The sequence below is a fragment of the Lactuca virosa genome, chromosome 2 (assembly GCF_052849685.1).
Source record: "Lactuca virosa cultivar CGN04683 chromosome 2, Lactuca_virosa_CGN04683_v6, whole genome shotgun sequence".
Taxonomy (NCBI): domain Eukaryota; kingdom Viridiplantae; phylum Streptophyta; class Magnoliopsida; order Asterales; family Asteraceae; genus Lactuca; species Lactuca virosa.
The window spans coordinates 200983205-201055293 of NC_136427.1; the positions used below are offsets into that span (position 1 = coordinate 200983205).

Sequence of the window (72089 nt, forward strand, 5' to 3'; positions counted from 1 at the left end):
CAGATATCGTAATAACTATGTTTCGAGATAGTTTTGCTTGCTTAAGAGTCAGTCAAGGTATCAGATTTCCGAAATAATGGGAGAGTGGTGATGGTTCTCCAGTGATGCAAGTTAACAAGTCAATGATGGTATGGGTAGCCAGTCCCCTGAACGAGCCGACTTTTAGTTCAGATCGGGTTCTGGTGAGAACCGTGTGAGTGACCCCAGGTGGAGATGTGGGATCACTACCCTAGGTTAATTATTGCAGCAGACTTCGAGGACGAATTCTAAGTCAGGTGGGGGAGAATTATAACATCTTTTTTTTGAGGCACTTTCACTTAAACCCTTATATTGAGATTTATTTCATTTTGGTCCTTGCAATGTAAGACTTATGGTTAGGAGGGGCTAATATTTCCACTTTTGGAATGTTAGGGCGGAACCACGTATGTTAGGCATACGTTTTGCGTACGTAAGGCATACAGGGTGAAGTCCCAAACCCTAATATTTAGAGTTTGGACCCTATTTATTCTACATTAACTCTCAACCTTTGTTCTTTTCATCAGCCTCCATCCTCTAAAAACATCCTTGCAACCCTAATCCACCTTAAGAGCATTTTGGAGCTTGTGTGTGGGTGTTTTGGTGCCCTGAATAAGAGGGATGGATGTAGAGCTCATCTTGGAGGAGTGAAGCACCTTAGATCTAGAACCACTTTAGCATTTGGCATCACTTGGAGGCATAAAGTTCTCATCTTGGTCACTCTATCTTGTAGATCTAGGCATTTCCTCCTTTAAGTTACTTTTTATCCCAAAAAGGTGATTCTTGAGCATAGCATGTTCTTGACCCATTAATTCGTCCTTTCAGAGCTCAGGAAGGGTATTAAGTCATAAAAATGTGGTCTTGATGGTTGGTTTTGCTGCATGCATTCTTTAGAAGGTCTTAATGCATTAAGATGTTGTACTTTGGGGTATTGGGCACTTTATGGACATGCAAAGTCATAAAGTTGGAAAATTTATGACTCCTGGGGGTAATCTAGCCTTGGATTCGAAGTTTGGTCGTGAATGCTTAATGTATTATGCACTTAATGGGAAAAATGAGATTTTTGTCATACGTCATGTGTAACTTAGTCTACACCATGCGTATGCGGTGCACTCCCCTGTTTTCCAGTCAACTCGAGTATGCCTCAGGTACCTTTGGAGTATGCCCAACGTACTCGCCCTGAGTCGAATCGGCTGGGTTGACTCGATTGGGTTGACTCAGTTGAGTTGTTAGTTCTGACCAAGTTTGACCAAGGTTAATTCTGGAAATTGTGATTATTTTATTAATGGGAGATGTTGGACATTTAGTACTTGGCTGGAGCCGGTATTCAGGATCGGAGTATTAATCAGTTGTTCGTCAGGATGTGAGGTGATTTTTCCTCACTGTACTTACGGTTCGAATTCACCAAGGCCGGCCTATTGGATTGATATCCTGGTTTACCGTATGTTGCTATGATGAATTGATTTGTTAGATCTGTATCTCGGTATATAGGATGTTGCTATGTTGTAGTGATCTGTTAGGTCTGTATCCTGGTATATAGGATGTTGTTATGCTATAGTGATCTCTTAGATCTATATCCTGGTATATAGGATGTTCCCATGCTGTAGTGATCTGTTAGATCTGTATCCTGGTATATAGGATGTTATTATGTTGTAGTGAATTGTTAGATCTGTATCCTGGTATATAGGATGTTGCTATGTTGTAGTGATCTGTTAGTTCTGTATCCTGGTATATAGGATGTTGTTATGCTATAGTGATATGTTAACATGTATGTGTTGGATTAGTGTCTAAGTCCATAACTATAATTGATATGTACTTGACCTGATTTGGCATGGTCCATTTGGGTTGCATAACATCGGAACAATTTGGATAGACTTTTGTGAGAAAAGGATATTTATTATTTGTTAATATATTATAAGTTCTAATATATTAATATGAAATCATATTATTTAATTAGTATTGATCAAGAATTAATTTGGAATTAATTTTGTGATCAAAAGGAGACTAATTAAATATATGGGGATTGATTGTGTAAATCATTCATTCTTATATATGTGGGCTTATGATCCATAGTTCCTCATGTTGGGCTAAACCCATGGAGTAACCCATGGATACTCCATGGAGGTTTTAACCCATGGAGTATGAAGAATATGGAAAGACATGAGTTATATGGTGTAACCCTAATAGCCACCATATATAAGGACCCCATGGCTCAAGAAATTGGCACTAGTGTGTGTACACATGAGGGCTAGCCAATTCGAGCATAGGAACCTTTTCTCTCAAGTTATTCCAAGATGTTGGTGATGTTGTGTGAACCATTTGAGGTGTCACACTTGAGGCATTAAGCTCTTAAGCTCCATGGAATCAAGCTACAACAAAGAGGTATGTAATTCTACTAGAAGTTATATTATATATTCTTCATAAAATGCTAATTAGAACAATACCTTGGAAAATTGATATTTGCATGTATAATAGAGAAAACATAGATCCAAGGTATTTAGGGTTGCATGTACACCTTAGGAGTGTTAGAATGCTCAAAACCCAATAGTGGTATCAGAACCTAGGCTTGTTTTCAATTATACTTGATGCAAATTGCTGAAAAAAACTGAAAAAACCGATTCCCAGGTATTGTTTAAATAAGAATTTAATTGGTTTCAAGGCCTACTCGACGAGTTGGTTGCCCTACTCGTCAAGTAGCAACGGGTTTGGTACGCGTGTTTAGTGACCTACTCGCCGAGTCCATGAAGGGACTCGACGAGTAGGAGCTGGCAGAGGAAACCCTAAATCCCGGGGTTTTGCACCCTATTTAAGGAAGCATAAGCCTCCTTTGGCCTCTTTGCAGTTCTAGAGAGCTCTTGAGAAACCCTAATTTGTGTGGTGCTCTATTGTGTGTGTATTAAGCTTGGGAGGAAGATCTTTGGAGAAGAGGAACTTGGAAGGCAACGGAATTGGAGCAAGGAAAGTGTGGGAATCAGAATCTACCTCAGTTAGCATCTTCCAGAAGTATCAAGTCGCCACCTTTACTTCTTTTCCCTTCTAGATATCTTTTTGGTTGAGTTTGGGGCTTTTATGGATCTTTGAGTTGATAAGGTGGACTATGGGCTAGATCTGAAGTTGTAACTTCAGATCTGGACCCTTCCTAAGTACTAGAGTCATAAAGTTTCTGGTTTGGGCGTGAATGAAACCTCTTTTAGTATGAAACCCCCATTGTAAGCTTGGCTTTGACATTAAGAGCCTTTGTAGCTATGCATGCACGTAAAGTTTGCAACTTTACGTGAAAAGCATGCCTTGGAAGCTTGGATCTGTAGTTTGGAGCCGCTGCATGGCTCAAATGAGTCTGTATGGCAAAAAGAACTGAAGGGACTCGGCGAGTCGCATGGTTGACTCGGCAAGTCATATGAAGATAGGCATGAACTCGGCGAGTTGGAAGAACAACTCGGCGAGTCCAATGAAGATTGTTGTAGACTCGACGAGTGGATGAACAACTCGGCGAGTCGGATGAGGTTGCCCCAAATTATGTATGCGCGGGTAATTGTCGAGTTGCAAGAAGGAAGCTCGACGAGTGGCCTTAGGGTCTCGATCGTAAACCAAAGGAACTCGGCGAGTAGCCGGGGGTACTCGGCGAGTCAAGGTCAACATGGATTGTTGACCTTGACTGATGACTTTGACTTTGACCAGGGTTGGATTAGTTGGCTTAAGGGGTACCTTGAAGGTTTGAGAACTTATGGGTATGATTATACTATGGTAATAGGTGGTGGAGTTTGTGGCAGTGATCCGAGGGTTGAAGTTTATCTACCGAGTCGACATCTACAAGGTGAGTTATCCTCACTATATCGATAGGGTCTAAGTCACCAAGGCCGGCCCTTTAGTTGTTATCGTTATGGTATGCTACATGTAGATATGATATGTTAGATCGGAATCAGGATAGGCAATATGTTATGCTCTTATGATACGTAGGGATTGATATGTTAGTGACCTGCTAGGTCAGTGCTCTAGTTATGAGAGATTACTATGTTTGGTAATCTGTGAGATAGATATGGTTGATGTTTGTATATGCCAGTAAATGTTAGTTATGCGCACATGGTTATTTGCTTGTTGCTTGGGTTGAGGCGGTCCTGCTTTGTGTTGAAGGCCAACACACCTTATGAGCGGTCCGGGAAGACTGTAGGCCCACGTGGCAGTCCAGTCATGCCGAAGGCTCGGTATAGATTCAGTTGGACTATAGGCCTTGTAGGGCGGTCCAGTCAGGCTGATGGCCCAGTATGCATGTTGATTGATTGATTATTACGGATATGGTATTATCAGTGTGGTATTGGTATTTTGGGGGTAGCTCACTAAGCCCTCGGGCTTACAGTTTTCAGTTTATTGTTTCAGGTACTTCAGGAGTTCATGGCAAGTCGAAGGCATGACCGTACCGCTCCTCATCCTTATGATCTGGCTTTTGGGACACTCTGATTGAATAATGAATTGAAAACACTTTTGTAAACAATTACTATTTGGTTTTATATATGCTTGAAAAGTTTAAATTTGGCGTAAAATTTTGGATGTTACAAGTTGGTATCAGAGCCTTGGTTTGAGTGAATTGGGGGAAACACACGTGTGAACCCAGTCTCAAATCAAGGAGATTTTCGAAATAAATTCTAAAATGGTTTTCAAAATAAAGGATGGAGGATGCAGAGGGTACGATCAGCCGGAGCCTGTAAGTAAACCCCAAAATACCATACAGTTATCATGATATGTTAGAACAGCATGTTAGTGCTAGGCTAGGGATCTTCAGGAATCGCATGATAGACTTTCCTGATTATATGATGCCTACTAGCCTAGGGTTTCTTGTATATGGAATTGACATCATTAGTGTAGTCGTTAGTGTTGGCGCCACGGCTGTGCGTAATCAAGATCTTATAGCCTGAGAATGTTTGATCCAGTCTTCGGATAGGATTGGGTATTCGAAAGTCTATTGGGTCCAGTGTTATGTGCGACTAGCCTGCACTAGCACTGTAGGGGTTGATGAAAGTTTCATGGATGTGTGGGTTGTGAGGAGCTGTGAGATCAGTTGTGGGATAGGCGTTGTTTCCATAGGAGTATGGGTTGAGCGCATATTATGTTGATGATAGTGTTAGGGTGTTGTGGTGATACTTGAGACAAATATGGGTAGGTGTGGAAGGTAGTATGGGCCCGTACTACTGAAAGCACAGGACCCATACGCGTAGCAAGGAAGTCACAACCCCTAGGGTTTGTGGGTTTTGGTCTCCCGATATTATGTTATTTATCTGATGACTTGAATATATATTTCAGTATGGTGGTGACGAGACGTGTTGGTACTGGATCCGGATCAGGATCAGGATCAGGATCAGGATCGGGAGACGGAGGGTCAGTGGTGCCGATAGCACCTGAGCCCGTGGTACAGATAGGGACCGAGGAGTTGGATGCCAGGATCCGGGAGATTATGCACGACGAGATTGCTGCAGCGTTCCGAGCGCAGCTGCCAGAGATGTTTGGGTCGATTAAGACCGCGATGGTCGAGTACTTTGATGAGCGATATGCAGCTCTAGCAGAGACAACTGCCGCTGCGGCCACTTCGGCTGTAACTGCGGCAGGGATTGGAGGAGGAGCCAGCAGGGCTTTCCAGTACCGGGACTTCGATAATACGAAGCCCCCGACGTTTGATGGTACACAGGATGCGATCAGGGCTATGAGGTGGTTATCTGACGTGGAGGGATGTTTCTTCACGTGTTCATGTCCTGCTGACCAGAAGGTCAGGTATGCCCTGAACCTGCTGAGGCTTGGGGCAAAGAACTGGTGGAGATTGACGACAGGGTCGTACACGGATGATCAGCGGCTGCTGTTACTTGGGAGCAGTTCTGGGATATGTTCCGCACCCGCTACGTTCCACGTGTTGAGCGGGAGCGGCTTGCTCAGGAGTTTTTGACATTGAGACAGGATGGGGAGTCAGTGATGGAGATCACTCGTATATTCACGGAGAGGGCTATGTTCTGCCCGGAGTTTGCTTCAGAGCAGTCTCAGATGACTTGTTATCTGAGTATGCTCAAGACTGATATTCGATAGTTTGTTGCTACCCAACGTTGTGAGACTCTTTTGGATCTTCAGGAAGCCGCGAGGCGGCGCGAGTTGGAGATAGAGCTGCAGTTGAAGGAGCAGCGTCAGGTTCCGGCACAGTCTCAGCCGGCACGTAAGCGGTGCAAGACCGCTGATACTCGGACCGGGAGTCAGCAGAGCCGCACTTGTGGAAAGTGTAACAGGGGTCATTCAGGGATTTGTCGAGCAGGAGATGGTTGCCACAAATGTGGCAAGGAGGGGCATTATGCCAGGGACTGTCGCCAGTCCGTCCCTCCAGCAGATATGAGGATTTGTTATCATTGTCATCAGGTTGGTCACGTGAAGACCAACTGCCCGCAGCTCGCCGCCAAGTCGGCGCAGGGATCCGCACCGGCTACTTTGAGGATTGGGGATGGGAGGCCAGTCAAGGCGGAGCCTCCGAAGGCTCAGGGGCGCGCCTTCCAGCTCACGGCCGAGGAGGCCAAGGCAGCACCGGATGGGGTTGCTGGTATGTTTCTATTTTCTGTTTCAGTCATTTTATCTATGTTGTGCTTATCGTTGGTGCCTGTGTTTAGGTACGTTTTTAGTAAACTCTTTACCTGCATTGGTTTTATTTGACTCGGGGCCGAGTCGGTCGTTTGTATCTCAGACTTTCAGTAGAGAGTTCAGTGTGTCGGTAGATGAGCTTGAGTGTCGGTTGCGAGTTTCGATCGCCAACGAGCACGGGATTTCTGCTTCTTCCGTTTACCGGGGATGCGAGCTGGAGATTTTCGGGGTATCATTCCCGATAGATTTGATTCCTATTCCCATGGGGGAAGTATGTGTGATCGTAGGGATGGATTGGCTCAGCCGGTTTGGCGCCATGATCGACTGTACGGGACAGCGAGTAGTAGTTCGAACCCCAAGTGGGGGAGAACTGGTGGTATATGGTGAGGGCACCAGAGTAGGATCAGGGTTTTGTTCGGCCGCTAGGGCTCGGCAGTATATTCAGCACGGATGTGCAGGTTATTTAGTGTGTGTGGTGGACACGCGGGTCAGGGATCAGACTTCAGTTTCAGAGGTCCCGGTGGTTAGAGAGTTTGCTGACGTGTTTCCAGAGGAGTTACCTGGAGTGCCTCCGGAGAGGCAGGTGGTGTTCATGATTGATCTGGTGCCGGGGGCGGCCCCTATCGCTAAGGCGCCGTACTGACTGGCACTGCCGGAGATGCAGGAGTTCTCATCTCAGTTGCAGGAGCTGCTGGGTAAGCAGTTTATTCGTCCGAGTAGTTCCCCATGGGGAGCACCGATCCTATTCGTCAGGAAGAAGGACGGTTCGCACAGGATGTGCATCGACTACAGTGAGTTGAACAAGCTAACGGTGAAGAACCGTTATCCACTCCCAAGGATAGATGATCTTTTCGATCAGCTGCAGGGTGCATCTTGGTTTTCCAAGATCGACTTGAGATCCGGGTATCACTAGGTCAGGGTGAGGGAGGAAGACATGGAGAAGACCGCGTTTCGGACTCGTTATGGTCATTACGAGTTCGTGGTGATGCCGTTTGGGCTCACCAACGCGCCAGTAGTATTCATGGATTTGATGAATCGAGTCTGCAGACCGATGCTCGATCGCTCGGTCATTGTGTTCATAGATGATATCTTGGTGTATTCCAAGACCCGAGAGCAGCACGAGGAGCACCTCAGGGAGCTGTTGGAGGTTCTGCGACGACAACGGCTGTATGCCAAGTTCACGAAATGTGAGTTTTGGTTACGAGAGGTCCAGTTCCTCGGACATCTCATTAACCAGGAGGGGATTTTGGTCGACCCGGGCAAAGTCGAGGCAGTTATGCAGTGGGAGATTCCGAAATCTCCCTCCGACATCAGGAGTTTTTTGGGATTAGCAGGGTACTACCGAAGATTTATTCGAGATTTTTCCAAGGTTGCAGTACCCCTCACTCGTCTAACGAGGAAGGGGGTGGATTTCCGATGGGGCCCTGAGCAGCAGAGGGCGTTTGAGATCCTCCGACGATGTTTGTGTGAGGCGCCAGTGTTGACGCTCCCCGAGGGAGTCGAGGATTTCGTAGTATTTTGTGATGCGTCCATCATAGGTCTGGGGGCGGTCCTCATGCAGAGGGGACGGGTGATAGCCTATGCATCGCGGCAACTGAATCCGCATGAGACGAGATACCCTACGCACGATCTTGAGTTGGGAGCGGTGATTTTCGCTCTCAAGATTTGGAGGCATTATCTGTACGGGTTCCGTTGTACTATATACACGGATCACAAGAGTTTGAGGCACATCATGGATCAGCCGAACCTGAATATGAGGCAGAGCAGGTGGCTGGATGTAGTCAAGGACTATGATTGTGAGATCCTTTACCATCTTGGTAAAGCGAATGTGGTTGCAGACGCTTTGAGCCGCAAGTCAGCTGGGTCTTCTACCCCGGCAAGGTGTATGAGGATAGCGGTGGATTCCCCGCTTGTGAGCTTGATTAGGGATGCTCAGGTCGAGGGCATGAGACCAGAGAACTGGAAGATGGAGCGGATTAAGGGCGAGAACGCCCGGTTTGTTCAGGATAGCCGCAGATTATTGACCCGACACGGTCGGGTTTGGGTTCCGATGTCCGGAGGGATCCGGCAGACAGTGATGGAGGAGGCTCATAAGTCTCACTTTTCTATACACCCAGGGGCCACCAAGATGTACCGGGATTTGAGTTTGAGCTACTGGCGGCCGTGCATGAAGCGAGAAATCGCTTGGTACGTCGAGAGGTGCTTGACTTGTAGGATGTTGAAGGCCGAGCATCAGAGGCCGCATGGTAAACTGCAGCCCCTGGAGATTCCCATGTGGAAATGGGAACAAATCACGATGGACTTTATTACCAAGTTGCCGAGAACGGCGAAGGGGCTTGATGCTATATGGGTCATCATGGATCGATTGACCAAGAGTGCCCATTTCTTGGCCATACGGGAGAGTTCGTCGGCTGAGAGATTGGCCGATATGTACGTCAGCGAGATTATCTCTCGCCATGGGGTTCCAGTCTCCATTGTCTCTGATCGGGATCTCAGGTTTACGTCCCGTTTTTGGCAGAAGTTCCACGAGGAACTGGGTACGCGGCTACACTTTAGTACAGCTTTCCATCCACAGACCGACGGTCAGAGCGAGCGGACCATTCAGACCCTCGAGGATATGTTGAGGGCGTGTGTTATTGATTTCGGTGGGAGCTGGGATTCTCACCTACTGCTGGTAGAGTTCGCCTACAACAACAACTATCATTCTAGTATTAGCGTCGCACCTTTTGAGCTGTTGTATGGTCGGAGATGTAGAACCCCGGTCTGTTGGGGTGAAGTTAGACACAGAGCGATGGGTCGAACAGAGGTAGTCTTGCAGACTACCGAAAAGATCTAGCAGATCAGACAGCGGTTGCAGACCGCTCAGAGTCGGCAAAAGAGTTACGCTGATAGAAGCCGATCGGATTTAGAGTTTCAGGTTGGTGACATGGTACTTCTGAAGGTCTCGCCCTGGAAGGGTGTGATCCGCTTCAGGAAGAGGGGAAAACTGGGTCCCCATTATATTGGGCCATTCAGGATTATTGCCAGGGTTGGCAAGGTGGCTTATAGGCTTGAGCTACCGGAGGAGCTCAGCCGAATTCATAGCACATTCCATGTTTCGCAATTGCGGAAGTGTATTATGGACCAGGAGGCAGTAGTATCGATGGATGATATTCAGGCCGATGAGCGCCTGAATTACGTGGAGAGGCCTGTAGCCATCTTGGAAAGGAAGAAGAAGATTTTGAGGAATAAAGAGATACCTTTGGTAAAAGTGCAGTGGGAGCATCGGAGAGGATCCGAGTGGAAGTGGGAGCCGGAGGCGGAAATGCGGGAGCATTACCTGGCATTGTTTATTCCAGCAGACTTCGATGGATGATATTGGCACTAGTGTGTGTACACATGACGGCTAGCCAATTCGAGCATAGGAACCTTTTCTCTCAAGTTATTCCAAGATGTTGTGTGAACCATTTGAGGTGTCACACTTGAGGCACTAAGCTCTTAAGCTCCATGGAATCAAGCTACAACAAAGAGGTATGTAATTCTACTATAAGTTATATTATATGTTCTTCATAAAATGCTAATTAGAACAATACCTTGGAAAATTGATATTTGCATGTATAATAGAGAAAACATAGATCCAAGGTATTTAGGGTTGCATGTACACCTTAGGAGTGTTAGAATGCTCAAAACCCAACAGTGGTATCAGAACCTAGGCTTGTTTTCAATTATACTTGATGCAAATTGCTGAAAAAAACTGAAAAAACCGATTCCCAGGTATTGTTTAAATAAGAATTTAATTGGTTTCAAGGCCTTCTCCACGAGTTGGTTGCCCTACTCGTCGAGTAGCAACGGGTTTGGTACGCGTGTTTAGTGACCTACTTGCCGAGTCCATGAAGGGACTCGACGAGTAGGAGCTGGCAGAGGAAACCCTTAATCCCGGGGTTTTGCACACTATTTAAGGAAGCATGTGACAACCCGAAATTTCTAACTTGTACATTCTTCATTTTTATCAAAGTTAGCCTTGTTTTTTTTGCTATTTTGTAATGAAGTTTTGGGTCTTTATGTATGTTTTAGGCTTAATATAACCTTGATATGAGTCATAGGAAGGGTGAGAATGTGTGTAGCATCACTAAATCGGGCCAAACACACCCAGCAAGGTGTGTGCGGCCGCACACCCGAGTGTGCGGCCAGCCATCCACACACAACCGACCGCACACCCTCCTAGCCTCACACTCCAGCCTATATAAAGGACCCTAAGTCAACCTTAAACCCTTTTCCCACTCCTTCAAAGCTGGAACATTTTCTCTTAAGGGTCCTTCAAGTTTTCTTCTCTAATCGGCAATACAAGTAAGTAAACATCCTTAGATCATTACTACAACACATTAGAAAGCCTTTACCTCGAGTTTGATCCATGAAATCATCGTTCTAGATGATCTTCATGTGTGTACGGCCGCACACACATCATGTGTGACCGCACACACATCTTTTGGCCCTAAAATGGACTTAAACACTCATCTAAGCATAGCATCGGCCAAAACACCTTCTTAGGATCGTCACAAAACCTTGGAAAATCGATTTGGACCCATTTCTATGGGAGTGTACGGCCGCACACAGGCCTGACCGCACACCCCTGGCCGCACACACAATGTGCAACCGCACACACACTTTTAAGGGTCCAAACTGGCAACAAACTCCCATTCCGGCTAAGAAATGGTCAAAACACCTTCACTAGAACATTCCTAAGGCTTGGAAACACGTTTTTGACACACTTCATAGTGAGTGTACGGCCGCACATAGGCTTGGCCGCACACTCTGGCCGCACACACACAAAACCCATGCTTTTGTGGCCTTACACTCCAATATAGGGCCATACACCCCTTATGTGCAACCATATGAGTTGGTAACACTTAATTTTAAGTGTTTTTATGTCCTTAAGGCATGTCCCTATCACCATTAGTGGTTATATACATTAATGTATTCATATATGTGTTATTACATGAAAATAGGATTCGTTTGTGCTCAAGACATCAATTGACACCCGGTGATCCTATGTCGACCTTTCATACGAGTTACTCGCTGCAGGTGAGTTCACACCCCCTTAATCAACCTTCGAAATGATTTTAAATGCTTTTATGGGGGGGGGGGGAATACAAGTTGAAATATTCTAGTTAATGCTTTAATCACATGTGATTAATGACTAGAACAAACAGAAAGATTTACTACTACTTTCAAGTTACTATCAAAATTATGGTTTTCAAGCGTTTCAAAACCTTTTATTAAACTTTTAGATACTAAAACTGTTTCCAAACTCTTTTAAACTTGCGTTGTTTTCAAACTCATATCTACACTAATATATTTATATAAGTAAGACTTGAAGGACTTAGGACTGATAGCTCACCTTATTTCTTGTTCCTTGTTTGGTTGTGGACTTAGGGTATCCTGTTATTTGTCCGAATGTCGTTGAATTCTTAGTTATATATCATATATATATATATATATATATATATATATATATATATATATATATATGTGTGTGTGTGTGTGTTGGATATAAAAGCTTTCACTTCAGTTCATTACCTTTGTGTAGCAAAGGCATACCTACCACATTACTATTTAACTATAATAGGTATAGTTAAGATTTTACTACTCGCTACTACTATTACAACGGCACATTCAAGAGCCAGGACAGTTATGAGTCAATACACGCTATACACTATACAAGAGAACATACTATACACTATACAAGAGAACATACTATACACTATACAAGACAACATACTATACACTAGTACAGAGAAAACATTACTACACTATGACATACTACAAAAACATTTGAATACTATAAACAGAATGTGACATACTACTTCTCGATACGACACTTTATTGTGCTATCACCTTGTAACCAGAGTCTCCTGGAGGGAGAGCGGGCATTATGTGTATAGATCTATACGTGACAGACACTCCCACATCCCGACTGCTAGCTACAGTCCCAGCCGAAAGGCCAAGGGGTGACAAAATGTTACCTCATTATATATGACCTGGAGGGTCATCCGTTATTCAGTCGTCGATCAGCATGGTTACATACGAGTTCACATTCAAACCTTTAATTAACCAATTAAGAATTAAAGGCAAAAATAGACTTTTCGAGGCGTATTGTTCATTTAATACCACCTGGAGTCTACATGTTACTACTTTAGACTCCTCGAGGTGTACCGTACATTTAGTACTACATGGAGTCTGTATTTCATTACACTGTGATTTTGTCACATACACGTTTAAATAAACTATATTTTTATAATGATAGTTTCACTGAGGAAAAACTCTTACACTACTTAAGGAACAAATACACAAACGATCGGGTCTTGGTAGAAGACTACATTTTTACTGGAAAATATAGGATTTTCTAGGGAGTATACTATTTACAAACATTTGAAATCAGTTACTACATTACATTGTTACAAACATTTTTATACAAGCAATGACACTAAATACTTATGAACTCATCAGCTTTATGCTGATAAACTCTTTCAAAATAACTTGTATTCTCAGGTCATCAGTAGACAGGTACCGATGAAGCTTTTGAGAAGATGGAGCACATACAAGACTCATCTTTTATTTTGATTATACTTTTGGCTGTCTTACAAACTATTCATAACACGCTTGTATTACAATTATTATATTAATGCAATGGATGTTGTTGCTTGTCTTTACTATTATGCATTGTTATGATACTGTACATGACGTCCTCCACCCCAGAACGTTTCCGCCGTTCTGGTTTTGGGGTGTGACAGATTGGTATCAGAGCACTGTTTATAGTGAATCGAGTATATCAACCCATAAAAGATATACAAACTATAAACACAGCGAGATTAAAACACTCTGACCAAGAAATTATACTTTTAAATAATAAAATATTTAACTAAGTATATATACATCTATTCATACCAAGGTCAGTATCATACTAGAACAGAAAAAAAGTATTATGATTGTTGAACATCACAATTAGGCTTAGAGACATATACTCAAACCTAAGGGGATATAGCCTGATCAACTATATTTTCTGAGGAGTGACTAGCATGTGCCTAAGGATGATTGTAGTGTTGCAACAAGTCTAAAAACTTACCAATACTACTACAACGGGAACATTAGAACAGAACACTATAGGAGTATTATGTGTTACTATAAATTACATATGTGAGAACTAAAAAGGTCGTTACTAGTAGGGCAATAGTTGCTAAGTGGATACTCTAAGGTTACATATGACTAAGGCACTATAGACTTAGAATCCATGATCTTTGCTTTATTTCATGTTCCTTGTTTGGTTGTGGATTTAGAGTTAGGGTCACTTATTCGAAGGTCTATCCTTCTTTGGTTGCATGTAATTAGTATGCACTATGCAAGTACTAAATTAACTAATAACGATCATCTTATAATTATCTTAGATTAGTACGTCTATTAACTATTCTTTCCCCATTCTCGCGTAGATAGCATGGCTGACTTAAGGGTTCGCCCAAGGGGGTGCCCATCGCCAGTAGGAGATTATCTTCTCATCCTTTCTTTTCTTAAAGGGATAGCCTTACTCTTCAGTGTCTCCGTTCCACCTGTCTATAAACATTCCTAACTTTCAAAGTACTCCAACTAGACTTCTAAACTGCCAACATTTTTCTATATGGTTTGATGTAAGACCTACTGTTAGGTCATTTTTCCCCGAATTCATTTTACATCATTAATACCAGTAATATTGGCAGTTATCTAATCTATGGGAAAGTCTTTATCTTTGTGATTCCCTACTCTATTGTTATGACTCTATTTGGTAGTTGGACTATGGCGATTTAGTCCATGAAACACTCTCATCATACTTACAATTGATTCTTACTATTATCATCATCTCTATCCACTTTCAGTAAAAGATGCCGCCTCGTCCTCGTCCGACCAGGGGCAGACCTGCAAATCAAACTCCACCACCACCACCCCCTCCGCAGTTCGATGCGGTGATGTTTCAGGAAGCTGTGACTGCAGTTGTGACCGCCGCCATGGCCCAAGTAAACTCTGGTGGCGTTAGTGGAACGGGGACTCGCACCAACTCTAGCCATGGTGAAATCCATCCGCATGCACGAGAGTGTACCTATAAAGATTTCAGCAGCTGCAAACCAACCTACTTCAACGGAACCGGAGGGATCATTGCATTGTCCCAATGGATCGAGAGAACGGAAGAAATCTTCGAGATGTGCTCATGCCCCGAAGGAAGCAAGATTAAGTTCGCTGCTTGCACCTTCACTGAAAGGGCCTTGACGTGGTGGAATGGCCATGTCAAATCACTCTCACTGGTAACAGCCAACGCCATGGGCTGGGATACACTAAAGGACCTTATGACAAGGGAGTACTTCCCGAGGGGCGAAATTCAGAAGCTCGAGGAGGAACTGTGGAACCTCAAAATGAAGGGTTCCGACATAGTGGCTTATACAGTCAGGTTCTGCGACCTGGTGGCTCTATGTCCTAACATGGTCCCCACCGAAAACAAAAAGATTGAAAGATACATATGGGGTCTGGTACCCCCATATCGAGGGAATGTTCTAGCATCACACCCTGCGACCTTTGATAGTGCCAAGGAATTGGCCCAAAGGCTCATCGATCATGAGGTTCCTTCTTTCCCAACAACGACCACAACTACTGCCCCAGCACCAACCAACGCGACCGACAACAAAAGGAAGCGTTGGGACCGGAAGAAGGGCAGATCAAATCAACCCTCTTCCAAGAACTAACAGATTGTGGCTGTCCATGCTGCCACTACTCCTGCTGCCCTAGTACCAGCTAAACCATATGCAGGGAGCCTACCCAAGTGCACCAAGTGCTCCTTCCATCATAACGGCCCCTGCCGTGAAATTCACTGCACTAAATGCGACCGTAAGGCCCATACCGCCCGGTTTTGTAGAACACAACCCAAACCCATCACCCAGGTTCCCGGTACAGGAGTGAGTCAAGCCTGCTACGGGTGCGGCGAGACAGGTCACTTCAAAAGAAACTGTTCGAAAGCTGGGAATGCGGGAGGAGCAGGAAGACTACTTGCTATAGGCCACAATGAAGCCGTGGCAGACCCCATAGTAGTCACGGGTACGTTCCTTCTCGATAACTCTTATGCTTGTATCCTATTCGATAGTGGGGTAGAAAGGAGCTTCGTAAACCAAAAATTTAAACACTTACTTAAACAATCACCGCAAACACTAAAAGAAACTTTCGTCGTAGAAATGGCTAATGGAAAGACAGAGAGTTCTAACGAAATTTACATAGGTTGTACCCTCACCCTAGATAACTATTCATTCCCGATCGACCTCATACCCGTATCGATCAAGAGTTTCGATGTCATTGTGGGCATGGACTGGTTGAGTCTCCATCGTACCAAAATTCTATGCTTCGAAAAGGCAGTCCGCTTGAACCTACTAAATAACGAAACCTTGTTGATCTACGGAGACCAACCCAGTACGAGCCTTCGTATCATCTCGAGTATTCAAGCCCAAAAGTACCTGCGTAAGGAATATCGTGCATTCCTGGCGCACGTTGTCGATACCAACCGGAAAACGAAAGACCTAAAAGACCTCCCCGTAGTACGCGATTTTCCCGACGTCTTTCCGGAAGAACTCCCAGGGCTACCCCCGCAACGTCAAGTTGAGTTCCGGATCGACTTAATTCCAGGAGCGACCCCCGTAGCCAAATCGCCCTATCGTCTAGCACCTGCTGAGATGCAAGAACTGTCCGGTCAACTTAACGAACTGCTCAGCAAGGGCTTTATAAGACCAAGCTTCTCACCCTGAGGAGCACCGGTCTTGTTCATAAAGAAGAAAGACAGATCGTTATGTATGTGCATCGATTACAGGGAGCTCAACAAGCTTACAGTCAAGAATCGTTACCCTCTTCCTCGCATAGATGATTTATTTGACCAGCTATAAGGGGCGAGCTACTTTTCTAAGATTGATCTAAGATCCGGGTATCATCAGTTACGAGTGCTTGAGGAGGATGTTCCGAAGACAGCCTTCCGAACTCGTTACGGACACTACGAGTTCGTAGTGATGCCATTCGGATTGACCAATGCGCCCGCAGTATTCATGGACTTAATGAATAGGGTATGTCGTCCTTACTTGGATCAGTTCGTCATCGTTTTCATCGATGACATACTTATCTACTCTCGAAGTAAGGAGGAACATAGCGATCATTTACGACAAGTCCTAGGAACCTTATGATCAGAGAAGCTTTATGCGAAGTTCTCTAAATGCGAATTTTGGATCCGAAGAGTCGAATTCTTGGGACATGTGGTTAGCGAAGAAGCAATCCACGTGGACCCTTCCAAAATTAAAGCCATCGATAACTGGTCAGCACCGAAGGCGCCTACGGAAATTCGTCAATTTCTAGGCCTCGCTGGCTACTACCGCAGGTTCATTCAGAACTTCTCTCGAATTGCGAAACCCCTTACTACATTGACCCAGAAAGGCGTGGCCTTTGACTGGGAAGAGAAACAAGAGAAGGCGTTCCAAACGCTGAAGCGGGCCTTATGCACCGCACCGATACTATCCCTCCCCAAAGGGATAGAAGACTTCGTGGTATACTGCGATGCATCCAACCAGGGGCTCGGCTGTGTTCTGATGCAACGAGGTAAGGTCATCGCATATGCCTCAAGACAGCTGAAGACACACGAGGTCAACTACACCACACACGATCTCGAATTAGGAGCAGTTGTATTCGCCCTGAAGATCTGGAGACACTACCTGTATGGTACGAAGAGCACTATCTTCATAGACCACAAAAGCCTACAACACATATTCAACCAGAAGGAGCTCAATATGAGACAACGACAGTGGGTCGAACTACTCAATGACTACGAATGCGAAATTCGTTATCATCCGGGTAAAGCCAACGTAGTAGCAGACGCCCTAAGTCGGAAAGAATATTCTGGTCGAAGAGTCAAGTCATTAATTATGACTATCCATTCGCATCTTTCCGCAGAGATTAAGGAGGCTTAGCTCGAAGCCTTAAAACCTGAAAATGTGGCGGGAGAATCCCTACGTGGAATGGATAAGAACTTGGAAGTCAAGGGTGACGGAGCCTTATATCTCATGGACCGGATCTGGACACCGAGACACGGTGGCTTCAGAGACTTGGTCATGAAGGAAGCACACAACACTCTATATTCCATCCACCCAGGTTCAGATAAGATGTATTTGGATCTTAAAAAGTTATACTGGTGGCCTAACATGAAAGCGGAGATCGCTACCTTCGTAAGTAAATGCCTTACTTGCGCCAAGGTCAAGATCGAATACCAGAAACCATCAGGTTTACTTCAGCAACCGGAGATACCTGAGTGGAAGTGGGAGCGGATCGCTATGGACTTCATAACCAAGCTACCCAAGACAACGGGTGGGCTTGCTACCATTTGGGTCATCGTCGACAGATTGACCAAGTCCGCGCACTTCCTACCCATCAAAGAGACCGACAAGATGGAGAAGCTCACAAGAACATACATTAGGGAAATAGTACGACTGCATGCTGTCCCTATATCCATTATCTCCGATAGAGATAGTAGATTCACTTCAAGGTTCTGGCAGTCACTACAAGACTCCTTAGGAACGAGGCTGGATATGAGCACAGCCTACCATCCACAGACCGACGGACAAAGTGAGAGAACTATCCAAACCTTGGAGTACATGTTGCGAGCCTGTGTGATCGACTTTGGAAATGCATGGGATGCTCATTTACCCCTTTTCGAGTTTTCCTACAACAACAGTTATCACACGAGCATAAAGGTTGCTCCCTTTGAAGCCCACTATGGCCGGAAGTGCAGATCCCCTCTGTGCTGGGCCGAGGTGGGTGACACCCAGTTAGCTAGAGGACGAGTACCTAACAACACTCTCACAGGTCCGGAGATCATTTGGGAAACGACAGAGAAGATCGTTCAGGTTCGTTAACGATTGAAAGCCTCTAGAGACCGACAGAAAAGCTACGCTGACAAACGAAGGAAACCTTTGGAATTCCAGGTGGGAGACCGAGTCCTTTTGAAAGTCTCACCCTGGAAGGGCTTGATACGCTTCGGGAAGCGTGGAAAGCTAAATCGAAGATACATAGGGCCTTTCGAGATTCTCGCCAGAATCGGCCCTGTAGCTTACAAACTCAACCTTCCCCATGAGCTTAGTAACGTACATCCGACCTTCCACGTTTCGAACTTGAAAAAGGGCTTATCCGACGAGACTCTTGTGATCCCATTCGATGAGATCGAGATCAACGAGATCCTCAACTTCGTGGAAGAACCAGTAGAGATCATGGACCGAGAGGTCAAACGAACCAAACAAAGTTGTATCCCGATCGTGAAGGTTCGCTGGAACGCCAAGCGAGGACCGGAATTCACTTGGGAGCGCGAGGATCAAATGAAGCTTAAATATCCTCATCTTTTTACTTAGTTATTTGTAATAACTTAGTTGCTTGAACTCTAATTTCGGGACGAAATTCCCTCTAACGGGGGGATGATGTGACAACCCGAAATTTCTAACTTGTACATTCTTCATTTTTATCAAAGTTAGCCTCGTTTTTTTGCTATTTTGTAATGACGTTTTGGGTCTTTATGGATGTTTTAGGCTTAATATAACCTTGATATGAGTCATAGGAAGGGTGAGAATGTGTGTAGCATCACTAAATCGGGCCAAACACACCCAGCAAGGTGTGTGCGGCCGCACACCCGAGTGTGCGGCCAGCCAGCCGCACACAGCCGACCGCACACCCTCCTAGCCTCACACTCCAGCCTATATAAAAGACCCTAAGTCAACCTTACACCCTTTTCCCACTCCTTCAAAGCTGGAACATTTTCTCTTAAGGGTCCTTCAAGTTTTCTTCTCCAATCGGCAATACAAGTAAGTAAACATCCTTAGCTCATTACTACAACACATTAGAAAGCCTTTTCCTCGAGTTTGATCCATTAAATCATCGTTATAGATGATCTTCATGTGTGTATGGCCGCACACACATCATGTGTGACCGCACACACATCTTTTGGCCCTAAAATGGACTTAAACACTCTTCTAAGCATAGCATCGGCCAAAACACCTTCTTAGGATCGTCACAAAACCTTGGAAAATTGATTTGGACACATTTCTATGGGAGTGTATGGCCGCACACAGGCCTGGCCGCACACACAATGTGCAACCGCACACACACTTTTAAGGGTCCAAACTGACAACAAACTCCCATTCCGGCTAAGAAATGGTCAAAACACCTTCATTAAAACATTCCTAAGGCTTGGAAACACGTTTTTGACACACTTCATAGTGAGTGTACGGCCGCACACAGGCTTGGCCGCACACTCTGGCCGCACACACACAAAACCCATGCTTTTGTGGCCTTACACTCCAATATAGGGCCATACACCCCTTATGTGCAACCATATGAGCTGGTAACACTTAATTTGAAGTGGTTTTATGTCCTTAAGGCATGTCCCTATCACCATTAGTGGTTATATACATTAATGTATTCATATATGTGGTATTACATGAAAATAGGATTTGTTTGTGCTCAAGACATCAATTGACACCCGGTGATCCTATGTCGACCTTTCATACAAGTTACTCACTGCAGGTGAGTTCATACCCCCTTAATCAACCTTTGAAATGATTTTAAATGCTTTTATGGGGGGGGAATACAAGTTGAAATATTCTAGTTATTGCTTTAATCACATGTGATTAATGACTAGAACAAACAGAAAGATTTACTACTACTTTCAAGTTACTATCAAAATTATGGTTTTCAAGCGTTTCAAAACCTTTTATTAAACTTTTAGATACTAAAACTGTTTCCAAACTCTTTTAAACTTGCGTTGTTTTCAAACTCATATCTACACTAATATATTTATATAAGTAAGACTTGAAGGACTTAGGACTGATAGCTCACCTTATTTCTTGTTCCTTGTTTGGTTGTGGACTTAGGGTATCCTGTTATTTGTCCGAATGTCATTGAATTCTTAGTTATATATCATATATATATATATATATATATATATATATATATATGTGTGTGTGTGTGTGTGTGTGTGTGTTGGATATAAAAGCTTTCACTTCAGTTCATTACCTTTGTGTAGCAAAGGCATACCTACCACATTACTATTTAACTATAATAGGTATAGTTAAGATTTTACTACTCACTACTACTATTACAACGGCACATTCAAGAGCCAGTACAGTTATGAGTCAATACACGCTATACACTATACAAGAGAACATACTATACACTATACAAGAGAACATACTATACACTATACAAGAGAACATACTATACACTAGTACAGAGAAAACATTACTACACTATGACATACTACAAAAACATTTAAATACTATATACAGAATGTGACATACTACTTCTCGATACGACACTTTATTGTGCTATCACCTTGTAACCAGAGTCTCCTGGAGGGAGAGCGGGCATTATGTGTATAGATCTATACGTGACAGACATTCCCACATCCCGACTGCTAGCTACAGTCCCAGCCGAAAGGCCAAGGGGTGACAAAATGTTACCTCATTATATATGACCTGGAGGGTCATCCGTTATTCAGTCGTCGATCAGCATGGTTACATACGAGTTCACATTCAAACCTTTAATTAACCAATTAAGAATTAAAGGCAAAAATAGATTTTTCGAGGCGTATTGTTCATTTAATACCACCTGGAGTCTACATGTTACTACTTTAGACTCCTCGAGGTGTACCGTACATTTAGTACTACCTGGAGTCTGTATTTCATTACACTGTGATTTTGTCACATACACGTTTAAATAAACTATATTTTTATAATGATAGTTTCACTGAGGAAAAACTCTTACACTACTTAAGGAACAAATACACAAACGATCGGGTCTTGGTAGAAGACTACATTTTTACTGGAAAATATAGGATTTTCTAGGGAGTATACTATTTACAAACATTTGAAATCAGTTACTACATTACATTGTTACAAACATTTTTATACAAGCAATGACACTAAATACTTATGAACTCACCAGCTTTATGCTGATAAACTCTTTCAAACTAACTTGTATTCTCAAGTCATCAGTAGACAGGTACCGATGAAGCTTTTGAGAAGATGGAGCACATACAAGACTCATCTTTTATTTTGATTATAATTTTAGGTGTCTTACAAACTATTCAGAACACGCTTGTATTACAATTATTATATTAATGGAATGGATGTTGTTGCTTGTCTTTACTATTATGCATTGTTATGATACTGTACATGACGTCCTCCACCCCAGAACGTTTCCGCCGTTCCGGTTTTGGGGTGTGACAAAGCATAAGCCTCCTTTGGCCTCTTTGCAGTTCTAGAGAGCTCTTGAGAAACCCTAATTCGTGTGGTGCTCTATTGTGTGTGTATTAAGCTTGGGAGGAAGATCTTTGGAGAAGAGGAACTTGGAAGGCAACGGAATTGGAGCAAGGAAAGTGTGGGAATCAGAATCTACCTCAGTTAGCATCTTCCAGAGGTATCAAGTCGCCAACTTTACTTCTTTTCCCTTCTAGATATCTTTTTGGTTGAGTTTGGGGCTTTTATGGATCTTTGAGTTGATAAGGTGGACTATGGGCTAGATCTGAAGTTGTAACTTTAGATCTGGACCCTTCCTAAGTCCTAGAGTCATAAAGTTTCTGGTTTGGGCGTGAATGAAACCTCTTTGAGTATGAAACCCCCATTGTAAGCTTGGATTTGACATTATAGCCTTTGTAGCTATGCATGCACGTAAAGTTTGCAACTTTACGTGAAAAGCATGCCTTGGAAGCTTGGATCTATAGTTTGGAGCCGCTGCATGGCTCAAATGAGTCTGTATGGCAAAAAGGACTGAAGGGACTCGGCGAGTCGCATGGTCGACTTGGCGAGTCATATGAAGATATGCATGAACTCGGCGAGTTGGAAGAACAACTCGGTGAGTCCAATGAAGATTGTCGTAGACTCGACAAGTGGATGAACAACTCGGCGAGTCGGATGAGGTTGCCCCAAATTATGTATGCGCGGGTAATTGTCGAGTTGCAAGAAGGAAGCTCGATGAGTGGCCTTAGGGTCTCGATCGTAAACCAAAGGAACTCGACGAGTGACTCAGGTGACTCGGCGAGTGGGTTAGTACTTCAAGGAACTCGGCGAGTAGCCGGGGTTACTCGGCGAGTCAAGGTCAACATGGACTGTTGACCTTGACTGATGACTTTGACTTTGACCAGGGTTTGATTAGTTGGCTTAAGGGGTACCTTGAAGGGTTGAGAACTTATGGGTATGATTATACTATGGTAATAGGTGGTGGAGTTTGTGGCAGTGATCCGAGGGTTGAAGTTTATCTACCGAGTCGACATCTGCAAGGTGAGTTATCATCACTATATCGATAGGGTCTAAGGCACCAAGGTCGACCCTTTAGTTGTTATCGTTATGGTATACTACATGTGGATATGATCTGTTAGATCAGAATCAGGATAGACAGTATGTTATGCTCTTATGATCCGTAGGGATTGATATGTTAGTGACCTGCTAGGTCAGTGCTCTAGTTATGAGAGATTACTATGTTTGGTAATCAGTGAGATAGATATGTTTGATGTTTGTATATGCCAGTAAATGTTAGTTATGCGCACATGGTTATTTGCTTGTTGCTTAGGTTGAGGCGGTCCTGCTTTGTGCTGAAGGCCAACACACCCTATGAGCGATCCGGTAAGACTGTAGGCCCACGTGGCGGTCCAGTCATGTCGAAGGCTCGGTATAGATTCAGTTGGACTGTAGGCCCTGTAGGGCGGTCCAGTCTGTCCGATGGACTAGTATGCATGTTGATTGATTGATTATTACGGATATGGTATTATCAGTGTGGTATTGGTATTTTGGGGGTAGCTCACTAAGCCCTCGGGCTTACAGTTTTCAGTTTATTGTTTCAGGTACTTCAGGAGTTCATGGCAAGGCGAAGGCGTGACCGTACCGCTCCTCATCCTTATGATCTGGCTTTTGGGACACTCTGATTGAATAATGAATTGAAAACACTTTTGTAAACAATTACTATTTGGTTTTATTTATGCTTGAAAAGTTTAAATTTGGCGTAAAATTTTGGATGTTACAAAGCTTAAAGAAGAGTAAGCTGATTCTGATCGCGAAGATGGATTTCGATCGCATGGTTCGGTGATCAGAATTTTTGAGCTGCTGCTTAAGAGTTGTGATAGATTGCTAATAGATAACAACATGTTTTTCATATGCATTTTCTATGTAAGGATAAGTTTTTCCACAAGTTTTAAAATAAAAGGAAAAAAAAATTATTTTATTTATTTTAGGTATCCTTACAATGGCACTTGTGAAAAAATTGTTGTTTATATGATTCCATTGATAGCAACATTGGAAAATGGATTTGATTCTGTCGTTTGTAGTAGTGTCATAATTTATCAAATAAGGAAAGATTCTCATCAACCAAGTTTTAGTTGGATAGAAACTTGGAATCAAGCAAGTTGTATTGTATGATGAATGAGAATTTTCATCTTTGGAAAATTAAGACTAATTCTTTGTTCACATTTATATGTGATTCAAGTGAAGGACTAAGGGACTGAGTACAGATTCTTATACACTGGTCAAGTCCACCACAAAGATCGATAAGATTATTCGTCATGATTTACTGAAGTTCAATAAATATGGTTATACTTACAAGTTTAAGTATAATTCTGAAACATTGGAAAAGTCTCAATGTAAGGCAGAACGAATAAGAAGAATCAAATTAGGCAGAAAGATAAAAGTTTCTCAAATCTGAAAAGATGGGAGAGTACTTTAGTATCATGTTTTGTGATCATATTAATGATTAAGAAACCATATCACAATTGGTCCTCTAAGGACATCTTAGTGCATTCCTATGGCTAAGAAGAGGAATCGTGAATTGTTGAAATGGTTAAATCAAGAAGATGAGTCATACTTCGTTCCAAAAACAATTATTAGAGTCATACTCCAAGATTGTAACTTGAGTGACATATCTTAATGAAATGTTTATAACACTTGTCAAATGTAAGAGTAAAAGTGTCCTACTCTTGTACATTTGAAATTGGTAAGTTGTGATGTTTTGGATAAAATAAAGACAAACTAAGGCCAATTGCGTGAAGTGTTTGTCTTGGTAAAGATTCCGCACTATCCCTTGAATATTTGGCAAGAGAGTCTTATATGTCAAGAGGACAGTGGGAGTCTTAAAGATCTTGAAAAAGCTTCAAGATATAATCAAGAGTAAAATCCTGTAGTTTATCACTAGCACACGACGTGAGGTTGATAACCTATCGTGTTGACATATTTCTATTACTGTGCCCATTCCTGTTAAAGTGGCTTTGCATATGAGTTATGAGAGTTCTCAATTAGTTGCATAACAACTTGGAAGCAATGGCAGGCCCCTGTGCTGCCAGGTGGCAAGAAGTTAAGACTGCACAAGTTCAATCCATATGAGTTTGGATTTGTCATTAATCGTGTCTTGTGATTATGGTTTTGACAAATTCACATGGAGAAGAACACATACACCATAGAATCTAAGTGTCATAAGGTTTCTCTTTGATTCATGAAAATGATGGTAAGGAAACTCTTTCATTGAGTAGATTTTAAGTAGATAGCAATTGTGATATTTGCATTCTCAAAGTCGTTAGTGGAGCGTGTGTGGTTAACCGGCACACTAACATGGACTTGTGAGAAATGGCAAAGGTCTAAAAAATTGAGACTATGATTACAACATCCCTTTTCATAGTTCTGAAATTGTTTGGACACACATATGTGCTATCTGAGGAAAGGTGTATGATTTTGATAAAGTTTTATCAAAGCATATCGTATCAGAAATTTGAACTTTGGTAAAAAGGTCAATAAATTATTGATTTCTAGAAGTCCAGTTGATTTCCAAGTAAATGTCAAAGCTAGTAGGAGCATAAGTGTTATGCTAATAATCATCATGTTAGTGGGAGCATGATAATTATGATAAGTGTTGCAAGTTAGCAATGTTAATTATAGAAAACAAAAGGTTTCAATTGGGAAAAAGTTGTTTTGTTATAATTAAGGGAGAGGAAATTATACTTAATTTCAAATCTAAAAGCTTAGATCGTGAGATTTTAATCAAATTTAGTCAAGTATATATATGAATGTTATGTTGGAATGGTTCAACATAAGGAAATTCTATATATGGGTACATTATTTGTGTTCTAAAATTCAATTATGATTACAACATCCCTTTTCATAATCTGAATTATGAGAACTTGGCAAGTAGAAATGGAAATATTATGGCAAAAGACTGCTTAGATCGTGAGATTTTAATCAAATTTAGTCTAGTATATATGAATGTTATGTTGGAATGGTTCAACATAAGGAAATTCTATATATGGGTACATTATTTGCGTTCAAAAATTCGATTATGATTACGGCATCCCTTTTCATAATCTGAATTATGAGAACTTGGCAAATAGAAATGGAAATATTATGGCAAAAGACTGGTCTAGTATCATGTCTTTATGTGAGACATCATGAATCGCGTCTCATATGCTTCGGATATAGGATCGATTGCATGTGTTATAATATTCATATGTTCTAAATTTTTCCAAATGCATATGGCATTAAGAAGGAAAAAGTACTAGAACTAGATATGACTAAAGTGATTAAGCAATTGTCGAGAACAATCTAAGGTTTACCAAAGATTGGTTGCTCAGGGACAGTTGGAAATATAGTGTTAATTTTGGAAGGACCATATTGACATATTCTGAAAAGAGGCAACTCTTGTTCAGAGGTGATAGTCAAAATGAGAATATGGAAATATTCCCATAGGTGGAAGTTATTCATTAAATATGTGTAAGATTAGGAAACTTAATGCAAGAAGGATGTTCAAAGCAATGTACTTTGAATTTGAGACTTCGTTTCCATGGAATGATCTTCACTGGAATACTCTGTAATGTCTGTTGATAAGTCTTTGTGACTTTGTGCATAATCATTACAAAAGGATCAATGCATATAAGTTTAGAATCTAGCAGATTTAGGTAAATGGCAGGAATTTGGAATTCTTGCATTTGCGGTAAGGATTTGGGATTGTGAAATGAGAATCATTGGAATTATGTTTAATCGATCTACTTCATAGAGTAAAGATCATAGACAAACTTAGTATGCATACTTGGTGTATGGCATAACTAACGTTTGGAAAACATAGTGTGCATACTTGGTGTATGTCATGACTAGTGTTTAGAAAACATTGTGTACATGCTCGGAGCATGGGACAACTATTATTTTAATTCAAGTATAAAGTTGATAGTTTGAAACAGTATGCAATGAATGATGGGTAATCAATATGGTGATAAATAAAAGGTGTTTTATTTATATTCATAAGTTCTGAGACCATATTGGATTCGATTATTCTTGTGTTTCACTTTGCATGTTTTGACTTCCAGAATAACTAGGTCGTTCTTCCCGAATGACTAAGTTATTCAAACCATCCACAGTCAGTCATATTTTGGAAGTAGATATGAATCAAGACTGTCATGAAGTTGGATTGTAGATGTCCAAGGTATGGGACATAGCAAGAGTTGCTGCAACATTCATGAGTGCTCATAAGTTTTGAGTATTGGATTAAACTAATGCTCATTTGACTCACTTCATGGATTTTATCACGAGTGATCATGAGAAGATAATATCTTATATTCTTCAAACCTAGAGATATGACTTGTTGCCTATGAGTTGGTTATGCATTGATTGTACGAAAACGCATTGGTAACTCGATGTTATAAAACGTGTATTTGTGTATGATTCAACAAGTAGTAGAACAAGCATATGAGTCGAAGTTTATCCATTCCTTTTACCCTTAAAGGGATAAAAGCGATATGTGTGGGCCCCTCGATGATTTAGTGATGACACCCCAAAGTGCTTGGCCAAGCCAGGACTGATTTGATTTGTTCAATTAGTCGGTCGTCATAAATCGGAAATCGGGAAACAACAAATGGACAGAGAGAATGATTATAATCCATGTCTCAGTCCATATGATATCTAGAATGGAGGAATATATGATCCCTTATCTAATGGACGCGTCATTGATTTGTTCAGAGTTCGACAGCAGCTTTTAAGAGCTACGATTGCTAGTCGGGTTTTGAAGTCATACACAATAATAGTTTTAGACTTATCCAAGTGGGAGACTATTGTATTAGTGTCTAAGTCCATAACTATAATTGGTATGTACTTGACCTGATTTGGCATGGTCCATTTGGGTTGCATGGCATCGGAACAATTTGGATAGACTTTTGTGAGAAAAGGATATTTATGATTTGTTAATATATTATAAGTTCTAATATATTAATATGAAATCATATTATTTAATTAGTATTGATCAAAAACTAATTTGGAATTAATTTTTTGATCAAAAGGAGACTAATTAAATATATGGGGATTGATTGTGTAAATCATTCATTCTTATATATATGGGATTATGATCCATAGTTCTTCATGTTGGGCTAAACCCATGGAGTAACCCATGGATACTCCATGGAGGTTTTAACCCATGGAGCATGAAGAATATGGAAAGACATGAGTTACATGGTGTAACCCTAATAGCCACCATATATAAGAACCCCATGCCTCAAGACATTGGCACTAGTATGTGTACACATGAGGGCTAGCCAACTTGAGCATAGGAACCTTTTCTCTCAACTTATTCCAAGATGTTGGTGATGTTGTGTGAACCATTTGAGGTGTCACACTTGAGGCACTAAGCTCTTAAGCTCCATGGAATCAAGCTACAACAAAGAGGTATGTAATTCTACAGAAGTTATATTATATGTTCTTCATAATATGCTAGTTAGAACAATACCTTGGAAAATTGATATTTGCATGTATAATAGAGAAAACATAGATCCAAGGTATTTAGGGTTGCATGTACACCTTAGGAGTGTTAGAATGCTCAAAACCCAACAGTCTGTTTATCTGTTGACTGGTTATATCTTTATCTGTTATGTATATGTCGACATGTTATGTGTGGTTGGGTTGAGGCGGTCATGGTTTGTGCTGAAGGCCAAGATACCCGAGGCGGTCCAGATAGAATGTATGCCCTAGTAGTTGGTCTAGTCAGGCTGAAGGCCTGAAGAGAGGTCCAAATAGGTTGTAGGCCCTGCGAGGTGGTCCAGTCATGCCGAAGGCTCGGGAGCGGTCCAGATAGGCAATAGGACCTGCGAGGCGATCCAGTCAGGCTGAAGGCTCATTTATGCATGATGTTGTTGGTTATGTTTATGTGGTGGTACTTTAGGGCAAACTCACTAAGAGTTGGCTTACAATTTTTTGTGGTGGTTTCAGGTACTTCCAAGGATCATGGGAAAGCGAAGGCGTGACCGTACACATCCTGATTTTATGCTTGTTGATCTTGGGAAACTCTGATTCGAAATAATATTTTGGAAAAAATGGTTTTGTAAACACTTTTAAATAGTAAATGGGTTGTTTTGAAAAGTTTAAATTTGTTGTGATTTTTGAGGCGTTACATCTATGGTGTACAAAAGAAGGAAAGACTCAAAAATTTGTTATTACCAGAGATGTGACCTTTGAATCTGCTATGTGTAACCAGGGAGGAGGTATTACGAGTGTTGCATGGAACTATTAAGGTGCTAACTAGAAGGTGGAGTTTGAAACAGAATTCCCACACGGTTTTGTGATAAATGAGGAACAACAGTGTGGTATGGAACAACATAGACGTGAGGAATCCCTTGAACAACCCGTGTGAGAAATGTCTGGTGATGATGATGTCAGGAAAGACAACTTCATGAAGCATTTGGAGAATGATTTTGTGATAAACAATTTAGGAGCTAAAGAAAAAAGATAACAGGGATGGAGATTTAGAGAGATAAAAGAGTAAGAAGGTTATACATTTCTTACTATATTGAGAAAGTCTTGCGTTCGTTCTATTGTGATCAGTCCAAACTTGTTGGTACTTCTTTAGCGGTTCGAGGCAATCAGGGAGAAGCTCATTGGGACGTGGTCAAGTGGATCTTGCGATAGTTGAAGGGAACGTTTGATGTTTTATTGGTGTATGGTGCCAATGCACAACATACGAACTTGGTTGGATTGATAGACTCGGATCATAAAAGTGATCTGGAGAAAAGAAGATTACTAGCGGTTGGTCTCATTCATAGTCTTCTTTTGAAGGTGGAGAAACCTATCATGGTCTATGACAAGTTATACATTCAAAAATTCTAGTGCCAAGGATAATCTAGAAGACATGGTGATAAGGACATTGCCCAGATAGAGGTTGAAGCTTTGCTTAGACTTGGTTCATATTCGCAGGTGGTAATCCCCTTCGTTGCTTAATGACAGGCAGGGAGAGGAAGTTCTTGTTTAATGTGGATTTCATAGGATTCTCAAGTCAAGGTGGTGATTATGAAATGTAACTTGAGCATTTGGATCATTCGCATGGAGCATTTGAGTTCAATTGAGAACTTCGAACTCAATTGATCACATGAGATTCATGGAGCATGTGGCAAAGGAACGAATCATATAAGAAGGGAATACATTATTTAACATAGGAAAAACTAAATTGACATAGGAACGGATCAAGTGACAAAGGAACAAATCTTCTAAAAGGGGTATGAAGCACCTGGAAGGGGTATGGAGCACCTGGAGGTGAAATGGAGCACCTTGGTGCAAGGATACGCCATTCATGATCACGATGCACCATCATGAGCATGGATGCACCACTATGGAGACAAGGTGTTCCATTTTCAAGCAACATGTGCTAATCTAGGTCAAGTTGCACCATTGTGAAGAAAGAGTGCCAATATAGAGGAAGATGTGCCCTTCTTGGAGAAAGTGTGTTATTCCTTGCACAATATGTGCCATCTTGGTGCAAGGTGTGTCACGTGAGCTCCTTGATGAGCATTAATATCCCTGATGAGCCAAATATGTTGTGAAGTCCTCTATGATGCTAAAGATTGTTCAAGGATGCTCAAAAGTTGAAGATGCTCAAGATTTATTGCTTGATGTGCCACCATGATAGTTAATGAGCCATGTTGATCTTGATGTTCCAATCTTACATCATGATGAGCCACTATGGATCATGATGTTCTATCATGAGTGTTGTTGGTGCTCATGCAATGTAAATCAAGGATGAATGTTCCAGAAGTTGCTGCATGGCGGATTGTGATTGGTCGGCACGATTCATGGTCCTATGGGCCAATGGTCTTGGCTCATTATGGTTTTATGTCTGATTCTTCACTATAAATAGGGATCTCTGCTAGTCATTTTAAAGTGTCTTGTATTTTAGAGTGGTAGGTGAATCTCTATTGAATTGTACTTGTAACCTCTATTTGAGAGCTCATAAATAAAAAATATTCCCCTCCTATCTGTGGATATAAGTCACCTTACCACGTAAATTCTATGTCTTGTGTGCTTTAAGTTTTGTTGGTTTTTACTTTACTTCCTAACAATTGGTTTATAATTATATTAAAATATTTAAAAAATATAAATGTTGGTTTACTAATAAAAAATGTTAGATGTTGGTTATATTTATTAGGTTGGGTTACAAGTAAAAAAAAAATAAAAAAATATTACTCATGGTATATATTTATTTACTTTCCCTAAATTGCTCTTTGTACCCTCTTTTGTGTGTGGAATAGTGTGTCTATTCCCATAATTTGATAATTTATATGAGTGAGGGAGATACATATAGTAACACCAAATAAATATTCTAAATGTTTTTTTGTTTAGAAAAAATTTATATATTAATTAAAAAGTGGATATATATAAATAATTATTGTTATTCAAATAAGTGATATTTTTAATAAGAAAAAATTAAATAAACGGTCCCCGTGCTTTACTAAAGGTCACAACTTCAATTAATTTTATTGACAAACATGGTATAAGTGGTTTCTAAAACTTACATGATTGTACGATGTTTTTGCCTTATTTAACTTTTTTTATCTTTTCTTTTTACTTAACTTTAATTTAAATAAAAAAAATAAAGCAGCCCCCATCATCCCAAAACCCCTTCCATTCTCTTTCTTGCGTTAAAAACACATGCATCTTCGAATTAAACCATTTATTCACTGCAGCAACCTGAAATTCAAACCAGAATCTCATTTTCTTCTTTTGTAAGCAGAGAAAAGTAAGAAATGAACTGATGAACTGATGTTGCCTTCAAAAAATTAGAGTCGGAAGTTGAAAAAGGAAAATGAAATCGTGCAAACAAGTTTAGCAAAAAGGGCATAGTAGAACAAGAAAAGCAAGGTGGTACTTTACTGTAATGACACCTCGATGTGTTTTGACTTGTCGATCAGTTAGGAGTGACTATTAAAACCACCGTTAAAAGATATCCATAATTTTATTTAGTCAAGATTGACTATTGGTTTCCATCCAATCTTCCAGATTTCTTCATGCAGTTTGGTTCATAGAATGAAAAAAATAGAGATGTTGGTGTAATTCATCTTCTTACACAACTGATGTTGGCTTTCTTATATTTGGAGAGTTATCATCAGATCTGGAATTTTAAAGACTCAAAAATTTTCGGCTTTTTTGTGTTTTTTTTTTCAGCCAGGCTTGGCCTTTTAGGTTTAGGTCACATTTTCTCGTTTATATATTTATGAACGTTCGTATCTGTAACATTGTAGCAGAAAAGCATGTGTGGAATAAAATCTCTCTCTCTCTCTCTCTCTCTCTGGTTCGACAGTGGACGTACACTATCGCAAGATAGTGTGAACCACTTAAATCCATGTGTTCTGTGTGCTTTGATTTTGATTCTGATCTCTCATATTTCTCAGATCTGTTTTTGCTTATTGTTTTCTTCTATACCTAGCAACTGGTATCAGAGTTATGGTTGAAGAAGGGAAGGTGAAGATCAAGAAATTTGAAGGCCATGATTTTGGATTCTAGAAGATGCAGATTGAGGATTACTTATATCAGAAGAAATTACACTTACTGTTATCTAAAAATAAATCTGAGAAGATGGATTTGGCAGAATGCAATGGACCGATAGGCCCTTGGGGTTGTTAGATTATCATTGGCGAAGAGGGTTGCGTACAACATCATCAATGAGAAGACCACGTTTGGATTGATAAAGGCATTGTATAACATGTATGAAAAGCCATCCGCAACAAACAAGGTTTTCTTGATCAGAACATTGGTAAACACGAAGATGAAGGAAGGATCGGGTGTGATTGACCACGTCAACAAGTTCAACTCGATAATATCCATGTTAGGATCTGTTGAAAATAAATTCGAAGATGAAGTCCAGGCTTTATTATTATTATCTTTTTTTCCCGAAAGCTAGACTAGAACAGTTACTGTAGTCGATAGTTTTTCAGGAACTACAAAACTCACATTCGAAAGCATCAGAGATCTGATTCTTGGTGAAGATGTTCGGAGAAGCAATGCAGGAGAAGGTTCCACCAGTTTACTCAATACGGAAGAGAGGGGCAGGAAACAAAATAGAGGTGGATACAGAAGAAAAATATCAAAGTCAAGGAAGAGAGGATAGTCAAGAAGCAGAAAAGAAATCATCTGATGGAATTGTAATGAAACGGGACATTTAGAAATAAACGTCCTAAACCTCCTGTAGATAATGACAAGAAGGAGATGAATGTGGTTGAAGACTATGATGATGCTCTTAATTGTTGTGTAGAAAATTCAGTCGGGTCTTGGGCAATGGATTCAGGAGCATGGTTTCACATTTTCCACAACAAAGAAATAATGATAAATCTCTAACCTTACAGTGGTACTGTTTGTCTGGCAGATGGTAAAATTATGAAGACCACTAGTATTGGAGATGTAGCTTTAAATACATCAAAGGCTACTACCTGGATTTCGAAGGATGTGAAATACATTCCTGATCTGAAGAAAATGTTTATCTCAGTGGGAGAGCTGGACGATGCGTGACATGATGTAAAGTTTGGAAAAGGTAAATGGAAGGTTATTAAAGGGAACTTGGTTATTGCTCAAGGAAAGAAGAAAGGAAATCTATATATGGTGGAGTTAACCTCAGGAGAAGCAAATGCAACTGTTGTAGATGGGGAGTCCTCTACCTTATGGCACCAAATACTTAGCCATATGAGTGAAAAAGGAATGAAGATGCTTTCTTCAAATGGTTGGATCCCACATCTGAAGAATATGACAGTTGACTTTTGTGAACCATACGTACTCGGTAAAAAGAAAATCATTACTTTCGTGAAGATAGGTTGGCCACCTAAATAAGAGAAGCTTGAGCTGATACATTCTGATGTCATCGGTCCCACATCAGTTTCATCAACAGGAGGTTCCTGGTATTATGTTACCTTTATAGATGATGCTACAAGAAAGGTATGGGTTTACTTTCTGAAAAATAAATTTGATGTTTTCTCTACTTTTAAAAGGTTCAAAGCTGTTGTGGAGAATGAGACAAATCTAAAGATAAAATGTATGAAATAAGATAATGTGGGTGAATACAACATCAAGGAGTTTACAGATTATTATGCAGAATACAGAGTCAAAATGTTGAAGACTGTGCCAGAAACACCTCAGCAAAATGGTGTTGCAGAGAAGATGAACATAACATTAAACAATAGAGCTAAGAGCATGAGGTTACATGCAGTGTAGCCAAAAATGTTTTGGGCACCACACAACGAGCATAACTGATTACCTTATAAATCGTAGACCCTCAGTCCCCATTGGGTTTAAAATATGAGTTATAGATGTTGGGATGACCAAACCATGAAAGTGATCAGGAGCATAGATGTCACTTTTAATGAAGATGCCCTCAATAAAGATGATCTAACTACAACTATGAGAAAAAGAAAACAAAGTTAGAAGGCGGTGTTCGAAGAATTGACAGATGCTAGTTTTTTCAACCTGAAATTGGTGAAGGCTCAGAAAATAGTGGGAGCGCTGAAGAGATAGTAAATACTAAAGTCAGTGGGAGTTCTGAAGATAGAGACTCAGAAACCAAAATCCCAGATCAGTCAGAAAACAAAGCCCCAATTCAGACTGGTGTTGAAACTCCTAATCTCAGAAGAACGACTAGAGATCAGAGACCCACTAGCAAATATTATCCACTAGTTAGTTACTTGTTACTAATAGAGAATGGAGAGCCAAAGTCTTATCCAGAGGTGCTAAAACTAAAAGAATCCATGAAATGGAAGAACTCCATGAATGAGGAGTTGGATTCACTTGACAAGAACCGTACCTGGTCCTTGGTCAAATTACCAGCAGGAAAGAGAGCTTTTCAAAACAAATGGGTGTTCAGAATCAAAGATGAAGCAGATGGCAGCAAGAGGTATAAGGCCAGACTAGTTGTAAAGGGTTTCCAACAGAAAGAGGGGGTTGCCTACAATGAAATCTTCTCACCAGTTCTTAAGATGACTACTATTCAACTAGTCTTAAGTATTGTGGTTGCTGAAAATTTACATCTAGAACAACTGGATGTTAATACTGCATTCTAACATGGTGACCTTGAGGAAGATATTTACATGTCCCAACCAAAAGGTTTCCTAGTGAATTGTATGGATAATCTGGTGTGGAAACTAAAAAAGAGTTTATATGGACTAAAACAAGCCCCAAGGCAGTGCTATTTAAAATTCGATAGCTTCATCTACAAGAGATGTGACATGTACCATTGTTGTTATCTGAAGAATTTCATGTCCTCTTACACTATTCTTTTATTATATGTTGATGATATGTTGATTACTGGATCAGACATACATGAAATCAACAGACTGAAGCAGCAGCTCTCCAAAGAGTTCAAAATGAAGGACTCGGGAGCTGCCAAACAAATTCTTGGGATAAGCAGACTCAGAGACAGAGTTGCTGGAACTGTGAAGCTTTCACAACAGAAGTATATTAGAAATATTCTAGAGAATTTCAGCATGACTAATGCAAAACCAATAAGTACACCTTTGGGAAGTCAGATAAAACTTTCCACGAAACAGTCCCCAAAGACGGATGAAGACAGAGAAGAAATTGCCAGCATGGGGTGTTGGCTTTCGTGGTTTCCGAAAGGGATGTTTGTTTTACTTCCGGGCTTTGGTGGAAGTTTCATGAGTAGTTGGGCACTCGAGTGCATTTCAGTACTGCTTACCACCCACAGACTGACGGTCAGAGCGAGCAGACTATCCGGAACCTTAAGTATATTCTTAGGGCATGTGTTTTGGATTTTTGTGGGAGTTGGGATATCTACATTCCTTTAGTTGAGTTCTCCAACAACAACTATCAAACTAGTATTGACAGACCTCCATTTGAGATGCTTTGTGGGAGGAAGTGTCAGACCACAATTTGTTGGAGAGAAGTTGGTCAACAAGTTATGGGGAGCACGAACATCGTGTTCAACATTACTGAGTTGATTCACAAGGTGCTTGGGAGGTTACAGACCACATAAAGTCTTCAGAAGATCTATGTTGATTGGCTTCATTCCGATCTTGAGTGTCAGGTTGGAGATTATGTGCTTCTAAAGGTGTCAATTGGAAGGGTGTCATCTGATTCTATAAAAGGGTAAATATGGGTCATAGATACATCGGTCTGTTCATAGTGGTTGCTCGGGTCGGCAAGGTTGCCTACCAGTTAGATCTACCTATGGCGCTAAGTCATATTCACAACACCTTCCATGTTTCTCATGTGCAAAAAATTTTAGCCGATGATTCTGCACTAGTTCCGTTGGATGACTTTCAGATTGATGGGCGTCTGAATTATGTGGAGCAACCGATTGCTATTCTTGATAGGAAGATGAAGACCTTGCGTAACAACATGGTGGGTTTGGTCAAAGTAAAATGGCAGCATCGTAAGGGTTCCGAATGGACTTGGGAACCGGAGTAGGAGATGAGAGAGCATTACCCCAAGTTGTTTGCATCAACATATTTCGAGGATGGAATCTGATTCAAGTGGGGGAGTGTTGTTACACCCAGTTTCTAGGTATGAGTTTTGTGCCTTTAAATTTCTTGGTTTGGGATTTTCCCCATCACTACGACGTGGGGTGGGGCTTGCATCATGGCGTGGTGGTCATTTAATGACCACGACCTGGTGAGCTCTTTGCCACGGTGCGGTAGTAGCTGAGGATAAAAACCCTAAGTTTTAAGCTTTGGGATCTATATAAGGGATATAAGGGCTAAGGTTTAGATTACCCTCAACCTCCATCACCTCCAGAATACTCTCTTAATAACCCTAGCTTTCCATCTTGATATTTTGAGCCCCATTTGGTGATTTTTGGCCTTTGAAGGTTGAAGGAAGGTATTGTTGAGTAAAGGATCATGTAGCAAATCTCATCTCCATTTCCTTGTGTATATTCTTTACTTTTGTAAGTCTCCAAGTTCCCACCTTTATTATTCATCCATTGTAGATCTAGGTTATTAATGTTGTATCCTTATGAGTGTTTGGTTGTGATAAAGTTTGCAACAATCATATCTCGATTATAGGAACTCATCGTAACTTTGTTAAACTAAAACTAACTATCACAGACTACTAATTACACAAGTAGTGATAGTATACTCAAACTCGAGGAAATGAGTTCAGATTAATCTTATTAAACTTAATTCGCAGCTCTTAAAGGAAAATCTCGAAGAGAAAAGCAGTACACGCAACACGATAAAGGAATACTAGGATAATATTATCCTAGTACCAATAATGGATTTTAGAGACATTAACAAAATTAAAGAAAGTAGGGTTTAGGTCATTTTTAGTTACTGAGCTTTTCTGAGTGTTTTATTTTGGTCATTATACTTTGTTTAAGTTATCATTAGTCATTGAACTTGTTTATTTTTGGTCATTTTGGTCACTCTAACCGATGACAGCCGGTGTATAACATTGTTTATGTTATAATTAGTCATTGAACTTTTCTTGGTGCTTTATTTTAGTCATTATATTTTGTTTAAGCTACCATTGGTCATTGACCTTTTTTTATTTTTTTTTCATTTTACTCACTCTATTTTTTTATTATCGTTTATAAAAAATTAAAAAAAAAACTACATTTTTTTCTATTTCTCCACAATTACACTTGTTACGTAAATTATTTTAGTAGTTTTTTTTTAAATTTATAAAAAAAAATAGAGTGACTAAATGAAAAAAATAAACAAATTCGGCGAACAATGGTAGCTTAAACAAAGTATAATTATTAAAATAAAACACCCATAAAAGTTTAAGACTAATTATAACCTTGACAACATCGTTCGATGTTATACACCTGCTATCCCCGGTTAGAGTGACCAAAATGAACAAAATAAACAAGTTCAATGACCAATGATAGCTTAAACAAAATAAAATGACCAAAATAAAACATCTAGAAAAGTTCAGTGAGTAAAAATGACTTATACCCAAGAAACTAATATGATACATCTTTCTATCCAAAAAGCTAGGATCAGATCTAGTTACTAAAGTATCTGAATCCCACTACCAGAATATTAGGAAACAACTTAATACATAGTGACATAAGTTAAGAACACAGCAAGAACTGACTTAACAAACTTGACAAAGTATTTTCACATATACAAAACATGTGGACTCACCAACATTGTGTTGACCTTTCAAAACTCACATGTATTCCTAGGTCACCAATGGAGACAGAAGATCTTTCAGCAAAAAGGTTGTGAACGAATCACAGTCTATAGAAGAGTATGGTTGCCAAGACAAAAAACAATGTAATAAAACTAAAATTTTCTTGTAAGCTATCAATTATTGAAAGGAATTGATATTTATGTCATGACACTAGTACAAAAATGACCTACGGTCACACTTTCTGAAAAAAGGCCTGTGACACTTTTTATTAAAAGTGTGGCCAAAGGTCACTAAAAAAATTTAGAGACTGTTTTTGGATACATTTAAATTAGTTTGTGTGGCCATTATATAGATAATCAAAACTTTAACCACACTTAATTATACCAAATGTGACAAATATTAGTCACACTCGACCACTGAGGCCATAAGTCACAATCAGCCACAGGTATCGATTAAGATTGTCATACTTTTTTTATGAGAGACAGTAGATTAACGTATCGTGACATGAGTTAGTTCTATGTGTGTTAGTAACCTGGTGCCTATTTAGCCACATAACAGACAAAGTAGCTAAAAGGTGATACATATGGTCACACTAAATATTTGTGTGTCCATAGGGCGGTTCTGTACTAGTTCTACTTAGTTAACGCAAGAAATTAAAACAAGTTAGTATTGGTTACTTATGGTCATGTATCATTTATTATGTGTGTTAAAATATTATGAATTGGCTTTAAGAAGAAACAAATATTGTGTGTGTAGGTACCATTTAGTTACGATTACAGATATTATATGTGCCTATATGTAAATATAGACACATATGTAATGTTTATTTTGGTTGTACTATTGTATTTGGAAGACTCTGAAATTCGACCATAATTATCTTTGATATCATTTGGCAGAATTAAAAATGAACAAAAAGTTCAATCATGACATTTTACAAAAGTACATTGCTTATTTCGCAATTAAAGGGTTGTATAAAATAATGAAAAAAAATGAATTGCAGTTTTGTAAAGTTAGAAACAATTTCTAAAGAAAACAAAAAAAACTAAAAATAAAAAAAAAAACAAATACCAATATAGTTGTGTTGAATAAGAGCTATAAGAAAGGACCAAATTGCCCTTTTTGTCATCTATTCTTTTAATTGCACCAGATCAGACACCATTAAAAATTAAAAGAATACAACTTATTTTAACAGAATAGTATGATAAATAAATGAAAAGAATACAACTTTGTCTAACATTGCATAACGAAAGTACATTACTACAACATGCAGTTTATGTTATAACATGTCATCCACCATTACAGTAAAAAACTAGAAAAAAAATAACTTTGAGTTATAACAATATTACACCAGAATAGTTTGATGGTATAATATCGTAAAAAAATATTAAGGAAAGTACATCGTCATTTTTTGTCATTTTCTTATTCTCCACGTAACGCTAGGATGAAGGTTTCGCATTTCCCTTCTACAAACAAAAATAATGATCATTAAATGTTAAAAGAAGGAAAAATATTATCGCTACAAATGTAATTCATGACATTAAGAAACACATACCGTACGTATAACAATACCATGACAATCAGTACGAAAATAATCATTTTCCTTCTGCAAACTCAAGTGTGTCTACACGTGGCAATATATTATCATTCTGAGGAACTACGGTACTAAATTCTTCATCTACATCTTCATATGTATCTCTGTAATTTTTGGGAGGTGTATTGAACACAATAGACATTTTTTGATCGAGTGGGTCTGTGACATAAAATACTTGTTATGCTGGTGAGGCCAATATGAAGGGATCACCTTTATGGCCTAATCTTTTTAGTTCAACTAGTGTGTACCCCAATTTATCCCTTTTAACCCCATTTCTATTGTCAACCCAATCACACATGAAAATTGGAATTCATTTAAAATGATAATCTAGTACCCATATCTCTTGTAAAACACCATAATAAGTGTTTTTGGCATATGTTACAACTTCTTTACTGATGTGTGTGTCAGTTGCAACGACACTAACCCCACTGTTTTGGTAAACTTTACCTTCACGAACTTTTGTACGAAAAGTATATCCATTGATAGCATATACATCGTATTTAATAATGTTCTTATTGGGTCCATGTGAAATCCGTCTCATTGTCTCTGTTATACTTTCTCTACAGCCCCCTAACTCTCTCTCTCTCTACCTGAATTGTAATTAGATAATGAATTTAAGATATAAAGAAATAGATAACAAAAAACACAACATATATGAAATGAATATACCTCCTTTCGTAACCAATGACCAAATGTATTATTGTGCTCTTGTTTTAGATGTGCCTTTCATTTAGTAGGGTGTTGATGTTGTAAAAATCCATGTGTCGTCTGTCAATACGTTAATGTTAATATTATAACAAAAAAAACATACATGTAAAAAAACTTACTTGATATACGGGAGTACTTCAGATGTATTTTAGAATACAAAGAAATGTGTTTTTCGGAATAGTTCGGCGGAAACTTCTACCGATTTAGCAACTGATAGAGGAGTACCGTCCGTAATAGATCTACTATCTACACCTATCTGAATTCCACATGTGTTATGATTGTCAGGGGGAATACCAACATTATCCATCTTTTTGAGGAATTCACTAAAAAACTCAATCGTCTCTTCTGCAACATTTTCTTCTGCAATGCATCCTTCTGGTCTATTTTTCTTTCGCACGTGCCCCTTAATAACCTTCATAAACCTTTCAAACAGGTACATCCATCTAAAGAATATCGGACCGCATAATTTTACTTCCCTAGTTAGATGAACGGTTAAATGAATCATCACATCAAAAAATGATAGTGGAAAGTGTTTCTCAAGAAGGCATAAGGTTACACATAATTCCTCTTGCAACTTATCGAGCTCATCCAGTATGATTTCTTTGCTACATATTGATTTGAAAAAGAAACAAAACCTTGTAATAGCAACTCTGGTGGGTGGCTGCATAATAGATCGAATTGCTATGGGCAAAAATTGTTGCATGAGCATGTGATAGTCATGTGATTTTAGTCCGATCAACTTCCTATCCTTCAGACTCACCAAACAAGAAAAATTAGAACAATACCCTTGAGGAACCCTTAAGTTGTATAAAGTCTCACAGAATTTGTCTTTTTCCTCTTTTGTCAATGTACAACCTGCTACGGGAAGTGTTGTGTTGTTCCCTTCTATCTTAGGATGCAGCTCTGGTTTTAAACCATAATGAACCAAATCCAATCGAGCTTTATAACCATCTTTCGTCTTCCCGGGAACGTTCAACACAGTTCCGGTTAAACTCTCGCCCACGTTCTTTTCGACATGCATAAAATCTATATAATGTGGAATTAAATTGTCGCGCCAATACCTTAGTTGTCTATACCATATATTGAATTTCTTATAGTATGTATTATTTTGCTGGCCAACATCTGAAGTACCCACTTTCCGTGATTTTCTCTTTTTTTTATTTATCTTCCCACCTCTTCCACTTGTAGATTGTTGGATTTCTGCCTCCTTGCCCTTAGACACCTTTCCCTATTTATTAATTATAAATTTGACCCTGTTATATACTTCCTCCCCATTCATAGGTTCTGGAGAGGGTGAGAACTCTTGTTGTCCATTGAATGCCTTTTTTGTCTTCTGAACGGGTGATCATACGGTAGAAATCGTCTATGACCAACATAACTCTGCTTTTTCGATTCAGGGAGTCTAATGCAATGTGTTTCTTCGCCACACACAACACAACCTTGAAATCCGCTGTATGGACAACCACTTAATGTACCTAGAGGAGGATAATCATTAATAGTCCATAACACTACTGCACGTAGTTTAAACTGCTCTTGTGCATATGCATCGTATGTTTCAACTCCAATATCAAATAATAATTGCAGATCATCAATAAAAGGTTCTAGGAACACATCAATATCGTTTCCTGGTGTTCCTGAAATCAATAACGAAAGCATGATGAACTTTCTCTTCATACACAACCATGGTGGAAGGTTGTAAATGATAGTTAAAATAGGCTACACACTATGACTCCTATTTCCTCTATTCACATCGACCCTGTCAGCCGAAATGCCTAGCCGCAAATTTCTTGGCTTGCTAGCAAAGTCAGGATATTTGTCATCAATGGCAGCCCATGCTGGTGAATCAGCTGGGTGACTTAAAACACCAATATCCACCTTTCTGTCTGTTGCGTGCCATGTTAAATATTTTGCAGTAGTCTTAGACTGAAAAAGTCGTTTCAAGCGCGGAATAATTGGAAAGTACCACAAAACTTTTGCAGGAATATTTTTGTAAATTTTATTTTTTTGATAATCGACCTTCCATCTTGATTTACCACAAGTAGGACATGCTTCCATGTCTGTGTATTCGTTTCTGTAAAGTATACAGTTGTTGACACATGCATGTATCTTAGTATACCCTGAACCCAGTGCCTTGAACGCTTTTTTGGCCTCGTATGTACTACTGTACATTTCGTTACCTTCTGGTAACATATTTTTGATCAAAACCAATAATTCTGTAAAGCACTTATCTGATACTCCATACTTACTCTTTAAGTTGAGTAATTGTATGACTGCAGATAATTATGTGAAATTAGGACACCCTTTATGTAGGGGCTTCTCGGCATCTTCAATCAGTTCTCTAAACTTCTCAGGGTTCCCAATAAAATTTTCTTCTACAGCTTCCACCATCTCTACTGTTTCTGCAGCATCTGCTGGCATTTCTGTGTTCATGGTCGTCGAATCAACAACGTATGACGTGTCCATCTCAAAATTATGTTCATATATATAATTTATGGGTGGTTCCTCTGTTTCTCCATGCTTATTCCAATTCGTGTATGTTTGAGCAATTCCATTCCTGAATAGGTGATCATCTACCACATCCACCGAATGAGATATGTGGTTTACACATTTGACACATGGACATGGAATTCTTATCTTTTTTTTTGGTATCTACAGCATCCATATTTTTAGAAATCTTGTAATTATGTACTGCATATTTCAAAAATTCTGCAACACCCTTTACATACGTTTATGATGTTCTGTAGGCTCTCATCCAAGACTTATCCATATTTAGTTTATAACAGCATCAACAAGCAATATATGTTTCCTGTTCATTGAAGCATTTTAACAAACAGTTGGTGTGCATAAACGAAAAAGATCACATTACAATTAAATCCAATAACTGGAAACCAAATACTTGTTAATTGAAGAATATATAATGAAACATGACCAAACGAAATAGCAAAGATTAATATTCTGAAGGTAATTGTTTTTTATGTCCCTGTATAAATTAAGGTAGTATGTGTACCTGTATGAATTTCATGTTGAAGTATCAATTCGTGGTTGAAGTATAAACGTAGTTGCAATGCGTTTGTAGTAAGCAGAGAATGATTCGATGGGAATGCATATAGTCTAAAAATTCATATCTACGCAATAGGTGTGGATGATCAAGGATATATCGAGAAAAAACAAAAAAAAAGAGAAAAAATTTGTTCCTAATGGGGTTCGAACCCATGACATTCCAAAATATACCTTTAACTACATTTACACTTACCAACTGGGGTGTCTTACTGTTTGTAAGTTATTAGTTTACGAAAAAAACATAACAATAAACTAAAAGAGAAACATTTGCCGAAAATACCCCTGCTTCCTCTAGAACTGATCTAAGATAACCACATTTACCATCAATCATACTTTCCTCATTTGAGACAATATACTTAATTGTGGTTGCACATTGTTTTTAATTACCCTTCACAATTGGAAATAAAAACAAATGTCAAAAATACCCATGATTCTTCTGACACTCTTATTGTTTAATTGTAGTTATGCACATCATATATGTATCCAAGATAAACTTATTTTTTTTTCTATCAATACTATGATGATGCATACCCTTAGATGATGTTTCCTTTTTCTTTTCATTATATATACTAAATGACCATTATACCCTTATATCTCAAATACAGTTTTAATGGGAAATTATAACATTTTCTTTCTTTTATGATAAAAACAATTAATTGATGGATATACCCTTGCTTTAGCATAATCTCCATATGTTGATAACAAACATGGGACAAACTAAATAATCTAACCAATAACTTACCTCTAAAGTGGAAATAAGTTGAAAAGTACATTGCTTTGTTTACAAAACAATACAGCAAAACAGGGACAATACTATGATGATACATACCCTTAGATGATGTTTCCTTTTTCTTTTCATTATATATACTGAATGACCATTATACCCTTATATCTTAAACACAGTTTCAATGGGAAATTATAACATTTTCTTTCTTTTATGATTAAAACAATTAATTGACGGATATACCCCTGCTTTAGCATAATCTCCATATGTTGATAACAAACATGGGACAAACTAAATAATCTAACCAATAACTTACCTCTAAAGTGGAAATAAGTTTAAAATTACATTGCTTTGTTTACAAAACAATGCAGCAAAACAGGGACAATACTGACTCAGTTATAAGTATGAAACACAATATAAATAACAACATAAAATTATAATTATAATTAATTCCCATTTTGCCCCTAAGACAGTTATAATCAAAACAACATCATATTGCTTACAAAAAAGAGTTTCATATGTACTCTATATTAAACACAAAATGGAGTACAACATAGGTCCCCTACACTATATTTTTCCATGCTATCACATTCTCCTTTGCCATGTCCATTGCATCTTCCATTTTTTCTCTTGGAATGGTCATGTTTAGCATATGCCTGATGTATTCTATTACATCATCAACTGTTGCCATTGGGTGTTCTGTTACAAACAGATGAATAAGCCTCTCAACTCTTTTGGATGGTGAGTTCATCAAAAAGTAGGGGAAATTGGTTGGAACAAATACAGGCCTATGTTCAACATATAGATGTTCAATCTCTCGGAATTGGTGTTCCCTAACAATCATCTTGAAAGTTCCCAAACAATCATGATTCAGAACTGGAATCATTGACAACCCACAGTTTACTTCGGTTGGCATATGATACCAGTTACCCATAGTTGTATACCCCAAGCTTTTCGAAAAACGACCAAGCATCTCCATGTTCAGCAAGTCGATGTTGACATATGAAATAAAGTTAACTTTTGTCGTTTGATATGACTTAACTGGATAGTCTGTAAAAAACCCACCATGTACAACTCTAATGGTGAATCTCTTATCGTTTGCTTTCCCGTACTCTACTAATGGTGTGTTTTGCGGTGGTTCACTGCTTACACTCCAGAGTTGGAATCTCGGATTTGCCCATGGATCATCATTCATCTTTGTTTCCATTGATCGTCGGAGTTGTTTTCATAGATGAGGAGCAAATAATAGAAGTTATCGTATGTTGGTAATGAAGATGTCAGAATGACGATTTTGATATAAGGGGAGGCTTTAAATGGATCGTCATTCGGAGCTGAAGGGACATCGACGCAGGCCATCACTTCTGATTAATAGCAGGCTACAGGGGAGGTGCAATTTGAACGACGGCTGTGATAATGATTATCGATATTGTGTTATACATTAATATATTATTTACATTAATATATATAATATTAAATAAGTGTAACATCCATACTTGCTTTGTTTCTATTATTACCATACAAAATATAAATTTATATATAAATTAATTATAAATATATAAAATCATTTTTTAAATTAATATGGGTATGGTTTGGGACCAAATTGGGTTTCTAATACGGGTATGGGTTGCAGGTGGTCGGGTGTTGGTACGGGTTGATCCTCATTAGGTCATGTAGGGGTGTTGGTAATGGTTTGGGACCAAATTGGGTTTCTAATACGGGTATGGTTTCCAGGTGGTCGGGTGTTGGTAATGGTTGACCATCATTAGGTCATATAGGGGTGTTGGTAATGGTTTCGGACCAAATTGGGTTTCTAATACGGGTATGGTTTCCAGGTGGTCGAGTGTTGGTAATGGTTGACCAACATTACGTCATGTAGGGGTATTGGTAATGGTTTGGGAGCAAATTGGGTTTCTAATACGGGTATGGGTTGCAAGTGGTCGGGTGTTGGTACGGGTTGACCAACATTAGGTCATGTAGGGGTGTTGGTAATGGTTTGGGACCAAATTGGGTTTCTAATACGCGTATGGGTTGCAGGTGGTCGGGTGTTGGTACGGATTGACCAACATTAGGTCATGTAGGGGTGTTGGTAATGGTTTGGGACCAAATTGGGTTTCTAATACGAGTATGGTTTCCAGGTGGTCGGGTGTTGGTAATGGTTGACCATCATTAGGTCATGTAGGAGTGTTGGTAATGGTTTGGGACGAAATTGGGTTTCTAATACGGGTATGGTTTCCAGGTGGTCGGGGGTTGGTAATGGTTGACCAACATTAGGTCATGTAGGGGTGTTGGTAATGGTTTGGGACCAAATTGGGTTTCTAATACGGGTATGGGTTGCAGGTGGTCGGGTGTTGGTACGGGTTGACCAACATTAGGTCATGTAGGGGTGTTGGTAATGGTTTGGGACCAAATTGGGTTTCTAATACGGGTATGGGTTGCAGGTGGTCGGGTGTTGGTACGGGTTGACCAACATTAGGTCATGTAGGGGTGTTGGTAATGGTTTGGGACCATATTGGGTTTCTAATATGGGTATGGTTTCCAGGTGGTCGGGTGTTGGTAATGGTTGACCAACATTAGGTCATGTAGGGGTGTTGGTAATGGTTTGGGACCAAATTGGGTTTTTAATATGGGCATGGGTTGCAGGTGGTCGGGTGTTGGTACGGGTTGACCAACATTAGGTCATGTAGGGGTGTTGGTAATGGTTTGGGACCAAATTGGGTTTCTAATACGGGTGTGGGTTGCAGGTGGTCGGGTGTTGGTACGGGTTGACCAACATTAGGTCATGTAGGGGTGTTGGTAATGGTTTGGGACCAAATTGGGTTTCTAATACGGGTATGGTTTCCAGGTGGTCGGGTGTTGGTAATGGTTGACCAACATTAGGTCATGTAGGGATGTTGGTAATGGTTTGGGACCAAATTGGGTTTTTAATATGGGTATGGGTTGCAGGTGGTCGGGTGTTGGTACGGTTTGACCAACATTAGGTCATGTAGGGGTGTTGGTAATGGTTTCAGACCAAATTGGGTTTCTAATACGGGTATGGGTTGCAGGTGGTCGGGTGTTGGTACGGGTTGACCAACATTAGGTCATATAGGGGTGTTGGTAATGGTTTGGGACCACATTGGGTTTCTAATACGGGTATGGTTTCCAGGTGGTCGGGTGTTGGTAATGGTTGACCATCATTAGGTCATGTATGGGTGTTGGTAATGGTTTGGGACCAAATTGGGTTTCTAATATGGGTATGGTTTCCAGGTGGTCGGGTGTTGGTAATGGTTGACCATCATTAGGTCATGTATGGGTGTTGGTAATGGTTTGGGACCAAGTTGGGTTTCTAATATGGGTACGGGTTTAGGACCGAAATGGGTTTATAGTCGGTGTATGGATTTTTTTTCTAACTTAATATAAAATAAAATAAAAAATCTTAACAAAGTGTTCACACGGAAAAATTAGTAAGCTAACTAGACCTTTATCTTATTTTCGTTTTATTATACTATTATCCCATTGTATATACATAATTAAATGTTAAATATTTTTTATTTCCAATAGTGATATAGTTATATCCTAACGTAAAATTGTTAATTTACAAGGACCAACGTTGTAACATTTCTATTTAAATCTAATAACTCGTAATAATATTTCAAAAGCCAAAACATGTTTCCAAACCACGATTTATGCTTCTCATCGTGTGACTTCACTATCAGATCAAAATTTGGAAAAAATTTGAATTCGTTAATCAAAATTAAGCAAATATAATGGGAGGCAAACATTTTTTCCATTTTGTTTTGGGCTCCAAATCAACGCGGGAAGTATTCATCTATCTCACCGCCAAAACTATGAAGATCAATCCATCAGATGAAGGAAAATCCGGTAAATTTGGTAACCACCCTCAAATTAGGACGTACTAACAATGTATTATTTAAAAGACTTTGATTTTTTCAACCATTGTGTGGTTTTTCTCTAGGTTATATCGATCCCACTTGGATTATATTTCAGTTCATCATTCGACAACATTCATCACGCATTTCTACTGTAAGTATATTCTCTGTATATGGTGTCAATGTTATTGATTGTATTGATTAGGGGATTATACATAAAACATAAATTTTTTGATTCTTCATATTACTGTGCTTGTTGCACACCAACTGTTCGATGAAATGTGTATGTGAAATTTTGTATGTAATATAAGTTAGTCATACTTTTTATTAAACATACAAATAATCAAACTTAATTCATATGTTTCATGTCAACAGATGAATCATGGAGGTGAACAATGAACAACATGAGGATATGCTTGACTATGATATGGAATATGAGCAAGATGATGGAATACAATTTTATGAATCGGACACAGAAGATGGTGAAAATAATGACATTGACTACAATAGCCATTCAGATTCGGAAGAAGAAATGCAAAGCAAAGTTCCTACAAGGTCACCTAGGAAGAGGGGACTGACTCGATTGTCAAAGCTGAAGACCGAGTATGTCAATTCTGGTGGTAGAAAAAAACGTGTGAAGTTTGATGAATTTGGTAAGTTTACAGGGAAGAATAATGCAGTGTTTGTTAGTTATTTGGGAGATCTTGTCCGCGAGAAGGTGGGATTAAGTGCTCTTTGCTGGAAGAAAGTAAAACCGGAAGTGAAGGACAAACTTTGGGAAGAGATTACAGTAAATATTTTTTTCACTCTTTTTAACTGCATCTTATATTTTATTTACAAATCATGTATGAAATACTAACAAATTCATTATTGTTTCATTTTAGCGCTATTTTAAAGTTGATGAAACTGGAAAAAGATTTGTGATGAATAGGCTTGGTATCCTTCTACGAAACTTCAGAAGGAAATTGTATGTAGCTTACATCAAGCCACATCTAGGGAATTCCAAAAAGCTTGGAGAAATCCCTGCTCGATATCGGGCAATAATTACTGAAAAAGATGATTGGAACAAATTTGTGACATATACGCAATCTGAGGAGTTTAATGTTACAACTTTTTCCCAAAACTTCTTCATTTATTTATCATAAAATTACCAAAAAGTGCTTGACAAATCTTTTTTTTTTAGACAAGTTGTGTCACAAAAGACAGTCAAAGCGCGCAAGATGTCAAAGTACGCTCATCAGATGGGACAAAGGGGGTATACTACTCTTAGGCGGAAGTTGGTAAGCTTTGTTTTTAGCTATATGATCCATTATATTACCTTCATAGTATGCTACTTAACAGAATTTTATTTTATATTGTTTACAATTTAATTTTTTTATCAAGATTGAAGAGAAAGTGATTTCAAAGGAAGAAATGCCCCCTAAGGTCAATTATGTGGTGTAAAGGACGTCAAAGTAAAGGAGTATTTAAGGATGAAGATGTTAAACTCATGGCGGATAAACTAGTAACTTCAATAAACTTTTTTATTACTATTACTATAAAGATTTTAATTAGTTTTATTAGGACAATAATTATTAATATTTTGTGTGCTAGATGGAACAAGAAAAGCAGATAAAAGAAGGACAAGTTAATGTTGAACCAGGCACGGATGCCATGACCTTAGTTTTTGGCAAGGAAAATGGAGGATTTTTAAAGGGTGTTGGCACAGGAGTCACTTACAACATATATTTCAATGTTCCTCGTAGCAAAGGATCATCTAAGGAAGAAATTAAAGATCTTAAGGTTGCACTGCATAATGGAAAACTTGAGCTTGAGAAAAAAGATGTTGAACTCAAGGCTTTGTTTACAAAGGTTAATGAACAAGATCAAACACTAAAGCTAGTTTTGGCTCATCTTAATGCAAAAGGAGCTAACTTTCAAAATCTGTCTCATACTGGTGTAAGTAATCTTATTAACAACATGCATTTTCAATCTTACTTGTAAATTGCATTTTTTTTAGACATTTTCCATGTTTCTTTATATTTGCTAGGGTATTTCAAGTGACAAGATTGTTGAAAGTAGTGAAACAACTCCTGTTAGTTTCAAAACCAAGCAACCATCAGAACCTGTAACACCAGTATGTTATCATTTTATAAGATAATCATTGATATACTTTTTTTGATACTAATTTCTGTTTTTTCACTTGGGACTTTAATTTATTTAGATTATTGCAAAACCCACCAAGAAACAAGTTCAAACCAACTCTACAACTGCAACTCCCGATACACAATTGATTTTCATGAAATCTGCAACAGTAGTTTATACTTACTTTACAGTTTTCAACACTTTTAATTTATCTTTTATATTAAAATATAATTTTACATATATGTCTTAAACCTTTATATTAGGCAAATACAAAACCCACCAGAAAAGATGTTGACTCTAAGACTGTCACTATCAATCCTGACATACCAACAGTTTCACCAAATAAACCCCTTCACCAGGTAAGTGTTTTTTACATGTTGAATATACATTTCTGTCTTTTTTTCTGGTTATAATATTACTTATCATTGTAGCCAATCAAGTGTACTCTATCACATCCATATAAATGGAACATCGTTGCTCGTGGTACAATTCACTTATCATCAGAAAGACAATTCATTCATGGAGTTCCTCTACACGATGATTGCTATAGAGTTTCCATTGATGAAGTGGTAATAAAACAAGCATTTCTACCCCATAAAACTGGAGAATTCACATTAGTTGAGGATGCATATAAAAGTTTTGTTCCATGACCAAAATACCTTGTGCAACCCGAGTCAAAGGTTTGTTTAATTATGTTCACTACTTTCTGCATTACACTTTATTTTCTTCATTAAGTAGTATACTAAGGTTTTGATGTACTCAATTTTTTTTGTTTCAATGTTGTTGTTATAGGTACCAGAAATTATATCACATCAAGAACATCAACATCAAAACTCAAAGAAAAGGAAACCAACTTACATCTCATCGGATGCCCTTCTCAAGAAGACAAGGAGCAATACAAATAAGAAGAATGTCTAGTTATGTTTAGGTTTTGGTTTATGATGTGTTTGATTTTTTTACCATTATTTAAATTATTGAAATTAGAACAATTTTCTTTTTTTTTTTGGTATTTTAATTAGGAATTTAATGTATGGATTTGGATTTTAATTATTAGTAATATCAAATTATGAATTTTACTTTTGTTTCATATTGTTGAGTTTGGTTACTTTAATTTAAATTATTTTGATGTGTCTAAAATTGTATAAAAAGTAACAATAAATATTAAATTAAAGAGGCTTTAATATAAATTTGGCCATGTTTTATTGGTTTTCAATGTCTCTATAATTATACAATGGTTACTTTACATCATATTTTAACGTGTGGCTAAATGGTTAACAATAGATACCATAATTGATTGTTGTTGTGACGAAATACTAGCAAATCGTCACTTATAAATTTAATTATATGTGTCCATTTACCTAACATGGTCATGTTCACCGTAATTATATGTATCTAAAATATACCCAATAGTCTTATTACGATACCGAATAGTCCTTAATTTTAACAAAATGTGTGTCTTTATAATAGTTATGATTGTATTTCACTTAATTATGTGTCTCTGTACGATAAGCTATAGTCACAAAAATTGATTGTTTTTTGTGACTAATTATTAGCAATTCGTCACTTATGGAATTAATTATATGTGTCCATTTACCAAACATGGTCATGCTCAGCGTAATTACATGTTTACAAAAGATACACAATAGTTTTAACAAAAATTAAACTGTGTGATAATATAAAAGAAAACAACTACACTAAAACATCATGAATGTCGCAAGTTAGTGATATACAGTCACCACAGTTACTAAATAAATGTGTCTATTGACGGTTTAACGCTACAATATTGGATATTTATGGAAAACATTTCCGTACAAATTTGCCACACTTTTATAATACGACCACATGTTTTCATCTCATACGGACACTACATTTTAAAGTGACCATAAGACCCATACGATGGTGTCACCTTCCGTCACACTTTCAGTGAAAAAATAAAATGTCACTATATGCATATGGTCACACTTTTTTTGGTGTGACTGTAAGTAATTTCTCTTGTAGTGTGAATGGCAGGTGAAATCCTTATCTGTGATCCAACATCCTAACATCGCACCGCCCGACGTTTCCGTCGATAGGTCGGGGTGTGACAGGCATGGTGTCATCGCTATAGCCGAAGGAGAGAAAGGTAGAAAAAAATGCAAAGAGGAAAGATGGGCAAAAACGCCTCTAATTGTGCTAGGCTTTAGCAATGACACGACCGTTAATGGCAACGAAAAGCCTTAGTGGCAAAATTTAAATCGTATTAGCGGCGACATACCAGAAAACTGGAAAGAAAAATAGGCATTTTGGGGGTTATTAGCGGCGACATTGTCGCTGCTATTGCTATCGACAATAATGCATTGGGAGGGACGGTCGTTCGATCTACCAAGCTAATCAATGATTATGGTTATGAGCACAAGGATCATGGATCAAGGCAATAACAACGACACCTTTAGATCGGTGGGTATGGTACCTCCTTTTACCATACATTTGGCGTGCCAAATCAGCGCCACGTTATTTTTCTCTCCCTCCCTCATCCCACAAAATTGATAGGAAATAGTATCACACCTCATCATATTTTTTTCCTTTTCTTTTTAATTAAATGAAATTTAATTATATAAAATTAATATAAAAAAATGTAATTTGAAACGAAACCATTTCATTAATTAAAAAAAACATACTAAAAAAAGACATAACTAAACAAACATATTTGAAACATTGTAGAATAGTACATCACACCTAATCATAGTCGTTCATAACGTTATTATATTTCTCGCTAAAATCATCTACAAACATCTCCGATTCGTCATTTGTATCGTCGAAGAAATTCTCATAAAAATCATTGATAACGAAATTTACTTGAGCATTGAAGACATGTCTTGTGCTTTGAAATGTGAAGTAAAAATGTGTATTTATAATAGAAAAAAAATAAAAAAATATTATGAAAACTATCCGTTTAAAAACGGTCACAAAAGAGGTGCGGTGAGATACTATTGCGCGGTGGCTTTACCGCACTATAGCACTACTGGACGGTGCCGTGTACTCGTGTTAAACGTACTACTGCGGTGACACATCACCCACCGTGGTTTGCGGTTTATGCCACTCCGACCGGACTTACCGACGACGCCAAGTATTAGCTATTGCCTTGATTTCTTGCGGTGAAAGTGATGTGTTTATTAAAATTAATTTTGTTTTCTTTGAAATGTATTTATATTTAGAAATTTGGAAATTTGTTGCTTAATAGCCACTAGGAGGATGTTTCTCGGAATATTTGAATTTCGCATTGGATTTCCAACGAAATTCGTAATTAATTTTGTAAAAATAAATTTTACGGTTACTTTATTGAAAATCTATAAACTATTTTTGACGAATTTTTATTATTTTCACTTCTTTAAAACAGTTAGTGGATAATTCATAATTGTTTATTTTGAACAACCGCAACTCCAACTTTAATCAGCACATCAGATCAGTCACTATCCGGAAGGAATATGATCAAAACACGTTATCCTTCTGACCTTTTTCAATCACAGTATACGGGATGCTTTGTTTGTTTAAACAAGTTGACTTTAATATTAACCAATTGAACATAAAGTTGGACGCATACAATGCTAATTTAATGCGCAAAAGTTATATATGCGCCACCCTCTATCTCTTCTTCCATATTAATCTTTCTTTTTCTTTTATCAAGGTGCCTGATGGCTATCATTGTTGTCTTGGTTGTATTCTTGTTAATCGAGCCCGGAATTTCACAGTTGAATGGCGATGAAAACATTAATGGCAACGCACCCGTAAGATCATTCTGTGGTCCTAATCCTCCAATTATTCTCTCAAGTTTTATCAACAATCGGAACTCAACCCTTACTCAACTCAGAAGTCAATTATCTAGCACTGGCGTATTTTATTCAAGGGCACAGAGTTTAAGTGACGGGGACTCCGTTTTTGGCGACGCCCAGTGCAGGCAGTACCTCTCCGAAGCTCAGTGCGTTGCCTGTTTTAATTCTTGTGTATCTCAACTCGTGCCTTGCATAACTGGCAATGGTGCTTATGCTTTCTCTGATAACTGCTTTGTCAGGTAAACTTTTATCTTATTACAATTGAATGATTAAGTAAACGAAGGTAAGCTAATTATGTGTGCTGCAACATGATTCACATCATCCATGTCATGAAAAAGAATTATACTGTATACTCGTAATTAATTATTTGTTCGTTATGAAGCTTCAGAATAACAAACACTGCACGTTTTAGCTTTTTGTATAATATCGCCAAAACCTGGTATCATCACTCATTTCATCTCTGGTCTTTTTTGTTTTTCCCGATAGTTGATTGTTTATAATGAAGTCCAGTTTACATCTAATTTATATCTTATTTTAATGTCTAAGCTGAAAAAACAAAGTAGCCCATGCATGGACCTCAAGTTGGAATAAGTTTTTCTTCTCGTTTTCATATCTGAAATACCATGCATTAAACTAAACAAAAACATCATTTGGATAAAATCTAATGGAAATTTTGAACCGAATAGCAAGTGAGCTATTTTCCTTTTGTCCCATAATGGTAGGGTGAAAAAACATTTATGAAAATTTGAGGGCTCTATACTAGGTCCACCGACGGTTTCCTCATTGGTCTCGTTTGTGTGGCTGCGAAAGTAATAGTTCAATACTTTGCTCTAAAATAATAATGAATTAATGATGAGCACGTGATGGGTATAGCAAGTTGTTATTTGTTTATAATACTAACTAGTAAAGAACCCGCGGCTACGCTGCTTTTGGGGTAATATGGAAAAAAATCGGCAAACTTTAAAAAATATGTGCTGAAATTGTAAATCACCATAAATAGGGGAGAAAGTCGACAACCCCTAAAATTAGATGTCAAAAGTGTACAACGAAAAGAAGGGACATTGGTGGAGAAAATCCAAAAATGTTGTGGCAATAATGTTCAAGTTGTCAAAGTTGGGAAAATATGGTGGCAAAATTTTAAAGGAAGTTTTCTGTGTTTTTTATGTCAAAATGTAAAAGTTTTGACTACAATGATGAAAAGTGTCAAGTTCATTAAAGATTTGTGGCAAAAACACCAAAATGTAAAACCTTTGACTGCAAGGACTAAAAGTGTCAAAGTCATTAAAGATTGTGGCAAAAACCTTAAGGCACAAAAACTTAATTAAAAGGCAAAAATGTAAAAATTTTGACTTTAGGGACTAAAAGTGTCAAATTCAGTAAACTTTTGTGGCAAAAAGCTAAAGCCTAAAAATGTACTATTCCTAAGCTCCTTTGGATTTAATATATATATATATATAATTAATCCCGTGCATATTTAATTTATATCTTATTTTAATATCTATTCTGAAAAACATTGTAGCCCATTGCCTCAAGCTAGGATGAATTTTTTCTTTTGGTAATTTTCATATCTTGAAATACCATACTTAATGTCATTATCTTAAATAATAATTTCTTTACGTTTGTAAACGGTAATATACTTTATTAGTTTTTCCATGTTACTGAATAATCATTTATTATATAAATGTTACTACTAATTAAGTTCACAAATGAGATTCTAAAAATTATTATATATATTTGTTATTAAGGTATGAGAACTATCCCAATTACTACAATGACCCATCTGCGGTGGAGCAGATCACCTTCCTTCCACTTGACATATGTGGGAATCAGTCGGCATCTCAGACGTCAAGTTTTAGTGAAGCTGTTGATGAGTTGTTATCAGATATTAGAGTTGCTACTCCGAGAGCCCCTAACTGGTATGTAGCATCCACCAGACAAGTCTCAAATGAAAATGCAACAGTGTACGCCATTGCACAGTGTGTTGAAAATACAAGCCGGACTATTTGCCAAGACTGCTTGAATAGAGCACATAGTAATCTATATAACTGTCTTCCTAATACAGAAGGAAGGTTTATTGATCAGGGGTGTTTCGCAAGATATTCAATCACTCCATTTTTCAGTGATAATCAGACAATTGATATCACAAATCTACTAAAAGGTGAGGTATTTCTTTTTATTCCTTTCATTTTGTTATTGCCATGCATCATAATTACCTGAAATTTTAAATTGAAATAGTTTCATAATTGGTTAGTTTGTAACGATTGTATTATTCTATATTACAGAAAAAAAGTCAAATAAGGTACCCGTAATTGCTGGAGCAGTTGGGGGTGTAGGCCTCTTCTTTCTTGTTATTGCTTTGGGATTATATTATCTTATGTGGAAGAAGTCTAAGAGGACTGAAGAAGGTAATTCATGTATATATGTACGTATCTGACGTATTAGCATTTGACCAATCCCATGGAAATTAAAGAATTTTAAATAAATGTAGCTGACAACACTTGTGTCACATACTACTTCCTGAAATATACTTTTTATATGAAATATTATGTTGAGTTTCTTATGTTTTTACGTGAACCATGTGATATTTTAGATGCACCAGTGTTCAAGGGGGCAGTCAACTACAATTATAAACATTTGCAGCTGGCAACCAATAATTTCAGTGAAGAGAATAGTATAGGGAGAGGTGGATTTGGTGAAGTATTCAAGGTAATGAATTAGAGCCAATTATATCATGTATTGCAAAATATAATTAACAAGAATAGCAAAATATATAAGATAATATACAAAGAAAGGGGACTATACTTTCTGCATTATTCTGTACTTCAGGTAATTAACTGCACAGATACTTAATTATTACTATGGATAATAGTCTATTGTATGGGTTAATAGGCAATTCATGAGGATAATCAAGTTCTAGCAGTGAAGAAACTAGAAGTTCGTGATGCAAGAGCAAAACTAGAATTTGAAAATGAAATCTTTCTTATAAGTCAAATTCATCATCGAAATCTTCTACGTCTTCTAGGATGGTCAAGTGAAGGATCCAATCTACTACTTGTCCTGGAATACATGTCGAATGGTAGTCTTGACAGCTTCCTATGGGGTAATTAAGCTATCTTTAAATATGAGGATTCACATGAAAATATAAATACGCAAAACATTTGCTAAACTTAAATATATTGCCATTGCACATAGGTCCGAAAAGGGGGACTTTGAACTGGAAACAACGATATGACATTATAGTAGGGATAGTCAGGGGTCTCGCTCATCTACACAATGAATGCCATGTAAAAATCATTCATAGAGATATAAAATCAAGCAACATTCTCCTTGATGACCATTTTCAAGCTAAAATAGCAGATTTTGGTTTGGCAAAGTTTCAACCCGATGATCAAAGTCATGTTGTCACAAAGTTTGCGGGGACATTGTAAGTATGATTTACAATACATTTGTTCTACATTCCATATTATGCATCTAATCTGACTTTTTTAATTTTTACTATGTATAACAATAACAGGGGCTATACAGCACCAGAATATGCACGTCATGGTCTTTTATCAGATAAAGTTGACACTTTCAGCCTTGGTATAGTGATTCTTGAAATCATTAGTGGCCAAAGGTGTAATGACGTGAACATTGATGGACCTATAACCGAGTACCTCATCGAACATGTGAGATATAAAATTAATACTTTTTCCTTTTTATATTTCCTTAACATAAAATAGTACCAAAGAGTTGCCATTTTAGTTTTCACATGGTACCTCAAGATGGTTTTGTAATTGATAATTCTTTCCACACCAACATACATATATATTTTCTCTGTTGCTCTGATATTCTCATGAATTATTTTCATGACAAAAATTCATTGGTTGCAATTGGTGGCAGGCATGGAAGTTGTATGAGAATAAGGAACATATGAAGTTAGTTGATGAGACAATGGACGCGAGAAAATATGAAGAAGAACATTTGATGAAAATCATTGAGATTGCTTTGTTGTGCACTCAGTCACCGGCTATTAATAGACCAACCATGTCTGAAGTGCTTTTGATGCTTCAAGATGGCCAATCATTGGGGGAGAGACAACTAACCAGACCTACCTACATTGATCACAATCGGAGGATCCATATAGGCTCTATAAAGAATTCCATCGCCACTGGTGATCTTTTCCAAAAGCAAAAGGGAACAGAGACGAATGAACATGTACGCATTAATAAAGCAGATGACCAACTAGATGTAATGGAGAAGGGGACCAAGGTTGCAAATATTTGGTAAATTTTTTTAGTTAATGTGTTCACATTTTTTTCTGTATATATATATCATGCGAGGAATAAAGTACAATATGTAGGAATAGAATAGCTTAGACAAGGAAACTTTTGTGGTATGTACGGCTATTATTGTGTTTGTAATTTTGGTAGTCCCATGATGGACGGAATCACCGATCATAGCTAAATGATTGTTGTGCTAGTTTGGTTTAATTAGTGAGAAATTAAATATCTTTTTACTTTTGTTCCTACAAATCCTCTACCCAATTAAATGATAACATGTTTGTAATTTTGGTAGTCCCATGATTGACGGGTCTCATGTTTGAATCTTTTTGCTTACATTTCATTCATTTTATTTTGGAAACTAACATATCTCACATCACTCATGGATGAAACTCAACAACTTTCCTCTCTTATATAAGCTCTACCATCCTCTTGCTTCATATTAACTCTACCCTTTGAGTCCAATATCGGTTGGGAGATCAAAACTTCAGCAAACTTCATTTTTATATAAGTGATTAGCTGAGATGCATTAAGAAATAGTTTGGGATTTAGTTTAAGTTATAAAACTGAAGGACCTAAATTTTTTTGTTTGCTTAGAGTCTCCAAATTGGTTGAGCCGCCCTGCTAGCTCGAAGAGGTGTATCAGTGACATCTACCTTATGTCCCTTCTGATACAAGAATGAAGAAGTTGTTGATCATTTTAATCCGAATTGTTTTGTCGCTAACATGGGTGTGGAAGTGGCTCCTTGGTGGACTTGTTGGCTTTTTTAATTCGAGCTACTCGCAAAATTCAAAGGCTTTAAAACTCGTTGGTACATTTTTTTGGAACGACGATTTTAGTCATTTGGAAATCTAAAAACGAGGTTATCTTCAGAAAGGAGGAACTTAACTAGAAAAAATTGGTGGATCACATTAAAGTTTGCTTATTCTTTTGGGTTAAACATAAATGCAAAATGTATAACATCGATTGAATGGATTGGAGTATTTCCCCTTTCAAAACACGTAATCTGTAACTTTGTGTTTTGCTAGCTTCTTGCTAGCTTTTGCGATCGTTTTTTATAAATCTTTCGTCGTTCTAAAAAATCTATAAAATGTAGTCATCTATGATTGTTTACTCACTCTAACGCTCTTAGCTCCCCTCAAGTTAGATTATGTTTGACAAATAATAATAATAATAACTAGAAAAGATTCCCCGGCGTTGCCGAGGTCGGAAGGTATTGCTTTGTAAAGTAAAGTAGCATGTTGGTTGCTTTTTGTCCGTTAATGTGAGGGTAATTTGGTCTTTTCAGGTAGTAGGGACTGAATTTGTCACCATGGGTAAACCATATGGACCATTTATGTAATTTTGGCGATGGTGGTGGTGGTGGTGATGGCAGATGGTGGGTGGGTTTATGGTATTGGGTGGGTATTTTCTAATAAATAAAACATTAATTTAAAACCAAAAAGAGAATGTTAAATCTGGTAAACCATAGGGACCAATCGTGTAATTTTGTCTAACAATATTAATAATAATGATGAGAGACCATTTCTGCCAAAAGACTAAATACTAATAATATGTAATAAAAGGCGAGAGTTATGAAAAATTCAAACCAAAGTGAAAGGGTTGTTTGTGAACAAAAGCATAAAGATGAAGGGTCAATGTTGTAAGTTGGAGGACCAAAATTGACAAAAAGGGTGCCACTTTACTGTTAAAACTTTTCATAACTTTAATATATATGTATATATATATATATATATATATATATATATATATATATATATATATATATATATATAATCAAACCATGGGTAAACCATATGGACCATTTATGTAATTTTGGCGGTGGTGGTGGTGGTGATGACAGATGGTGGGTGGATTTATGGTATTGGGTGAGTATTTTCTAATAAATAAAACATTAATTTAAAACCAAAAAGAGAATGTTAAATCTGGTAAACCACAGGGACCAATCGTGTAATTTTGTCTAATAATAATAATAATAATAATGATGGACCATTTCTGCCAAAAGACTAAATACTAATAATATGTAATAAAAGGCGAGGGTTATGAAAAATTCAAACCAAAGTGAAAGGGTTGTTTGTGAACAAAAGCATAAAGATGAAGGGTCAATGTTGTAAATTGGAGGACCAAAATTGACAAAAAATGTGCCACTTTACTGTTAAAACTTTTTATATCTTTAATATATAATAATAATAATAATAATAATAATAATAAAAGCTTTTTGCACAAAAAAAAAATGTAAGACAAAAATGCAAAATTAGTCTATGTGGTTTTTTCATTTTATGTGTTTAAAGTCTAAACTTTTGAAAATTTGCAAATTTAGTAATTTTCAACAAGTTTTGTTGTAGTTTTGGTCCCTCATCTGTCAACTTTAACAGTTTAACTGTTAACTTTTTTTAAATAACAATTTTTACCCTCAGAGACCATTTATGCATATATTCTTTTTAATTTTATTAAATTATTATATATTAATAAATACTATTTAAAATATATAATATTTATATACTAATAAATATTATTTTATAAGATATCTCCAGAAAAGTCCCAATATTTTGGGCAAATTTTTAATAAAGTCCTAAATTTTATTTTTTGAATAAAAAAGTCATGACTTTTTCACATTTTGAATAGAAAAGCCCAAGAAACTGGCTAATTTATTCACTTTAGCCCTTTTTGACCTGTTCAGCAGGTCATTTGACCAAATTGTTAATTTTTCGAAAATAATGAGACTTTTTTGCAGATTTCGTCAAAATTTTTATGTAATGTATAAACATATTTTTTACATATCTATATCTATTTTTACGTATTTTTGTAATTTTTATGTTTTTATATGTATATATTTATGTATTTTAAATGTATAAACATATATTTTTTACTTATTTATATGTATTTTTCACCATTTTACATATTTTTTATGTATTTTTATGTGTTATTTTTTTTTAAGTATTATGTATTTTTATATATTTTTACATATTTATGTATTTTTTTTAAGCTTTTTATATAGATGTTTATGTATTTTAAATATATAACCGTGTTTTTTACGTATTTATATATATATATTTAAGTATTTTACATATTTTTTATGTATTACGTATTTATGTATTTTTTTAAACACGTAAAAATAATACAATTAAACATTTAATATACATAAAAATACATAAACAACTATATAAGAAAACTAAAAAAGTATACATAAATACGCAAAAATACATATAAATACATATTACATAAAAACACATAAAAACACACAAAAGATATATAAAATACTTAAAAAATACATATAAATACGTAAAACAATACGTCTATACATTTAAAATATTGAGATTTTTCTGGAGATATCCCACATTTTATTATTTTATTAATATATTTTAATTAATTTTTAAAATTTTTTATGTTATCGGATTTTTATATATTAATAACTATTATGTCTAATATATAATATTTACATATTAATAAATATTATTTTGTTTGATTATTATATTCTTTTAGTTAAATTTTTTATTGGAGTAATTCTTTTTAATTGGATTATTATATATTCATAAATATTATTTTTAATATATAATATTTATATCCTAATAAATATTACATTATTAGATTATTAATTTTTTTAGTTAATTTTTTTAATTCCTCTTTATTTTGGATTAATTATTTTTTATTGGATTATCACTTTTAATTTATTATTTTCTTTATATAATAAAAGTTATTTTGTTGTATTATTAATTTATTTTTAATGTATAATACTAATTTTTTTTAATTTTGTAACATCCCAAAAACCATAGTGAAATTTCTTTGATTTTCAATGTCATTTTCATAAAAACCATGTAACAATCAACCATTGTTTTCCCAAAAATATCATAACAAATTAGAGGATAAAAACATCTCTCAAAATCATATAAAAAACAATAGGATGATGTGTACGATCAAGCCTTCCTCCGGTCATTTGAAGTACATGAAACATTGAAATCCACAACTATAAACACTACAAGAAAAACGCGATTTTGCTAGGGAAGGTCGCTATGGAACGTATTTTCGTTGTTAATCTGCAATGGATCGTGCTATGGAATGTCGTTCCATAGCAATGTTGCTACCACATTGTCTATGGATTTTATTTCTGGTAGTGAGAATGGGACTTGCTAGGGTAAATGCTACCGACTCCATATCTGTTGGTATTATGCTACCGATAGTTCTATGGAACAAAAATTCGTAGCAATTTTCCAACGACATTTGTTACGAAATCACTTTCCGTTGTACTGCTGCTATGGAATTAATTATCGCGGTTAGTATGCAACGGAGTTTGTGACGGAAACCAACTTCATAGTTGATTTTCTATGTAAGTATCATTTGTAGGTATTTTGCTAGGGAATTCTGCTATGGAATATGATTTCATTTGCTTGTTTTTTTATGGAACAAAACGTGTAGCTAATTTGTGACGGCATTTGTTGGGATTTTGTATGCTTAATTAATTTTCTTATTCTATGGTTGAATTATTATTATGATCAATGGAATTTGTAAGATATGGTTTGAATGAAATGTTTTTGAATTGGTCATATGTGGCATAAACTAATGGCTAAATATGTAAAAATGAATTATAAAAGTAGATATTACTGGCAAGCGGACTCGAACTTAAGCTTATGCTAGAAAAGGGCGCGGTTAAGCCAGTTGTGCTAATCAAGTTGTGTATAATTTCTTGAAAAACATAGTATATAATGACTAATTAACCATATAATTTTATTAGAACTCAGGCCCTATTTTTTCTGGGGCATGTGCGGTTGCACCTCTTGCACACCCTTAAAACCGGGCATGTTAAAGTATATAATCTATGTAGATTATTTTCCTTAATAACGAATTCATTACAAACTTATTTTTAATTCCATTAACTGTACTTCATCACAAAAATAACATGGGTTTTACGTATACTTCATCACACTCAAACAACATAGCAAGCAAACATTACTAAAATGCCATTTTAACGGAATGATGTAAACATAAAACCAAAATAAAATTATAGTAGTATACAACTTCATATACAATACAATATGAACACTAATATTCAATGTCCAATCTATTATCAACCATTTATATTTTTAAGAAATATACAAAACCTACCATACTCCACATACCAACGACAAACCATGCAATATCTTTGTTGATCCTTATCCTCCTCATGGCCTATTGCAAATGCACCTTTAACATAATGATATGGGTCTTCACATTGGAATGTGATGTTATTCGTTGTAAGTATATGAACAACATCAACAGCCCGCAACAACTCTTTGGCACTATCAACAACACCCGTGTTCTCCCCATCATCTGGAACTGCCCAGCCAAAATAGGCATTAAATAATTGTAAACCTACACATTAAAATATCCATCAATTAATCCGATATATCCTTTTCAATACAACAGTAAATATTATACAACACAACACAACTAAATATGAACCCCAAACTACAAATATGCTTTAATTAACTATATATAATTTAATTTACATATATACTGATGAGAATAAAGTTCTCTAAGATCGATAGATTCAAACAGATATCAATAAGATAATAACAAGAAACAAAAAACGATTAACACCACGATGAATCAAACAAGTGCCGAATGATTAATATGCTCCACCTCAGAAGAATTCAATGAGAATTGCTACTGTAGAGGTGTGCTAGGGTTACAGTACAAGATCCGTAAAATAATAATCAAGAAGCTTTTTTTAATATAATGAATGCATGCACTATATATATACTAAACCCTAAAACAAAACATGGCTGGACAGGCCCAGACCGAGTATACAAATGGACCGAAGAGCTAAGCCCAAAGACGCAACCTCTTAGACTCAACAATCTCCCCCTTTACGTCAATTGGGGCGAGAGATCAAGTTGGTTGAGCAAGAGTGCTTTTCTTCACCGTCTTGAATATCTTCGGTATGATAGCAAGAAGAGTTTGGCGAAAAGAAATGTACAACCGAAGCATATCCGTAAAGTTCCTCTTATCATTCTCACGGTTCTGTTTACACTTGTGTATAATGTCAAGAATGTGCTCCAAACATGTAGTGGAGAACAGGTGTTTATCGTCGAGAGAGAACACAAATTTTTGACCTTCGTCTCGAGTGAACATAACAGTGTGATATTTTGAATCAATTTTGCCCATCTGCATTTTGTTCACATTGCCACTCTTGCCAATCAGTTTGACAATTGGCTTCTTCCTTAAGACGCTTGCAATCTCTTGATCCATCCTTGCAACCTCCATGATGTAAGAGGCTAACATTCTCTAGATATGATTGATAATCGGCTCATACTGTTGTTGATCAGTCGGAAAAATGTTGTTGAGAAGGATCCAATCAAGTGGATTCAGAATCGGTAGATCGGTCGGTGAGATCATATGGACTGAATTGTCTGATCCTCGGGTTACTTTGAATTTGACATTTAAGAACGAACCCGCAGGAATCGGTTTCAAAACCTTAACCGATGTAATCTTTTGAGCACTCCATGTCAGGTATTGTGGTTGAGAGAATTCAAGATAGTAATTGATGAGATCTCGATCAACCTTCGGATCAGGAGAAGGAACGTTGGCAATAGAATCGAAACAGTGAAACACAAAGGCTTTTCGGGTGATAGGCATGTCAAATTGAGAATCCTTTGTATTCTCACAGTCAAAAGAAACAATTGGTTCAAGCCAATGAGTGCTAGGGGACTCAATTGCTTCCTTGATCAATTTCTCCAATGACCACAATGGAAAGAGAGCTTGTCTACAAACCAAAGTGTCATGAGCATCTTTCTCTCTTTTCTCCCTTTCTTCTTTAGTTTCCCCTTCTTTATCAGTCTGACCCATAATACCCTTCGCTTTGTCCTTCACACTATGACCCGAAGCTTCATTACCCTTCGGTTTAGTGGTGACTTTTGTAGAAGATTGTTTGGGAGGATTTTGCAGATCTTGTCCCCCTTGTTACGGAGTAACAATCGGCTCCGTAACACCCTCAATTCGGCTCAAGATTTCGAGAGCAGGAAGTAACTTCTCAGTTAAGTGGTTTCGAACTGAGAGAGTTAGAACCGAATCATGGGCATTGACCAGATTGGAGAGAATAGCGAAGACATCAGAAACACATCTTTTGATGACGGCTCGCTCCGACTTAAGGGAATCAATCTCCTTATGCGCCTGGGTTAGCTGAACAGACTGAACTTCAAACAAATTAGTTTTATGAGCAAGTTCATCCATAATTTTGTTCTCCATCGCAAGGTCAGCTTGAAGTTTGTCAAGAAGAGTAGTGATAGAGGACAGAAGAGTGGTTTGATCGGCTTGAAGACTAGTTCGCACTGAATCAAATTTGTCTTTCTCAGCCTGAAGAGATTTGGAAAGCGACTCAATGGCAGTGTTAACCTTGTTGGCATTAGTGTCTGCAGCTTCTTTAAGAGAATCCAGAAGAAGCTTGGCATCTGAAATTAATGTGGCTACGTCTTCTGATGCTTTCTTACAAGACAAAGTGGAGGCATCCACAGCCTTGGTTGCCTTCTGGATAGATTCATCATGCTCTTTGAGGGATGTTTCAATTAGGGCTCGAACAGAAGTATCCGAGTAAGCTGATGTGAAGGTAGAGGAAGATGAAGCGAGCAACTTGTCAAGTTTTTCATTTAGATCCTTTAAGTGTCGCTTTGTAAGAGGAGCATCATCATCATCATCATCATCATCATCATCATCATCACTTAGAACTCGATAAGGGCTGTAGTAATATGATTCAAATTCATCATCTTCTCCTCCAAGAACTGGGAAAGAGTCTGTGGAAGGGGATGGGGAAATGGGTTTAGAAATGACAGGGGTTTCGGTTCCTGAGGTAAGCACCCCGTATCAGATACGTTGACACGACCCTGAGGTTTGGGTGGGATGGTTGTTGTTGAAGTTGCTTGAATGAAGATTGGTGGAGGGAGAGGTGCAGTGGAGGTAGGTTGAGAAGAAACAGGTGGTGGAAGTGGTGCAATGGAAATAGGTACTGTAGTATGAGATGGAGAAGGAGGAGGAGTTGGAATACAGTCATTAAGTTGTACCTCGGGAGATGGAGAACGTGGAGGCGTATCTCCTCTCGGTGATCCTTCAAGGTGAGCATCTTTACCTTCGGCTGATTTCTCTTGATCGTGATCGGAAGGAACATAATCTGAATCACTAGGCGAAGGTGTCTTCGGTTTCCTTGCCATCTTCTTCACCTTTCGCTTCTTTGGTGCAGAAGGAGCTGCTTGTTCGGCCTTACGCTTTTTGGGCGTGGAGGCTTTGGAGGATTGACCTTCTTTCTCTGGCTTCTTCCCACGTTTTGCTGGCCTGTCAGCTTCATCAAGGGATTTCTGCATCTCGGGAGTGAGTTGTCTCGGTCCAGAAAAAGGAAGCTTTTTGTATTCCTGGATGACCTTGCTTTCGGCAGAGACACACCGATACATGGACTCTGGAATGGAACCAACAAACAAGAATTTGGTTGGATCTGAGACAATGATCTTGGTGGTGTGGAAGGTGGCAATAGACGATCTCGGTGCATCATCCATGATAGGAACATTAAACTTCTCAATGGCCCGTTGAGTGATAAGGGTCCAAAACCTGCCACAGGAGAGTTCAGAGTGTCGAGATGAAGAGATGAGGCTTTGTACCAATTGGGACCACAAAATGGATCCATAGTCCAAGTTGATGTCATGATAAATATCATAGAGGAAGACCATGAATGCCTTGCTAGCACCATCTGACCCAGCAACCCTTTCAGCAAATGCCTTGAAGAGAAGGGTAAATAACCCGTTCCACTGTGATGGAAAGCAAGATTTCTTGAACTTTGTCACTGTTGTAAGAAGATCAGTATACCCCATATCATAAAACATTGTGAAAAGTTGAGTCTGGAGACAGAAGTTTTGTGATTGAAAATCTCAAAGAAAATGCGTTCCTTACTTTTGTCATAAGAAGCTGTTGTATAGACTTGAGAAAGCAAAGACATCGGAACTGATTCCACCTTGGTCATAGTGATCACAAGTGGTGAATATTTGAGGCATTCAACCACTTGGAGCATATAAGGATCATAAAGAAAAGGATTCAGATCGATAAGAAGGTTCTTGTTGGGCTTGATGGTCAACAGAGAGGATGAGGCAGTTTGTTCATGAACTGATGAAGATTCAGCCATTGTTGCAGGTGTGAAGAAGAAGTTGAATAGTGAAATTAGCCGGTGTATTCTTGAGAGAGTTTGAAGGTGGTAAAGTAGTACAAGGGGTGTGAGAAAACCTTATATACCATTTCCAGGAGAGAGAAAGAATCTGTAGTAATGATGTTACGATCTTCTGAATCGACGCCTGAAAAAGCGCGATTTGACAATTGTGTTTCCCCACGAAGACGTCATCAGGCGTGATGTTAGGAACCGTTTCAAATTCATGGGCCCGTTGCAAATCTTATCCAATGACTTGGTTTGAAATCTTATCTTGTTACCGCCTCTTCAACTTCGAAAACTTTTCAAATTCCTTTCCAAACTATGACAAACCCTTTCGCTTCAAATAAGGTTGGCAATGTTCACGCCTAAACATAACGTACCACCATAGCATTTACAACCGAAGCATCAAATCTGAAAAATTGCCATTAGTACCACGAACAAGAATTGGGAAAATCATAAAGATCTTCGTGCAAGAGTGTGCCAATATAAAAGAAATAAAGCAAAGTATTTGTGGGATTTAAGTGATGTCTATTTAGACACGAAACTATGGATCCCGGGCAACAAATCGCTTCCTTCAAAGTCAAGAGAGACTTAGAAGTGTCTGTGTGGTTTCCCGTTGAAATACGATCAAATGTTTATTAAGAAACATTGAAAGGCATCTTTTCAAATTTAAGCTATAAAGGGTGGCTTAGCTTCAACCGAACTTCAGTACTTGACATAAGACCGAAAGTTGGATGAAGTACTTGTGAGACCAGTGTAGCCTATTAAACAAGTATCTTTGATAATATATTCAGTGACTTGGTGATATTTGTAGAAATCTCAAAAACAAAAATAAACTGGATCTTATGGGAAGAAATGCCTTGATGTCAGACAATTTCATAAAGATCGCTCAAAAATTAAAAAGAGATTTCTTGGTACCTTCCACAAAAGTGGTTTCGTTGATACTTGGGTGAAAACTAGAACAATTGATTGTTCACCGTCAATTCGTTATAGGTATTGGATTTTGGGTCTCACTTAGCACGTGGTGAAACGAAACTAAGATCATCAACACAGATGTTGTGTAACCATAAACCTCAGTGGTAAATGTTGAGAGTCTCAAGGGTTACGATTATGAACCGAAATAAGATGGAGAAATAAGAATAGGTGGTTAAAGAACCGAAAGTACCTCTGCTATTAAAGGCGGACTAAGCAGATAACTCTTAACTCAATGTGAGAAGAGTAAGGTAGCTCATGACTTGAGTGATTTTATCAGCCTAATTGGGAAGAAGCGATTTGTATATATCGAATAAGTAAGGCTTCACTCAAAGTCTTGGAGGCTTCGGTCAACATGCAGCAGCATGCTTCTAGGGACACTTAGCTAGTACATAGATAAAAAGTGTTATACCTGCCCCATCTCCATCACGTAAATACATCTGTGATACTTTTGGTATTTATGATTTGGATAAAAGGCAACAAAAAAAATATTTTTGGATTTTATGAATTTTCTGAAAAAGAAATAAAAATAGAAAGGAAAAATATTTTTAGATTTTATGAATTTTCTGAAAAAGAAAAGATATACATAATGTACAAAGTATACAACCGAAACTTCACCTAAAAGTAGTGAAGCGAAATACACCGAGCGTTCGGTTCATTTCGGTTCCCGAAAATTCAGGAGCCGAAATAGACTGAGCGTTCGGTTCATTTCGGTTCCCGAAAATTCAGGAGTCGAAATAGACCGAGTGTTCGCTCTATTTCGCTTGTTCAATTTTAATGAGGTGAAAGGTGTTTCGGTACTGATTTAGCTTCCATCATTCCTAAGCCTTGTAGTATTTTATTAAACGATGGTTCAGGTAAGGCCTTAGTAAAGATGTCAGCTAATTGATCAGAGGACCGAACGAAGTGAATTTCAAGATTCCCATCTTCTACGTGATCCTTGATGAAGTGATATCGCAGTGCTATGTGTTTTGTATTGGAATGCAGCACTGGATTATGACAAATCCTGATGACGCTTTCAGAATCGCAATAAAGAGGAATCTTTTTCATATTCAGGCCATAATCTCTTAATTGGCTTTGGATCCAAATGACCTGGGAAGTGCAAGATGCTGTAGCAATATATTCAGCTTCGACTGTAGAGAGTGAAACACATGTTTGTTTCTTGGACTGTGTCACACCCCAAAACCAAGAACGGCGGAAACGTTCTGGGGTGGAGGACGTCATGTAAAGTATCACAACAGTGTAAAGTAGTAAACAAGCAACAACATCATTCATTGAATTAATAGTAAAATTTTAATACATGTGAGTTCTTTCATATTATACAACATGATAATAAGAAATCAGAAATAAAAGACTAGTCTTAACCGCTCCGTCTTCTCAAAACCTGGTCATCGTACCTGTCTACTGGTGACCTGAGAATACAAGTTATTTTGAAAGCGAGTATCAGCTTTAAAGCTGGTGAGAACATAAGTATTTTAGTGTCATTGATTTGTAAAACTGTAAAGAAAAGACTTGAAATTGTTATATGAAAACTTGGTATAAGTATGAAAAACCCTAGAAAATCCCATATTTCCTACTAGTATAAAAAGCAGTCTTCTACCAAGACCCGACTGTTTTGAAGATTTGCGCCTCTGTAAAAATGGAGGTTTTTCCCCTAGTATAACTATTATTATCTAAATATAGCTATACATATACGTGTAAGTGATAAAATCACAAAGTAACTGTAATAGGGAAAATAATATTTTACCTCAGCAGTGACACTGCTGACTATGAAGTGAATAAAACATAGACTCAATGAATGAAGTGTAGACTCCAGGTGGTATCGAATGAACGACACGCCTCGAAAAGTCTAAATGAATGAAGTGTAGAGTCCAGGTGGTATCGAATGAATGACACGCCTCAAAAAGTTTAAATGAATGAAGTGTAGACTCCAGGTGGTATCAAGTGAACGACACGCCTCGAAAAGTCTAAATTGGCCTTTAATTCTTAATTGGATAAATAAAGGATTTGAATGTGAACTCGTATGTAACCATGCTGATCGACGCTGAATAATTGATGACCCTCCAGGTCATATATAGTGAGGTGACATTTTGTCACCCCTGGGCCTTATCGGCTCGGACTGTAGCTAGCAGTCGGGATGTGGGAGTGTCTGTCCCGTATAGATCTATACACATAATGTCCGCTCTCCCTCCAGGAGACTCTGGTTACAAGGTGATACCACAATGAAGTGTCGTATCGAGAAGTAGTATGTCACATTCTATTTATAGTATTTAAATATTTGTATAGACTCATGAATGAACTGACTCTTGTGTGATTCCTTGTACTAGAAATAGTAAATAGTATCTCCTAACTATACCCTTAATAGTTACTAGTAATATATGTATATGAATAATGGAAGGATGCCTTTGCTACCCAAAGGTACTGAACTGACTGATAGAACTTTTATGTCTATATATGTATACATAATATATAACTAATATTTAGACGACCTTCGGACAAATAACAGGATACCCTAAGTCCACAACCAAACAAGGAACAAGAAATAAGGCGGGTTAGCAGTCCTAAGTCCTTTAAACATTACTTATATAACTATACATATAGAGGCATGCAATTCATAATATAAAAGTTTAAAAGAAGTTTTGTAAAACATTAGGAAAGTTTAATAAGAAGAATTGATGACTTGATGTCAATTTATAAAACGATTTAAAAGCAGTTTGTTTGATATAAACAGTTTAAAGTATAAGAAATCCCTTATTTGGAACACAGTTTGAGTAAATGAAAACCTTTGCTTGAAACTTAGTCATAACAGAATTTGAAAGGAAAGATGTAGTTTAGAAAACAAGTTTGATGAAGAGTTCAACGTGTAAAAGCATTCGAGAATTCATTTTGAAGTAGTTTGCTTGGTAAAACATCTAAAAGTGTAGCAACTCCATAGTTTGATAGTTATTAATCACATGTGATTGATATGATAACTATCATGATTCAACTTGTATTCCCCCCCATAAAATCATTTAAAAACATTTAAAAGGTTAATTAAGGGGTATGAACTCACCTGTTTTGAGTAACTCGAATGGAAGATCGATATAGGATCGTTGGGTGTCAAATGGAGTCTCGAGCACAAACGAATCCTATTTAACATATAATTACACATATATGAATACATTAATGTATATAAACACTAATGGTGATGAGGACATGCCTTAAGGACATGAAAACACTTAGAATTAAGTGTTACAAACACCTATGGAAGTCCCTAAATGAGTGTAGGGTCTTATATTTGAGTGTAAGGCCACCAAACTCAACTTTTATATGTGTGCGGCCAGAGTGTGCGGTCAGGCCTGTGTGCGGCCGTACACTCCCATAGGAATGTGTCCAAATCGATTTTCCAAGACTTTGTGATGATTCTAAGAAGGTGTTTTGGCCATTGCTTAGCCGGATTGAGAGTTTGTTTCTATTTTGGACCCTTTAAAGGGTGCGTGCGATCACACTTGGTGTGTGCGGCCAAGGGTGTGCGTCCATGGTGTGTTCGGTCGCACACTCCTAGAAAAAATGGTCCAAAACATGTTTCTAAGTTCGTATCTTGTTTCCCCTAAGTGTCCTTGATCATGTGCTAGAATACTACTTGAGTTTGAGGCCTTAAAGCACCAAAATAAGGGGTGTACGGCCACATGAAGGTGTGCGGCCGCACACTCCTTTCAGATCGCGTTTTGGGGCTTCTAACAAGGCTCTAATATATCTAAACCCATGTAGGAGTAGGGTACTTACAGTGT

The 72089-nt window shown here is 37.9% G+C and overlaps 2 protein-coding genes across 2 annotated transcripts; one reads left to right on the forward strand and one right to left on the reverse strand.

Annotated features, from left to right (window-relative positions):
• Positions 1-40489: 40489 nt before the first annotated feature.
• On the reverse strand, positions 40490-42510 carry LOC145158136 (uncharacterized). Its single transcript, XM_079077071.1, has 3 exons — positions 42066-42510; positions 41716-41975; positions 40490-41569 (listed from the first exon to the last, which is right to left on the reverse strand). The coding sequence occupies exons 1-3, from the start codon at positions 42508-42510 to the stop codon at positions 40490-40492; spliced, it is 1785 nt and encodes a 594-aa protein (XP_078933197.1).
• Positions 42511-53724: 11214 nt separating this feature from the next.
• LOC145160010 (cysteine-rich receptor-like protein kinase 2) lies at positions 53725-58427 on the forward strand. Its single transcript, XM_079079067.1, has 8 exons — positions 53725-54166; positions 55673-56085; positions 56210-56332; positions 56518-56633; positions 56817-57027; positions 57120-57351; positions 57442-57595; positions 57810-58427. The coding sequence occupies exons 1-8, from the start codon at positions 53790-53792 to the stop codon at positions 58194-58196; spliced, it is 2013 nt and encodes a 670-aa protein (XP_078935193.1). The 5' UTR covers positions 53725-53789; the 3' UTR covers positions 58197-58427.
• Positions 58428-72089: the final 13662 nt, after the last annotated feature.

Excerpts from the sequence above, each read along its gene's own strand:
- LOC145158136 (XM_079077071.1), bottom strand. The coding sequence starts at position 42,510 with ATGTACAGTAGTACATACGAGGCCAAAAAAGCGTTCAAGGCACTGGGT. Across the intron at positions 41,976-42,065 it reads TAGAGGAAATAGGAGTCATA|GAACACCAGGAAACGATATT; the intron begins GTGTGTAGCCTA and ends TATTGATTTCAG. Across the intron at positions 41,570-41,715 it reads AATCGAAAAAGCAGAGTTAT|GGAAAGGTGTCTAAGGGCAA; the intron begins GTTGGTCATAGA and ends ATTAATAAATAG.
- LOC145160010 (XM_079079067.1), top strand. The coding sequence starts at position 53,790 with ATGGCTATCATTGTTGTCTTGGTTGTATTCTTGTTAATCGAGCCCGGA. Across the intron at positions 54,167-55,672 it reads TCTGATAACTGCTTTGTCAG|GTATGAGAACTATCCCAATT; the intron begins GTAAACTTTTAT and ends TTTGTTATTAAG. Across the intron at positions 57,352-57,441 it reads ACAAAGTTTGCGGGGACATT|GGGCTATACAGCACCAGAAT; the intron begins GTAAGTATGATT and ends TAACAATAACAG.